The sequence below is a fragment of the Mesoplodon mirus genome (genome assembly GCF_964341445.2).
Source record: "Mesoplodon mirus genome assembly, chromosome: 18".
Lineage (NCBI taxonomy): Eukaryota > Metazoa > Chordata > Mammalia > Artiodactyla > Ziphiidae > Mesoplodon > Mesoplodon mirus.
Genome location: NC_138994.1, coordinates 3,622,496 through 3,686,643, shown reverse-complemented (window position 1 = coordinate 3,686,643; position 64,148 = coordinate 3,622,496). Strand labels below are relative to the sequence as shown.

General features: G+C 46.3%; 2 protein-coding genes across 3 annotated transcripts; both read left to right on the top strand.

Moving 5' to 3' along the window:
- Nucleotides 1-8,577: 8,577 nt before the first annotated feature.
- Nucleotides 8,578-36,132, top strand: CWC25 (CWC25 spliceosome associated protein homolog). 2 transcript variants are annotated; one of them, XM_082605207.1, is made up of 10 exons: nucleotides 8,578-8,752; nucleotides 11,006-11,178; nucleotides 18,673-18,909; nucleotides 21,907-21,976; nucleotides 22,672-22,799; nucleotides 23,467-23,530; nucleotides 24,153-24,364; nucleotides 24,961-25,059; nucleotides 34,002-34,163; nucleotides 34,647-36,132. In XM_082605207.1, exons 1-10 carry the CDS (start codon nucleotides 8,735-8,737, stop codon nucleotides 34,759-34,761), a joined length of 1,278 nt encoding a protein of 425 aa, XP_082461333.1. In that variant the 5' UTR covers nucleotides 8,578-8,734; the 3' UTR covers nucleotides 34,762-36,132. The 2 variants fall into 2 exon arrangements, with proteins under 2 accessions (XP_082461333.1, XP_082461334.1); XM_082605208.1 differs by lacking the exon at nucleotides 24,961-25,059.
- A 911-nt stretch (nucleotides 36,133-37,043) lies between these two features.
- Nucleotides 37,044-63,599, top strand: PIP4K2B (phosphatidylinositol-5-phosphate 4-kinase type 2 beta). Its single transcript, XM_082602686.1, has 10 exons — nucleotides 37,044-37,339; nucleotides 46,809-46,906; nucleotides 49,974-50,070; nucleotides 52,192-52,344; nucleotides 53,254-53,400; nucleotides 54,441-54,479; nucleotides 55,018-55,131; nucleotides 58,011-58,269; nucleotides 58,734-58,837; nucleotides 59,442-63,599. The coding sequence occupies exons 1-10, from the start codon at nucleotides 37,181-37,183 to the stop codon at nucleotides 59,520-59,522; spliced, it is 1,251 nt and encodes a 416-aa protein (XP_082458812.1). The 5' UTR covers nucleotides 37,044-37,180; the 3' UTR covers nucleotides 59,523-63,599.
- Nucleotides 63,600-64,148: the final 549 nt, after the last annotated feature.

The window sequence follows — 64,148 nt, the reverse complement described above, 5'->3', positions numbered from 1 at the left end:
AAATAAATATTAAAAAAATACTTAGGGGCCTTCCCTGGTGGCGCAGTGGTTGAGAGTCCGCCTGCCAATTCAGGGGACACGGGTTTGTGCCCCGGTCCGGGAAGATCCCACATGCCGCGGAGCGGCTGGGCCCGTGAGCCATGGCCGCTGAGCCTGCGCGTCCGGAGCCTGTGCTCCGCAACGGGAGAGGCCACAACAGTGAGAGGCCCGCGTACTGCAAAAAAACAACAACAACAAACAACTTAGGAATAAACTTAACAAAAGATGGGCAAGACCTCTATTCTGAAAATTACAAAACACTGCTGAAATGAAAGAACACTCAAATAAATAAAAGAATATACCATGTTCACATATAGAAGACTCAGCTATGATAGGGGATGTCAGTTCTCCAGACCCATAGAAACAGCACAATCCCAATCAAAGTCCAGCATTTTTAAGGTGTCAAGCTGATTCTAAAATGTATACGGAAATACAAAAGTCCTAGAACATCCAAAGTCATCTTCAAAGAAAGGAACAAAATTGAGCCTGCTCTCCATACTTTATATATAAAGCTATGGTAACCAAGACAGATGGTACTGGCATACGGATAGACAAATAGATCAGTGGCGGAGAATCGAAAGCCCAGAAATAGATCCCACTTATGTGGTCATTTGATTTTTAACAAGGCACCAAAATAATTCAATGGGGAGAAAAAATCTTTTCAAAAATCGGTGCTAGAATAACTGGATATCCATATGGAAGAAGATGAATCTCATACCATACACAAAAATAAATTCCAGACATGGCACATCGCTACCTAGGGTAGACCCAAAATGTAGTGATGTGAGCTAGTTAAGCCTAGAGTTGACTCTGATTTCAGTGACATCCAGAAGTGTGTACTCTTCAAGGCTCTCTAGAATACAGGAAGTCTCCTTCTTAATAACCACAACACCAGGCAAATGCTATGGGCTAATGACCCAGCCACAGAAAATGCAGATGGGTGAACTGGAGCCTATTATTATGCTCTGTGACTCCTGTTAAAAAGCAAAATTCAACTGAGTAGATTTGAAGATCTAGTTGGTTTTATATAACAATTCATAAGGAGCTCTGAGGAGCTGTACAAAAATGGAAAACTTTTTTTTTTTTTTTTTTTTTTTTTTTTTTTTGCGGTATGCGGGCCTCTCACTGTTGTGGCCTCTCCCGTTGCGGAGCACAGGCTCCGGACGCGCAGGCCCAGCGGCCATGGCTCACGGGCCCAGCCGCTCCGCGGCATATGGGATCCTCCCAGACCGGGGCACGAACCCGTATCCCCTGCATCGGCAGGCGGACTCTCAACCACTGCGCCACCAGGGAGGCCCTAAAACTTTTTTTTTTTTTAATTTATTTTTATTAATTTATTTTTTGCGGTACACGGGCCTCTAACTGTTGTGGCCTCTCCCATTGCGGAGCACAGGCTCCGGACGTGCAGGCTCAGTGGCCACGGCCCACGGGCCCAGCCGCTCCGCGGCATGTGGGATCCTCCCGGACCGGGGCATGAACCCGTGTCCCCTGCATCGGCAGGCGGACTCTCAACCACTGCGCCACCAGGGAAGCCCTGGAAAATTTTTATAGGCGGAAGGAGGCAGAGCCAGGAAGTTATTCCAGCAAAGAACGGATTGTGTCAGGCAAGGTCACCTTCCTTTGGGGATGGTTGGGGGGTCTGTGAAGTGGATTACCTCACTAGTGTTGACCAGATAATTCCAGATTGGTCACATTCCTGGGAGAAGCTGAAACTGCAGTTACATTAGGTATTAAGTCTTGGTTTGCTGATGTGAGACTTAGCACAAGTGACTCCATTTGGGGGCCTGTTGTTTATTCTTTTAACACTCTCTGATTGTTTCCTAGGTGTTGTGGCTTGTTTTTGAGTGGCATGTCAATACCTTCCTGGTTGTATGTGGCCTGTTTCCATTGGAGCTGTGAGCATTGATGCTTGCAACCCCAGGCTAAACACATTTTTATGATGTCCCCCTGTTTAAATGACCTTGTCCTGTGCAATAAATAAATGATTGTCTCCAAAAAAATTAATTCTGGAAGGATCATAGACCTAAAGCTGTTAAAGGAAAACATAGGAAAATATCCCTCTGACTTTAGGCTAGGCAAAGGTTTCTTAGTGCATGACTAGGAGTCTCTCCATGAGCAAACTTAGGCATGCACGCTCTTCTGAGTTCTCTTCCAACTAAGCCTTGACTTTTGGACTTCCGTGTTCCTCTCTGCATTGTCCAATTTTAGCAAGAATCTTGCGAAGTCAGTTTAGTTAGAATCAGAATCCTCCTTCCGCCATATCTGACCTGGTCCCTCATCCCCCATCATCCTGCAGGTGATGTGTGATCATTCTGGCCTGCCTTTAGTTTGGTTTAGCCAGAATTCTATCCCTGCCCCTGATATTTTTTCTTAGTAATTTTCCATCCACTAACCCCTGCGCTGCTGCTTGGCTGTAAATTCCCACTTGCCCATGTTTCATTCAGAGTCGAGTCCAATCTCTTCCCCACTACAAGACCCCATTGCAGTGGTTGGTCCCTATTGGCCCTAATCTTAAATAAAATTATTCTTTAGCAAGTGTCATGAATAATTTTTCCTTTACCAAGAGGACACAAGAAGCCTAAAAGAAAATATTGATAAATTAGACTCCATCAAAATTTAAAGTGTCTGCCTATCAAAAGACACTGTTAAGAAAATGAATGGGCAAGTCTAGACTAGGAGAAATTATTTGCAAAATATATATTTGACAAAGAACTAGCGTCCAGCATATGTAAAGAACTCTTACTACCTGAAAGTAAAAAGATTGTAAGCAATCCAATTAAGAAATGGAGAAAAGATTTGAAGAGACATTTCACAAAGGAAGAGATACAAATAAATGGCCAATAAACCCATGAAAAAATATTTAATATCATTAGTTATCAGAAAAATGCAAATTAAAATCACATTGTGACACTCCACATGTATCAAAATGTCTAAAATTAAAAAGACTGACAACACCAGATACCAACTCTCAAGCAAATCGGTGGGAATGTAAAATGGTATATACCATTTTGGGAAAAGGTCTGACAGTTTGTATAAAAATAAAATATATTGACCTACCTCTCAGCAATTCCATTCTTAGGATTTTACTCAACATAAATGAAAACATATGCTCACAAAAGACCTATATAGAACATTCATAGCAGGAATTCCGTGGTGGTCCAGTGGTTAGGACTCTGCACCCTCACTGCCAAGGACCTGGGTTTGATCCCTGGTCGGGGAACTAGATCCCTCATGCATGCCACAACTAAGGAGTCCACATGCCGCAACTAAGACCCGGCACAACCAAAATAAATAAATATTTTTTTAAAAAAGTGGTTGCCTGTTGGGGGGAGGGACAAAGATTAACTGGGAAGGGGAATGAGGGATGATGTCAATGTTCCATTTCTTGCTGGAAGTTTGGGTTACACAAAGTTAGTGAACATACACCTAAGATTTATACATTTCATTTAATGTAACTTTAACATAAACACTGTAAAAACTGAATATCTAATTATAGTTAATGATATGCATGCTGAAGTATTTAGGAGGAAGTGTACTGTTTGTCTGCAACTTACTTCAAAATGTACTAAAAGGGACTTCCCTGGTGGCGCAGTGGTTAAGAATCCGCCTGCCAATGCAGGGGACACGGGTTCGAGCCCTGGTCCGGGAAGATCCCACATGCCGCGGAGCAACTAAGCCCGTGCGCCACAACTACTAAGCCTGCGCTCTAAAGCCCACGAGCCACAACTACTGAAGCCCGCCCGCCTAGAGCCCGTGCTCCGCAATGAGAAGTCCGTGCACCGCAAAGCAGAGTAGCCCCCGCTTGCCGCAACTAGAGAGAGCCCACGCGCAGCAACGAAGACCCAACGCAGTCAAATATAAATAAATAAAATAAATAAAATTTTAAAAATGTACTAAAAATAGGAGGACTTACTGGATGGAGAGAGGGATAGATATATGTATAGAAATGTAATAAAGCAAGTAGAATAAAATGTTAACTGTAGAATCTAGTTGGTAGGTATATGGGTGTATCATGTAAAATTCTTTCACCTGTGTTGAATGAAAAATTTCGTAATAAAATGATGGGGACTTTTTTAAAAAGGTGAATCAATGTAAGTAAAAGTATTAAATATCATTGCTTTATGAATGTGACAAAAATTTTGAGAGTGGTACTTGAATGACTGAAGTGGAGAAGTAGAACATTACTTCACTGAATCTGCACAGCAACTTTATGAGGTTGGTTAGGTACTAATAAAATCATTGTTTTAGTAATGGGGGAACTAAGGCTCAGAAGGGTTAACGGACCTGCAATGTGGCATGCCAGGATCTTAATCCAGGTATGTTTTGACCCCAGCACACACTATACTTCACTGTGCAAAAAATCTGTATTTCCCTGGGTTAATATATTACTTTGTATGTTTCTCAATTATGGCCTTTGCTACACTATAGTGATGTCAGGTTTTAGGCATCTGCCTCCTCCTTTATACCATAAAGGGGTATAAAGCCCAGGGGAAAGTTTCCATCTTTGTAGCCTCCATACTTAGCATTGTTCTTAGTATAGTGCTAACTAGCACATAATAATCTTTCCCTTAGGTTGCTGAATGGATGCAGGAAGGAAGAAAGGAATGCTCCCTAACTTGGATGATGCTTTCTGGCTTAACCTATATCAACAGCTCACTCTTCCACCAATTTCTGCAGGATTCATGCCTAACCAGACCATTTGATCAGGGCCTATAGTTGTTAACCTGACTTAACAGCTGTGGGGCTATTTATGGTTACCTGACTGTAGGGCTGGCTTGTACAAGCTCCAAAGCAGCAGAATTTGGGACAACCATCTCTGGAGTAGCTGAGGAGTAGCAAAGACCTGACTCTACCTTGGGAAGAGCATTTATCAGTTTACAGACTATGGCTATACTACAATTTGTCCGGAGTCTGACATCCACTGAATGGACAAATGAATGAATAAATGATGATGAAAGGCAACACAGATCAGTCATGGCAATTAATTCCTTGATTTGCCTCTCATAACGCCCCTCTCCTCATTGGGAAAACAGCTCTGTATTACAGTGTTTGTAAATAACCTTTAGGTTTCCTGGCTTAAGACAAGACTATTTCATTTATTTATTTATCTTTGAAAACTAACTTTATTCTAAAGCAGTAGTTTTCAAACTCTAGTGTGCACATGAATCACATGAAGAACTTTCTAGAATCTGAGAATCTCACCCCTGGAAAGTCTGTTCAGTGGTTCAAGGGTAGGGTCCAGGAACATGTCATGTTTAAGAAGACCTTCAAGGTATTCTATTATAGGTAGTCCCCAGGTCACACTTTGAGAAACACTAGTGAAAATAAATTGGTTCATGTAGTTTCTGCAATTTCAGTTATCTCTGCCTCAAAAATAGCCCTGTCTTGTTTTCAAGTACTTTCCACCACAAAACCATGGCACCACCGACTTTTAGAACCATCTTCTTCCTCCCAACCTTTGGTGTCAATCAGCCCTAGAAGAGAAGTTACTATGGATATTGGTAACTTTGTGGATAGAATTGTTATCATTTATTGAGCATCTACTATCTACCAGAGACTATGTGAAATGCTTTACAAATGTAATTGCATCTAATTCTTACAACAACTTTGCAGGGTAGGTGGTATTGCTCTTATTTTATGGATGAGGAAAAACTCTCAGAGAGGTTATGTAACTTGTCCAAGGTCACGTAACATAGCTGACAGACTTGTGATTCAAATGCAAGTCAAAGCCATTGCTTTTTCAAACATATAAGCTCCATTATTATTGTATGAAATTATTAATATTAATTATTATTATTTATATGCAGTCATGCCCTAAGCAAAACACTTTGGTCAATGTTGACTTCAGAACACAGGGCCTTTAAGGCTCATCCATCCATTCATGTATTCATTTAACAATAATTAAGCAACTACTATGTGCCAGAAACTGTGCCAAGCACAAGGGACACAAAGGTGGAGGTCTCTAGTATTATGGAACTTACATGGATACAGACCAGTACATAGGCAATTATAATACAGAATAAGTGTTATAATATAATTCACCTAATTAATCTACAAATTTAATATATCTCTCAATAATAACATAAAAAACACTGTTTCTGGAACTGGACAAGCTGACCTGAAAGTTCATTTGGAAAAATAAAATTGTAAACAGAACCAGGAAACTCCAGAAAAAGAAGAGTAGTGAGGGAGAAGTAGGCCTATGGCATTAAAATAAAGCTATTAGGGCAGTTTGATAAGACCACATGAATAGATGGATTAATGGAATGGAATAGAGAATCCAGAAACAGACTCAGATACAAATGGGAATATAGTATACGTATATATGTATGTATTTCACACCAGTAGGGAAAATATAAGATTATTCTGTAGAGGTGTTGAGGTGAATGTGTATCAACTAGAAAGACCAAAAAAAAAAAAATTCCAAATGGATCAAAGACTTAAATATGTAATATAAAATTATAAAGGTACATAAAGGAAACATGGGATAAATGAACGCTGATTGAGGAGGGTATAAGGATGGTGGGAGGCTTCTACTGCATTGACTTTTTTTTGGCCTCACCACACAACAGCAGGATCTTAGTTTCCTGATTGGGTATCAAACCAAGGACCCCTGCAGTGGAAGCGTGGATTCTTAACCACTGGACCGCCAGGGAACTCCCTACTGTGTTGACTTTTGTATCTTTTAAAACATATTTACAATGTATTACCCACTAAAAAATGTTTTTGTTTTTTTGTTGTTAAGAGTGTTTGGCTAGGGAAATAAAAGTTTAGCTCTAGCACAGTGAGTGAGAGGTAGGGAGTCTTAATGAAGCTGGATAGGTAAGAAGAGTCAGATCATGAAAGAACTCGACATGGCCGCTCAGCCCAGCTTATGGGATATTAGTTCCCCAACCAGGGATTGAACCCGGGCCCTCAGCAGTGAAAGTGCAGAGTCCTAACCACTGAACCGCCAGGGAATTCCCAGGACTTCACATTTTTTAAACGCGGGCTCTATAGTATGAATAATGGGGAGCTATGAAACGTTTTAAAGCGGTGGGTTGGTACAATCATATCTGCATTTTAGAGAGATCACTCTTAGCTATAAAAAGAGTGCATAGATCTATAAGGGATAAAACTGAAAACGGGGAAGTGGACTTCTACCGGGTGAGGGATGATGACGACCTGAACCAGGCAGGTGGTGAATGTCATGGTGAGGTGGACAGACTTGAGAGATGTTGAGCAGTTAGAATCTTGTTGATTGGATGTTGGAGATGAGGGAGAGATCTAAGAATGACATCCGGATGGAGAAGTGGTGGTAGTAGGGGATTGGGGGAGTAGGAATAGGTGAGATAATGCATTTAGTTTAAGCGACTTCCAGATGTCCAATTGGAAATGACTAATAGCCAGGCTTAAAACCCTGGAGCTTGAAAGAGGGCTGTGACTGGAGATAATGAATTTGGGATTCATTAGCATATAGATGGTAACTGAAACCCTGTGAGTAGATGAGATCACCCAAGGAGAGCACCTACTGTGAAAGGACCTAAGACAGAACGGAGGAGGAAGAAAAAAAGAAAATGTTCCCTGAGAAGGATCTAGATTAGGAAAATTTGGAGAGTGATGGGAAGAAGTCAAGTGCAGAGTGTTTCGATAAGGAGAGTGGTCCTCAATACCAAAGGCTAGGGGTAGTCCAGATGAGGATGAAGTGTGTTATTTGATTTAAATACAGGGGTAATTACTGAAGATCACGGGAAGAATAGTTGAGCGGAGGGTTTACGTTAAGCAGAAGATGAAGCGGAAGCATCTTGTCTCCGAAGTGGAGACAACTTGTTTCAAGTTCGCTAAAGACGGAGAGGAGAGTGCAGCAGCTGGGGGAAAGACATGAGCTTTTTTCTTTTTTAAGGATCAACTGAGCGTATCTAAAATGATGATGACAAAGAACCAATACCTAGGGAGATAGAGGAGAGAGGGAGGAATTGAGTAATACGAGATGCGAGGGGTGGGATCCGAGCAGATGAACCGCCATGCCTTAGATTAGGAGGGATGCTTCTTCCATCGTAAACGAAGGGAAAGGAAAGGGGAAAGCTGGCAGATTCTAAAGGTTTGGTGCAGGGAAGCTGATGGAATTTCAGTTCGATGGTTTCTATTTAACTCCGTAAAATACGCCCGGAGTAAGGGGGTTGGCTGTGAGTCGAGGTTTGAGGAGACTGCAGATTTGAAAAGCCGTTTAGAGATTCCGGGCGGCCTAGGCTGGTCCACGCTGGGGCCTCGCTAGGGAGGCCCCGAGTGGAGCTCCGAGGGGGACGCCGCGGTGCGTCACCATGGCAACCGAACCGCCGGGCCAGCCCCAGGACTAGTTGTAACCCGAAACAGCAGTAGCGTTTTAACTCACCACTCCAGAAATCAGGGGGAGGAGCCAGCCCGAGGCGACCAAAGTGAAACCACGGATCCCGCGATATCATGGCCGCAACCTGCGAAACTGCATGTGACGCTACCGCCACGCAGCGCGACAGCGAGTATTAAACGTCATGGTACCGCGACGCCGTCGCTGTAATATAACGCTCTCCCGGAAGTGGTCTCTGGATCGGGCAGTGAAGATGGTAGCCAGTTGTCCCCGGGATCAGATCTCCGGAAGTCGTAGCTGAACTCTCTGCGTTTCTCCTCGATCCTTCCTGAGTCTTCCAGGTCCGCGTAGTGAGGAAACGTCTCCACCATCATGGGGGGCGGAGACCTGGTAAGTGAGGGAGCCCAGGGCTGGGGGAAGACTGAGGCCGGAGACCGACTGAGGCTGGGGACGGAAACTGGTGGGGGTGGCAGTGGGTATTCTTGGCAACGCAGCCGTTGGGGACAGGGAGCTGTAGCCCTGGACAGGGGACGGATAACTAAGGCCATGAGGGACCGGGTGGAGACTTGGGAAGGTATGTGAGGTGGGTCGCCAAGGAGGGGAGGTAGTGTTTGTTGACAGGGAGCCCTTCTGGCTGGAAATTCTGGGAAGCCTCGGGGGCGGTTGGAACCGTGGCTAGGAAAGGAGGCAGGTGTGGAGGACGTGTCACTTAGTTTTGTATATCTTGTCTTGGGATACATCTCCTTTCCTCAGCTAGGAGTTTAGTCATGTCCTGGGCTGTAGTAGGGGTTATTTGTGCCCCCGTTCTCCTCGTCCCCGAGCCATGTCCTGGGGTCACGGAAGAGCTTCCTCATGTTCACCTTTCTGACTTCCACTCCTTCTTCAGTGCTGCATTCTGATCTGTAGTGGCAGAGCTTTCTTCTGAATTAATAGCACTTAATAAGTTATGTGGCTATTTCTCTTAAACTGTATAGTTCATTTGTAGGGGGCTAAGCCTCCGAATTGGGCAAATGTACCCATAAGAGCATGGTGCAAGATCAGAAAAATGCTAATCTTCTGAAAGTGTAGCTAATTGAATCAGCAAATAGATTCGTTTAGCTACCTGTCCAGTAGCTATATTAGAGTTTGTCAGGTGTTATCAGTTAGAATGAGTTCCAAGATACCATCAAGGTTCTTCTGACTTAGTGTCTTCAAGTAGCTGCATTTAGGGACAGGAAAGCTCTAATCCAGAGTTTCTCAACCTCAGTGCTATTGACATTTTGGGCTGGATAATTCTTTGTTGTGTGTGTGATCCTGTGCATGTAGCAGCATCCCTGGCCTCTAGCCAGTAGCACCTTTCCCCTTCAGTTGTGACAGCCAAAACTGTCTACAGACATTGCCAAATGTTCCCTGGGAGGCAGAATCACCCATATGGAAGGCGAGAGGGGAGGACCGTTAGGACAAGGTGGAGGGTTGGGGAGGAAGGGAGGAAGGACTGAACAGCCTGATGAGGGGAAAGGGAGTGCAAGAAGAGAGAGAGAAAAGGAAGCCCTCATTGAAAAAATAAAATTTATTTTGGCCACACTGAGCAGCATGTAGGATCTTAGTTCCCTGACCAGGCATTGAACCCTGCCCCCTACAGTGGGAGCACGGAGTCCTAACCACTGGACCGCCAGGCAATTCCCTCATTTAGGTTTCTTAACTGGTCTCCTGGTTTTCAATCCTGATCCTCTCCAATCCATTCTTTACATGCTAGGCTGGTCATGCCTCCCACCTGCATATGAATGCTTAGTGTTTTCTGCTGTCAACAGGATAAAATCCAATCCCTTAACATGGCTTATGAGGCCCTTAATCTGTTGCTTTCTTAGTTGGCTTCATCCTGAGCCCCTTCCCATCAGTTTGCTCCCCTATCTCCAGCCATGCTGAATTGTTTGTTCTTTCTCACCACCGGGCCTGCAGTCGTGCGTGCTGTCACCTCTGTGTGGAAATCTACCCCACTGCTTCCCGCTTCCTACGTCACTGGGCTCATTTATAATTATCCTTAGATGTCACTTCCTCCAGGAAACCTTCCCTGGTTGGGAAGCTGAACCAAAGCAATGGCTCATGGGGAGGAGGGAGAGGAGAAGCATTCCTTGAGGGTGAAGAGGAAGATCAGAACCAGGGGGAGATTCTTGGGAAGGAAGGTTGAAAGAGGTACTAGGTGGGGTTGTAAACCATGCAAGTTTAAGGCACGTTAAGTGGACTCAAGGAAAAGAAGGCTGTGTTCATAAGAATGAACGTCCAGTGCCAAAGGCACTTGAATTCTTTTGCCTTTCAGAGTCTATACTTTCCTGCTTCTCTACCCCATTCCTCCTGTATTGTCATCACCAACCCTCACTTCAGGCATGGCCAGTGGAAGTCAGACTCACACATTTCAGGATAGAAGTATTTGAAGGGAATCTCGGAGGGGCCTGTTTTATCCTGAAGCTTTATGTACTTGAACAGCCTCTCTCCCGCCCGCCCCCATGTGTGAGATTTTTGGGTGCCAACCTTGCCATTGTTAAAGACGTCTTGCCCTTACGTGGCTGCCTTGGCATGAATATAGGGGTGGGAAAGGGAGGGGCAGTTATGCTCACCACCCACCCACTGCCCGCATTGTTTTCTCCCTCCTTTCATTTACCACAGAATCTGAAGAAGAGCTGGCACCCGCAGACCCTCCGCAATGTGGAGAAAGTGTGGAAAGCTGAGCAGAAGCATGAGGCTGAGCGGAAAAAGATTGAGGAGCTTCAGCGCGAGCTGCGGGAGGAGAGGGCCCGGGAGGAGATGCAGCGCTATGCGGAGGACGTTGGCGCTGTCAAGTACGTGAGGAGCTGGGGCGATTTGGCCTGGGGGTGTCCTGGTGTGTGGGGAACTGCAGAACTGCCTGCAGGTGCGTCGTCCAGTTGTTGCATAATAGCTGGTTAAGAGCGTGAGTTTGGAATCAGACTGGCCTGGGTTCTGAGGCTGGCATGGCATGGACTAGCCTAGCTGTGTAACTGGGAGCAAGTTTGGGAGCCTTGGTTACCTCCGTAGAACGGGGGGAATGGGAGTACCCAACTCCTAAGGTTTGTTGAGGATCAAATGAGATGACATACAAAGGGCTTAGTGTAGACCAAGTTCATGGTAGATGATTGCCAAACAACTGTGGCTGAGGAAGATTGCCTATACCCTGCTTCTCAGTATGTGTTGAGGCCTCAGTCCTGCTTTTGTTTATTTATGGATTGCAGGCTCATTTTAGGGAGGCAGAGAGGTCCCATGGAAGGAGGTAGATGGTGTGTCTGTCAGTAAAAGCTGTGTGAATGTGGACAGTCTCATTCGATTTTCCCTGACTTCAGTTTCCTCTTGTATAGTATAGGATAGGAGTAACAGACAATAATTACTCTGCCCATCTCATAAAATGGGATAGGAGTAAATGTGTTCTGAGAAAAATTAAAAGCATAAAATATGCAGTGCAGGTTTCCTGGGATTCTAATCTGGGGTGTGAGGATAGACAGTGGGAATGTTCTTTACCGATTTCTGTAATTTAAAAAGGCGAGATCAGCTCCAGGTCCAGCCGGGGCTCTTGGCTGGGAAGTGGCCGCGCAGTGGGGAGGGCGCTCTCAAGCGGAAGTTCCGCAGCCCAGGGAGGGCAAAAGCAAAGTCTCTAACTTGTTCTCAGAGGGAGGTTTCTAGAGCCAGGGAGGTGGTCCATGGTGGCGCTAATGGAGTTAGCACTGGATAGAAGCTAGGTGTTGTGAGAGCGCCCCAATTTTTGTTTTTTTTAAAGCCGATCCAAATTTCCATCTCTATTTTCTTTACTCTTTCTTGTTTCTAAATATTCAATGTACTTTTTCTGCAGCTAATGAAAAGTGAAGGTCTTCAAATGTCATGTTTGAGAGTACAGGTAGTATTCAGTGGAAATTGGGAGTCATCAATATGTTTTTTTTTATCCCAAGAACATAAAACAATCTGTACATACATATTTTTTGTAAATCTTAAATGTAAGAAAATATAGTTAAAAATCACCTGCTTTAAAATCAAATGTAAAATTATTCTTTGGGAATTTGTTTTTTTAAAACAGTGAAAAGCAATGAGTAGTGAATATACTAAAGATATTTATAATCTCTGACTTATTTTAATATACTTGGAATTTTGTTTCTGGTAAGAGCTATTGCTTTCTTGTTTGACTTCCTGATTAAGTTTGAGTAAAATGTGCATATAATAACAACAAACTGTATTCTGTATGAAAAAAACAAATCCGAGAAAACCCACTTCTTCACTGGAACGATCACCAATAAATCGGTATTTTTAAATTAAAAAAATATATATGCAGTGCATTCCTAAATCAGAATTGAATAAAAACTCCAGATAGACTAAAATTGACTTATCTGTACTATCCCTTGTTCATATCCTAGTGGGCAAGTCTGCAGGGTGACATGTGACATACTTCCCCTGTTGGATATACAGGGCTTTTCCTTAGTAATTTCATGACAGGAGGATTTGTGACATTCAGAGGCATGTGTCTGTGTGTGGGAGAGAGAGACTTAGTTTCAGTTCGTGGAAATGGCATTATGGAATTTAGGCAGGATAACAATTACATTCTTTCTTTTTTTTTTTTTTTTGGTTTATTTTTTATATAGCAGGTTCTTATTAGTTACCTATTTTATACATATTAGTTGTATACATGTCAATCCTGATCTCCCAGTTCACCCCCCCGCCACTTCCCCCCCTTGGTGTCCATACGTTTGTTCTCTACAATTGTGTCTCTATTTCTGCCTTGCAAACTGGTTCATCTGTACCATTTTTCTAGATTCCATATATATGTGTTAATATATGATATTTGTTTTTCTCTTTCTGACTTGCTTTTACTTCACTCTGTATGACAGTCTCTGTATCCATCCACATCTCTACAAATGACCCATTTTCGTTCCCTTTTATGGCTGAGTAATATTCCATTGTATATATGTATATGTTCTTTCAGGATTGGCAGAAGGCCATTCTGACTTAAGTATAAAATCTGAAATATTTTAAAATAAATGGAGTTTTGGAGTTTTTAAAGTATAGCACAATATATTTAGGGCATTAATATATAAAGTAAGGTAAAAGAATGAAATTTTATAAGTTTTTTTTAACCATAGATACACATTAAATTATTTTACCTTATACACTTTGTATAAATTATATTCTTTATAATTTAAACTAAATAAATTTCATACATTTGAATTAATTCCTGGGCAACTTATATGACATTTTTATATGTGAAGTTTGAGATTTTGTGAACCCTTGATTTTAAAACAAATGTCAATTTTAGACGGAATACCCATTAGTTATAAGAGTTTACTTTCCCACTAACCAAAAGTAAAAAATTATTTTGAAATTTTTATTCAGCCAAGCATTACATATTCTGTGCCTGATACGTCAGAAATTTGGGCTTTGCAGAGTCTAATTGATGAGGTCAGAGTATAGATGAGCAGCTTCAGAGCTGGGAGTCAGTGTATATGCCATTGCTGACCCTCATGCCCTCTTGTCTGTTGTGAATGGGAGGAAGGTGATTTTATATTCTTTTCATTTTTTTGCCCCCTCACCTATTCTCCATTGTTATGAAACTCAAAGGTTAGCACATAGGTCCCTTTTTTTGGTCTTTACTTGCAGATGTATTTAGACGATCTGCTTGTCCAACTGACTGGTTTGTGTAGTTCTTTGCATAGTGTCGTGCTTTTCATTTATGCAGTACAACCCTTTGCTATTTAACAATTCACTTGTATGGTTCAGATAATCTTTTCTGTGTTTTTTATACAGCTCTCTTAGAACAAAGAAAAAACCTCAATATGCACGTTATCCTTGATCTCCATCCAAATCCCTCTTTGCAATAGAATGTTGTTTAAGTATTTACTGATAATATTAGAAAATTGTGTTTTCTTTACCAGCATTTTTCAACGCTTGCACTTTAGGGTGTCCTTAGAAGATTAGATAAATGATGATGGGAGTGATTCCCACCCAAGCAGACTCTCTAAGAATAGCAGGGGGTGTCTGGGGCAAGGGCATCTGGATACTTTAAGAACTCCCCGGGTGATCCTCATGGGCGGCTTCAATTGAGAACCTGTTCTATATCCTTAGTGATAGCAACAGCAAAAATCTATACATCATTTCGTTTTTATATGACTTTTACCCCAAATCTTCTCTCATTTAAAAACTCAGAGAGAGGGTCTCACTTTAAAAATGATGAGAGATGGCAGTTACTAGCTCCATTTTAGACGTGAGGATATGGAAGTGCACAGAAGTAACTTGCACGTTTACCCAGATGGGTAGTGGCGGAACCAGGTCAAGTCCAGTGGCACTGGATCTCAGCGATACAACATGTTCTCTTACTGGACGGCCTGAGCAGGACTGATATTAGTTGAGTCCTTTTAAGACTAGCTGTAGCCCTGAAAATACTACTTTATAGAAGTATCTGTCTTCATTTTTCCTATCCTTTCTTCTGGATATGTCTTGCTCCTTTGCCTGCATATTCCTGGCCCCCCTACCTCTTCATACCATCTCTTCTCTTTTATTCACTTGCTTAGCTTCTTTTCCCCCATCCAGTAACTGTTCCTGCTTCCCAAGGCTCACTGTTCTTCTCCCTTCATTCCTGTGGTACCAGTGTCTGCTTCATGCTGACGACTCCCACGTTTATCCCACACAAACTCTTGTATCTCTGTATATTCAGGCAGTTCTTTTTTTTTTTTTTTTTTTTATTCAGGCAGTTCTGCTTCAAGTGTCCCACAGTTACCCATCACATACTTAGCTCTCAGCAGCACTGTTCAGTAATTTGTTGACCTCTGTGCCTCGTCTGGTAGCCTGTGAGCAACTCAGCTGCCTGAATCTTTGTCATCCTTCTGACCTTCTTCCTCTGCCTGGCACATAGGAAGTGTGCTGAGTCAGTGTTTACAAGTGAATAAACAAATATTTATTTCCAGTTTCCCCATCTGCGTTCGTGTCAGGCATGCATAGGCACGATCCCTTGAGTCATCTTTGACAAGTCCTTTTAGGGTCCCCCCCACCTCGATCACTGAGACCTGCTTTTCATTCAAAAAGTACTGCCAGCTCCAGACCCCTTGCCCATGAATTGTCAAACACTGAACATATTAGGCAACTGTCTGGGATTCATTCCAGCCATCTAGGAGTTTTAAAAAACCTGGTGGGAGATACAAAACACATACATAGAGAATAAAAAGACTAGCTCGTGGGAACATCAGTGATTATCCCCAGGGTAAGAAGACATGACAGAACTACAAGGTAGGTTATGGGACAGGAGGGGCAAAGAAATTATGAAGTACATATTTTATCTCTTAATACATTCTTGTTTCTTCTGCCAGTTGATGAGTTGCCCTTGAAGTAAAACAAAAACAAAACAAAACAAAACAGACTAGCTAGTGTTTACTTAGTACTTACTCTGTGCCATGCACTCTTCTGAACACCTTAAAAATTCATTGACTTGGGCTTCCCTGGTGGCGCAGTGGTTGAGAGTCCACCTGCCGGTGCAGGGAACGCTGGTTCGTGCCCCGGTCCGGGAAGATCCCACATGCTGCGGAGCGGCTGGGTCCGTGAGCCATGGCCACTGGGCCTGCGCGTCCGGAGCTTGTGCTCCACAACGGGAGAGGCCACAACAGTGAGAGGCCTGCGTACCGCAAAAAAAAAAAAAAAAAAAAAAAAAATTCATTGACTTATTTAATCCCCAACAACCCTATGAGGCAGTTACTCTTTTATCCCCATTTTACAGGTGAGGACACCAGTGCTCAGATGAGTTGCTTGGCTTTAGAGCGGGGATTCAAATCCATGTTGCCTGACTCCAGAGCTTGTGCTCTTCTTAACCATTATGTTATACTGCCTTTCAGGAAAATGAGCTTGCCAGAATATTCTAGTCACCACTGATCTTCTTGCTCAGACCTCTTTAAGCTCTTATGTAGTCTGCCTTTCACAGTCAATTCCCTCCAACCCCCAGGAGTTTTTTATTGTTTGAATAACAGAACACACAAAACCAGGCAGAGAAGTCTCCAAGGAAATGATGGTTGTGTTTCACTGTTATTTGTCCCTTGGTTCTTCATCTTCTAAGCACTTATTACAGTTTCTTTTAATGCTGTTAGACATGTATTTTGATTATAAATACAGTCCAACTGTGAATAAATAACTGTATTGTCTTTTTACGCCCATCCCCATGTTGTTTTTTTTTTTTTTTTTTGCGGTACGCGGGCCTCTCACTGTTGTGGCCTCTCCCGTTGCGGAGCACAGGCTCCGGATGCACAGGCTCAGCGGCCATGGCTCATGGGCCCAGCCGCTCCACGGCATGTGGGATCTTCCTGGACCGGGGCACGAACCCGTGTCCCCTGCATCGGCAGGCGGACCCTCAACCACTGCGCCACCAGGGAAGCCCACCCATGTTCCTTTAAATAGAAAAAAGTGCTCAATATCTCTTAATAGCCTATTTGGCCATAGTTGTCTCACCTGTGATTTAAAAATACACTGTACATCTTGATCTTCCAAAATCCTTCTTGAATTACAGCTTATTCTGTTAAAGAAATTCTGGGAAAGAAGTCATTGATACTGTTGATAGTCTCCAAAAGGTGAGGGTGGTAACTGAGTTGAAGGCACCTGGGAGGGATCTTCAGCAAACCGAGGACCATTGGGAAACTACACAGAGGCAGATCTTGTCAGTAAGATACCAGCTCCTCCAATTAACCCTAGGAAAATGCCACCAGTCACAGCTGACCCAACAACTGCGGCCACTGGTCCCTTTTGGCTGCCAGTGTGACTCCTGTGAAGGCTGCACTTGTGACGGAATTCCAGAGGTCTTTCTAACAGGCACCATCCAGCAGAGAATCATGGAAAACAGGCCTCCCCAAACTGCAAAGCCACCTCCCAACTGTGGAGGCCTGGTTTTTTTGTTTGTTTGTTTGTTTGTTTTTTGCGGTACGTGGGTCTCTCACTGTTGTGGCCTCTCCCGTTGCGGAGCACAGGCTCCGGACGCGCAGGCTCAGCGGCCATGGCTCACGGGCCCAGCCGCTCCGCGGCATGTGGGATCTTCCCGGAACGGGGCACGAACCCGTGTCCCCTGCATCGGCAGGCGGACTCTCAACCACTGCGCCACCAGGGAAGCCCTTTGTTAGCTTTTTGATTTCAGTTTTCTCATAGTTCCAACTGCTCCTTTGCTATTACATTCTGTTCTAGTTTTATGGATACAGGTTATTCTCTGGTTTCTTTAAAATTATGGTTGTTTCTGAAGTATTCTTCTCCAAGTATTGTCTATTTTTCCTCAGTGTCCTTTTTGCTGCTGTGTCCTTTGGTTTTAGATTCTTGTGTTGAGAGCATTCACCAAATAACTGGCACTCCATAGGGTAAAGGCCATTGGAAGCTCTGTATTCTTCAGTAGGGCTTGCTGACTGATGGATTTCCTTGTGGGGAGTCCAACGGTGAGCCAGCCTTTTCATCTGGCAACTTCCAAATGTCTATATCTGTGGATCACCATGCCCCTATTCCTTGAGTCATTTGATTTCTCCATAGAAAAATTCTGAGATCTCCTGCCTGGGGAGTAGAACAAGGAGAAGGAAGGGAATTAGTGACGCCATTTTTCAATAACCAGACTTTCGCTTAATCCCTACAGCCATTCTGAAAGCCCTTGGCCACCCAGTTGGAAGTGGAGGGGTCTCACAGGTTCAGTCTCCCCAACAGATCTTTCATCCTTGGGACTGGGGATAGAGATTAAGAATCTTAACTGCTCCTTATATAGACTTTCACCAGAATTCCCTATTTGCAGCCCACCTGGTGGTGCCAATTTTCCAGCTTTTCTGATGCAGAACATGCATGTTAGCTCTTTCAGATTATCCTCGAAATGAAAGCACAACATAAAACTTTGTAAAGGAGACTTGAGAAACCCTGAGCAAAAGATCCATGCCCCAGGCTGAGGAACTTTTTTTTCCTCATAAATTGCTTTAGGTGTGTGGAAATGATCTCTTAAAATGTAAACTCCATGACAGCAAGTACCGTTTCTTTCCAAGTGCCCCATGGAGTGTGGTGTTTAGCCCTTGCTAAGGAGCCTGTAGAATGAGTCCAGTTCTGACCAGCTGTGCCTTTTTTTTTTTTTTTTTAAGTTTGGCCATGCCTTGCGGCCTGCGGGATCCTTGTTCCCTGACCAGCGATGATCAAACCTGCACCCTTGGCAGTGAGAGCGTGGAGTCCTAACCACTGTGCTGCCAGGGGATTCCCCCAGCTGTGCTTATCTATCCTTCATGTTCAGGTTTTGTGTGTAGGTTTGAGAAGTCTACATTTTCTTTGACTGTATTTTTTTTTTCTTGAACTAGGAAAAAGGAAGAAAAATTGGACTGGATGTACCAGGGTCCTGGTGGGATGGTGAACCGTGATGAGTACTTGCTGGGGCGTCCCATTGACAAATACGTTTTTGAGAAGATGGAGGAGAAGGAGGCAGGCTGTTCTTCTGAGACAGGACTCCTCCCAGGCTCTATCTTTGCCCCATCAGGTGCCAATTCCCTTCTTGACATGGCCAGCAAAATCCGGGAGGATCCACTCTTCATCATCAGGTACTGATGAGCGGCTGAGAAGGGGGTTTTATTACAGAGATGCTTAGCCGAGATGTTATCTCACCTCTTGCTTTGCAGTTGGTTTCCTGTTGGCTTTTGTCTGCCATGTAAAAGGATTTGTCTCCATTTGGGCTTCTGATGTTGAGAAGGAGGCTCTATTAAGGGTGCCTGAACTAGGCTGTTTGGGAAGAGATTGGTAAATGTACCAGACCAGACCAAATTTATTCGTTTACCTTTGGCCCTTAAACAAAAATAAGAGGTAGGAGCAAGGTGAGAAAGACTGGCAGCTTCTTAGAAATTGGGGGCAATGTGTAGAGTTGGCTGCGGGGGATGAATAGGCCTTTTCCCCTCCCCTCTACCCCTCCCTGTTGTTTGTTTTTTGCAGCAGAACCCTTTGAAAAGAAACTTTAGAATTTTATTTAACCCTAATATGTAACAGATCAAAGTAGAGCTGCATTTTGGGTGTTAAATGAAATCATGTGGTGCGTTTTTTTTGTTTTTAATTTTCATTATTTTATTTCAAGTGTGTAAGGTTGAACATTAAAAAATGTTTCTTACTTACATTCCTTTTGAAAATTCTTTTAAAGTTATCTATATATTACAGATATATATTTATATGTAAATATTTTCTCCCATTTTGTTAGCATCTTAATTAATTAATTGTGGTAAAATATACATAACATAAAATTTACCATCTTAACATTATTTTTTCTTTTTTTTTTTAAAGTTCCTCAAACTCACCAGCATACAGATGTGAGCAGGCACTCTTCCCACCCTCACATTGTATCATGAGTACATGTTTGTTTGTTTTTTAATAAATTTATTTATTTTATTTATTTATTTTTGGCTGCATTGGGTCTTTGCTGCTACACACGGGCTTTCTCTAGTTGTGGCGAGCGGGGGCTACTCTTCATTGCGGTGCGCGTGCTTCTCATTGCTTCTTTTGTTTCAAAGCACAGGCCCTAGAGCACGTGGGCTTCAGTAGCTGTGCCGCGTGGGCTCAGTAGTTGTGGCTCCCGGGGTCTAGAACACAGGCTCAGTAGTTGTGGTGCATAGGCTTAGTTGCTCCGCGGCATGTGGCATCTTCCTGGACCAGGGCTCGAACCCGTGTCACCTGCATTGGCAGGCGGATTCTTAACCACTGCGCCACCACGGAAGCCCCATCTTAACTATTTTTAAGTGTACATTTCAGTGGCAGTAAGTATATTCACATCATTGTGCAACCATCACCAACCACTACCTATCCTTCTCCGGAACTTTTTCATCTTCTCAACTGAAACCTTATACCCGTTAAACAGTAAGTCCCCATTCTCTCCTCTTCCCAGCTCCTGGCAACCACTTCTACTTTCTGTCTCTATGACTGTAACTAACTGTAGTTACCCATATAAGTGGAATCATATGGTATTTGTCCTTTTGTGACTGACCTATTTCACTCAGCATAATGTCATCAAGGTTCATTTGTATTACAGCATGTGTCAGAATTTTCTTCTTTTTAAAAATGTGGTAAAATACACATGACATAAAATTTACCATTTTAACCATTTTAAGTATATATGTAGTTCAGTAGTAAGGGTATCCAAATTGTTGTGCAACCAACTTCCAGAAGTTTTTCATCTTGCATAACCGAAAATCTGTATCCATTAAGCAACAACTCTTCATTTCCTTTTCCCCCCAGCCCCTGGAACAACTATTGTACTTTTCATTTCTATGAGTTGGACTATTCTGAACCTCATAAAAGTTGAAATCATTCAATATTTGTTTTTTTGTGACTGGCTTATTTTACTTAGCATAATGTCTTCAAGGTTCATCCATGTTGTAGCATGTATCAAAATTTCCTTCCTTTTTAAGGCTGAATAATATTCCATTGCATGTGTATACCACATTTTTTAATCCATTCATCTGTCGTGCATATTTGGGTTATTTCCACCTTTTGGTTATTGTCAATAAGGCTACTATGAGCATTGGTGTACAAATATTGTGCATATTATTTTATAAACTCCTTTTTATCACCTAATCATATATATGGGACATTTTTCTATGTTGCTGACTATGCTTCTATCACATCATTTTTAATATCTATATTGTATGGATATACCATAATTTATTTTTAAACATTTTTTTGACACCTCTTTCTTCTTTTTGTTTTGTTTTTTTACATTTTTATTTATTTATTTTTGGTTGCGTCAGGTCTTAGTTGCGACACGCAGGATCTTTCATTGTGGCACGCGGGCTCTCTAGCTGTGGTGTGTGGGCTTAGTTGCCCCAGCATGTGGGATCTTAGTTCCCTGACCAGTGATTGAACCTGCATCCCTTGCATTGGAAGGCGGATTCTTAACCACTGGCCCACCGGGGAAGTCTCTACCATAATTTATTAATATTCTCCTGTTGGATCCCTAACTTGTTTCCAAGTTTTCATTGTTATAACATGAACACCTTTTTAGTGACCTTCCTTGATTATATCCTTTCAGTAACAAATTCTTGAGGAAGCATTTGTAAGATTAAAGGGTTTGTGAGTATGTACAGGCTGTGATAAATGTTGCCGAATTGTCCTCCGGGAAGGTTGACCAGTTTACCCTCCTATGAACACTATGTGAGAGTAAGACTTCTTGAAAGAGGAATCCATTCTGTTTATTTCCCAGGGGTTATCATGCTAAACAGTGGAGGTAGTATTGAAATGTTGCATATGTTTGATACACAAGATGACATACATTTACTTGACCAGTTGGGAAGCCCTGAGCATGAAGCTTAACAAGCAACAGACCAAACTCACTTTCTTGCACAACAGGGAACCAGTGTGAACTTTCCCCACAATGTTCAATCCCTTATGCAGATTTGGGAAAGATTTCTGGCTTCCACACAATCATGCAGATTGCACCATGGGGCCTGTCTGCCTGCGTTGAGAAAAAAGATTGCTGTATAGAATTATGGAGAGTAGAATGAATGGTTTAATCCCCTTTTCTGAAAGAAAGAATCATGATTTTTATAACTTCTCTTTAGGAAGAAAGAAGAAGAGAAAAAAAGAGAGGTATTGAATAATCCTGTGAAAATGAAGAAAATCAAAGAATTGGTAAGTAGTACTTCAAATAAGCATCAAGAGCTACTTAACGTGAAAACTCCTCTCCATTTACTCTTACAAGAGGGAAAGCAGCATGGCTTTAAACATTTCTGTCTTTTAGAGACCTTCTCCTGGTGATTTTGTGCAATCTTAACATATAAAGCATAATTATGCTTGATTTTCTCTTTTATGTCTTTTGGTTGGAAAAACAGCATGGTATATCATTCTTCCAGAAAAAGAGGGGTATTGGGATATGCCTGTGGAAAGCAAGATCGTGCAGTGTGTTCAGATCAGGTGGTATCAAGCCTTTAGGGCCCGTTCATCACTCATGTAACATATTATGTGATTGTTTCTTGGAATAGTTGGTAAGGAAAATTTAAAGATTGATCTTGTGGTCCCTGATTACTGTCAGCAGAGTTGCAGTCTTTTGACAAATGGGAATTCCTAGGCAGTGGTTCTGGGGACTGTTTCAAAACACAGATTCCCAGCCCCACCCACCAGAGAGTCCATTCAGTAGTCTAGGGGCATTTGTGCGCAACCAGGGTCCAGACCCTCCACTCTTGTCGACAGGGGACGTCTGATCATGTCCTGGACCCCTGTAGACCCTGAGGCCTGGAGGCAGGTAGTTTACACATGACCCCGTCCCCTCAGAGGGACTGACAGGGGTCCCAGTAATCTTGCGCGGTTATGTTTTGGGCATTTTCTAGTTGCAAATGAGTCTGGAAAAAAAGGAGAAGAAGAAAAAGAAGGAGAAGAAAAAGAAGCACAAGAAACATAAGCACAGAAGCTCAGGCAGCGATCGTTGCAGCAGCGAGGATGAGCACGGCCGGGAGAGGTGAGCGTGTGGAACGGTGTCCTGCCCCGTTGATTCACTCACTCATTCGTTCCACAGATACGAACTGAATACCTGCTCCGGGCCAGGAGCCACCAGGTTCTGGGGGTTCAGTGGAGAACACTTGCACACCGGCCCTCTGCCCCCAGAGCTGGCCGGCTAGCACTTGAGTTCCCGGAGGAGTTGGCGAAACCCCCAGGGGAGCTGGCTGTAGCTGTGTCAGTCTTAGGTCAGACGTCCTGGATATGACTTTCATCTCAGCTCTTGATTCCTGCAAGGCTTAAGTGGGTTTTATGGAGGCTTTTTTTTTTTTTTTTTTTCCTCCAAATGCATTAATGGGCCCATCTGGACCTGTTCTGTGTGTCTTCTTTGCGGGAGCCGCCAGCGCCGTCTCTGCTGACTCACTCGTAGTCCCTAGAATAGCAGCACGAGGTGAGAGGAGAATGTGCTTGGGCGCTCGGGCTGAAAAGCAAGGCCCACGGTTCTTCTCAGGAGAAACATGACTGTGCCTGATGCGTCTTCCAGCAAAGATAGAGAAACGCACTCCCATGTGAGAGCCGGGAGGTGGGAAAGGCCACGTTTGAAAGAGGAAGCACGTCTCAGCACAAGAGCTGTAAACTGGACCTTTAGGCATTTTCTTTTGCAGTGAGTATGTGTTTTCATCTCTTAGAGCTCAAAAGAAGATGGCAAATTCTTCCCCTGTTTGGTCCAAAGTCCCTGGATATGGCTTACAGGTAAGGATATGGGCTTCTCAAAGGGAGTGACTGTGGGACTGGAACGTGCCAACCTGGCTGCCTCTTTGAACACAGAGCATATTTAGCAGCCAATCAGACATGCGGAAAGAAGGGAGTTCGGGCAGCGCAGACTGGAGAACAGGCCCATTCCTTATCCCTGAGCCTCTGACTATGGCTGAGGGCCCTCTGAGCAGAGAGACTAAACTACCAGCGGGCATTTAGGCATTCCGTCCATCCCTCTGCATATAACTTACATGAAACGCGTACATTTTAAGGGTTGATGACTTTTTGATAAATGTGCATCCCTCTGGATTCCTTTTTTCCCCTGAGTATGTTTAACCTGAGGTCCTGTCCTCCATATGCTGCCTCCTGCTCCTCCTTAGGCTGTAGCAAAGAGCCAAGCCAATTTAGGTGGTTGGGTGACACATCCTTTTAGGGCATTCTGAGGATGACTTTCCTAAGTTTATACAGCTCTCAGTGATAACTGTGTGATGGGATTGGTATACCCAGTTGGCTCCTTACAGAACCTCAGTGCTTATTCATTTTCTTGTTTCACTGCATCTTCTCCTGAGCTGCTAGATTTTCCTATGAATAGCTTTTCTTCCTTTCCTTGATGATATAGGTCAGGAACTCTGACCATAGCCAGGGACTGCAGGGTCCTCTGACAGCTGAGCAAAAGCGAGTGCGTGGGTTGAAGAAATACTCCAGGTCCAGAAGCTCCTCTCCCTCACCTCCCAGACATGCCAGCAAGAAGAGCACCAGAGAAGCAGGGTCTCGGGACAGGAGGTCTCGATCCCCGGGCAGAAGGTCACGGTCCCCAAGGCCAAGCAAACCGTGAGTATGGGAATTCAGCGGGAAATAACCTGTGAATGTGGAGGCCTGGTTACAGCTGGTATTTGCTTTTAGCGATGTCTGTTCATCAACTCTTCCAAATGTCTTTGCTTTGTTATTATCTTTACTTTTTTTTTTTTTTTTTTTTTGGCGGTATGTGGGCCTCTCACTGTTGTGGTCTCTCCCGTTGCGGAGCACAGGCTCCGGAGGCGCAGGCTCAGTGGCCATGGCTCACGGGCCCAGCCGCTCCGCGGCATGTGGGATCTTCCCAGACCGGGGCATGAACCTGTGTCCCCTGCATCGGCAGGCGGACTCTCAACCACTGCGCCACCAGGGAAGCCCCACTTTTTTTTTTTTTTAATGTAAAGCTCAGACCCCTAGAACTACATATTTATATGTGTGGAATCTCTAGATTGAGATTAATATCAAATCTTATGTATCCTTATGCCTTTGTTTTTCTTCCACTTCTTCCCTCTGTTCTCTTCAATTTGGATTATAGTTCTAAATTTGTTAGCTTTTCTTCTGTCATTTGAGGGACATGATAAAAGCCACTGTATTGAAAAAGCTCTTCTCCCCTCTGTCCTCTGTGTCTGTTACAGGCACAACTCTAAGGTAAATAGGAGAGACAGAGGCCGAAGTAAGAGCCTATCCCCTAAAAAAGACATCTACCAAAGGCGGCCTGCTTATGGGTACACCAGGTGAGTCAAGAGCCCAGTAGGTTAACTTCAGACTTTCAGGCCTGAGTCTTGGAATGGCTCAGACCAGGGCAAGTGCATAATCTATATCACCTTTTTTGCCCACCCCTCTTTTGTTCATCTTGGTCAACTTTTAACCATCTGCCCTGCCCCCCACCCCATGCGAGTCACATTGAAAGGACAAAGTAAATAATTTTGAACTATTGAACTAATGACCAGTTCACTAAGTGATTGTCTCTCAACACCTGTAAACATGTTATTCCCACAGAGATTTCTACAGGAAGCTTTTCTTAAGACTGTGCTCCTTTCTTGAGGCATCAGCTGAAAGGGAAGCAGGAAGGTGGTCTCCTTGAGGGCAGACACCCTAAGATACTCTGTGTTTGAGTTGGGTGTGGTGTGGGTCAGACAGAACATGGGTGTGCAGTCATGGGACCTGAGGGGAGTTGGCTGTGCCCATGAAAGGCTGTCCCTAGGGGTCTCGATCGCTCTTAGAAGTTTGGATGAGGGAATTCCCTCGCAGTCCAGTGGTTAGGACTCGGCGCTCTCACTGCCGTGGGCTCCAGTTCAATCCCTGGTCAAGGAACGAAGATCCCACACAAAAAAAAAAAGTTTAGTTGACTTGGGCAACTTTTGTGTACTTCCTTTAACTGCCTCCCCCAGTTGGCTGCACATTAGAATCACCTGGAAAGCTTAAAGAAAAACCACAATCCCACTCAATCCCTGCTGCACCCCCAGCCCTATTACATCGTCACCTCTGGGGATGGGCCCAGACATCAGTATGTTTAAAGCATCCCAGCAGTTCCAGTGCACGGCCAGCACTGAGAACCACTGAGAGTTCACGACAACCTCTTTTACTCACCGTGCTGTTAGAAGAGCGGCAAACCCTGAGGCCCCGTTTACCTTTTAATTGCCTGATGCCCTAAGTTTAAGGTTTCACTGTCACGGGCAACGTTCCAAAATACCCAGGTACATACTTCCCTGCCTTCCCAGAGAGGGAGGGCATATTATGCATAATTTAATCTTTTATTGGTGACACTGGGTCAGTTCTTCAGCTGTGCTGTAATTCATGCTGTTCTTAGGGATGGATGCTCATGAGTGTATTTTTTTTTTTTTTTTTTTTTTTTTGTGGTACGCGGGCCTCTCACTGTTGTGGCCTCTCCCGTTGCGGAGCACAGGCTCCGGATGCGCAGGCTCAGAGGCCACGGCCCATGGGCCCAGCCGCTCCGCGGCACGTGGGATCCTCCCTGACCGGGGCACGAACCCGTGTCCCCTGCATCGGCAGGCGGACTCTCAACCACTGCGCCACCAGGGAAGCCCTATATTTTTTTTAATGTATTTTAAGGCTCTTGGTCAGCACAAGGTCTGCTTTTTCAGATCCCGCTTTGTTTTTCTGTCTCTTTTGCCATCTGCCACCACTTAAATTTGTCTCACTTTGTCAGCCTTTCTTATCGCCCTCAGAATCTTTGTTGAATTTTGTGATTTAAAATGAGTTAGAGGGACTTCCCTGGTGGCGTGGTGGTTAAGAATCCGCCTGCCAATGCAGGGGACACGGGTTCGTGCCCTGGTCCAGGAGGATCCCACATGCCGCAGAGCAACTAAGCCCGTGCGTCACAACTACTGAGCCTGCGCTCTAGAGCCTGCGAGCCACAACTACTGAGGCTGTGTGCCACAAGTACTGAAGCCCGCGCGCCTAGAGCCTGTGCTCCGCAACAAGAGAAGCCACCGCAATGAGAAGCCCGTGCACCGCAACGAAGAGTAGCCCCCGCTCGCCACAACCAGAGAAAGCCCGCGTGCAGCAACTAAGACCCAACGCAGCCAAAAATGAACAAATAAATAAATTAATTTTAAAAAATAAATAAATAAAATAAAATAAAATGAGTTAGAATAAACAACAAGGTCCTACTGTATAGGACCAATAGACCAATACTTCAATAAAGTTTTTTTAAAAATAAATTTATTTATTATTTTTGGCTGCATTGGGTCTTCAATGCTGCGTGCGGGCTTTCTCTAGTTGCAGCTAGCAGGGGCTACTCTTTGTTGCGGTGTACAGACTTCTCATTGTGGTGGCTTCTCTTGTGGAGCACGGGCTTTAGGAATGTGGGCTTCGGTAGTTGTGGCTCACGGGCTCCAGAGCTCAGGCTCAGTAGTTGTGGTGCATGGGGTTAGTTGCTCCGCAGCATGTGAGATCTTCCCAGACCAGGGATCGAACCCGTGTCCCCTGCATTGGCAGGCAGATTCTTATCCACTGCACCACCAGGGAAGCCCCTGTTGGAAGGTTTTTAATCACAGTCTTAATTTCAGTGCTTGTGATTGGTCTGTTCATGTTTTCTGTTTCTTCCTGGTTCAGTCTTGGAAGGTTGTACTTTTCTAAGAATTTGTCCATTTCTTCCAGGTTGTCCATTTTATTGGCATATAATTGATTGTAGTAGTCTCTCATGATCCTTTGTATTTCTGCGGTGTCAGTTGTTACTTCTCCTTTTTCATTTCTAATTCTGTTGATTTGAGTCTTCTCCCTTTTTTTCCTGATGAGTTTGGCTAATGGTTTATCAATTTTGTTTATCTTCTCAAAGAACCAGCTTTTAGTCTTATTGATCTTTGCTATTGTTTCCCTTATTTCGTTTTCATTTATTTCTTATCTTTATGATTTTTTTCCTTCTGCTAACTTTGGAGGTTTTTTGCTCTTTCTCTAATTGCTTTAGGTGTAAGGTTAGGTTGTTTATTTGAGATGTTTCTTGTTTTTTGCAGTAGGATTGTATTGCTATAAACTTCCCTCTTAGAACCGCTTTTGCTGCAGCCCATAGGTTTTGGGTTGTTTTGTTTTCATTGTCATTTGTTTGTAGGTATTTTTTGATTTCCTCTTTGATTTCTTCAGTGATCTGTTGGTTGCTTAGTAGCATATTGTTTAACCTCCATGTGTTTGTATTTTTTACAGTTTTTTATCCTGTAATTGATATCTAGTCTCATAGCATTGTGGTTGGAAAAAATGCTTGATATGATTTCAGTTTTCTTAAATTTACCGAGGCTTGATTTGTGACCCAAGATGTGATCTGTCCTGGAGAATATTATGTGTGCCCTTGAGAAGAAAGTGTATTCTGTTGTTTTTGGATGGAATGTCCTATAAATATCAATTAAGTCCATCTGGTCTAATGTGTCATTTAAAGCTTGTGTTTCCTTATTTATTTTCTGTTTGGAATATCTGTCCTTTGGTGTAAGTGGGGTGTTAAAGTCACCTACTATTATTGTGTTGCTCTTGAGTTCCCCTTTTATGGCTGTTAGCATTTGCCTTATTTATTGACGTGCTCCTATGTTGGGTCCATAGATATTTGCAATTGTTATATCTTCTTTTTAGAGTGATCCCTTGATGATTATATAGTGTCCTTCCTTGTCTCTTGTAATAGTCTTTATTTTAAAGTCTATTTTGTCTTATATGAGTATTGCTACTCCAGCTTTCTTTTGATTTCCATTTGCATGCACTATGTTTCTCCATCCCCTCACTTTCGGTCTGTATGTGTCCCTAGGTCTGAAGTGGGTCTCTTGTAGACAGCATATATATGGGTCTTGTTTTTGTATCCATTCAGCCAGTCTATGTCTTTTGGTTGGAGCATTTAATCCATTTACATTTAAGCTAGTTATTGATATGTATGTTCCTATTACCATTTTCTTAATTGTTTGGGTTTGTTATTGTAGGTCTTTTCCTTCTCTTGTGTTTCCTGCCTAGAGAAGTTCCTTTAGCATTTGTTGTAGAGCTGGTTTGGTGGTGCTGAATTCTCTCAACTTTTGCTTCTCTGTAAAGCTTTTGATTTCTCCATCAAGTCTGAGTGAGATCCTTGCCTGGGTGGAGTAATCTTGGTTGTGGGTTTTTCCCTTTCATCACTTTAAATATATCTTGCCACTCCCTTCTGGCCTGTAGAGTTTCTGCTGAAAGATGAGCTGTTAACCTTATGGGGATTCCCTTGTATGTTATTTGTTGCTTTTCCCTTGCTGCTTTTAATATTTTTTCTTTGTGTTTTTAGTTTTTGTTAGTTTGATTAATATGTGTCTTGGCATGTTTCTCCTTGGCTTTATCCTGTGTGGGACTCTGTGCTTCCTGGACTTGACTGACTATTTCCTTTCCCATGTTGGGGAAGTTTTAATCAGACCCTTTCTTTTTTTCTCTTTTTTCTGGGATGCCTATAATTCGAATGTTGGTGCACTTAATGTTGTCCCAGAGATCTCTGAGACTGGCCTCCATTATTTTCATTCTTTTTTCTTTATTCTGCTGTGTGGCAGTTATTTCCACCATTCTATCTTCCAGCTCACGTATCCGTTCTTCTGCCTCAGTTATTTTGCTATTGATTCCTTCTAGAGTATTTTTTTTTTTTTAGAGTATTTTTAATTTCAGTTAATGTGTTGTTCATGACTGTTTGTTTGCTCTTTAGTTCTTCTAGGTCCTTGTTAAAGGTTTCTTATATTTCCTCTATTCTATTTCCAAGATTTTGGATCATCTTTACTATCATTACTCTGAATTCTTTTTCAGGTAGTTTGCCTATTTCCTCTTCATTTATTTGGTCTTGTGGGTTTTTATCTTGCTCCTTTGTCTGTAAGATATTTCTCTGTCTTCTCATTTTGTCCAATTTACAGTATTTGAGGTCTACTTTCTCTAGGCTGCAGGGTCGTAGTTCCTCTTGCTTCTGTTCTCTGCCCCCAGTGGTGGGGTTGGTCCAGTGTCTTGTGTAGGCCTCCTGATGGGAGGGTCTGGTGCCTGCGTTCTGGTGGGTGGAGCTGAGTCTTTTCCCTCTGCTGAGCAGGGCCGTGTCAGGTGGTGTGTTTTGGGGTGTCTGTGAGCTTAGTATGACTTTAGGTAGTCTCTGTGCTAATGGGTGGGTTTTTGTTCCTGTCTTGTTTGTTGTTTGGTGTGATGCATCCAGCACTGGGAGCAGCTGGCAGTTGGGTGGAGCCAGGTCTTGGATTCATATAGAGGCCTGAGAGCTTTCGGTGATTAATCGTCCCTGGGGCCAGGAATTCTCTATTGGTCCAGCATCCTGGACTTGGTGCTCCCACTCCAGAATCCCAGGCCCAACTTGTGGTTGAGGGACCAAGACCCCGCAAGTCGCTCATCCCAGCAATAAAGGGGATTAAAAATAAAAAGACTAACAAAACCCCAGACGAATGGTAAACAGTCAAATCAAACAAACAGAGGGCCTCCCTGGTGGCGCGGTGGTTGGGAGTCCGCCTGCCGATGCGGGGGATGCGGGTTCGTGCCCCGGTCTGGGGGGATCCCATGTGCCGCGGAGCGGCTGGGCCCGTGAGCCATGGCCGCTGGGCCTGCGCGTCCGGAGCCTGTGCTCCGCAACGGGAGGGGCCACAACAGTGAGAGGCCCGCGTACGGAAAAAAAAAAAAAAAAAAAACAAACAGAAACAAGGAAACACGAACACACACAAAAGAAACAAGAACAGAACCAAATAAATCAAATAGCAAGGGAACAACCAAACAAAAGAACCCAAGAACGAAATCAAACAATTAAGAAGAAAGCTGACAAAAACCCCAAACCAAAAAACAAAACCAAAGCAGAGTACCAACTGAAGAATGAAGCAAAGAAACAAAACACCGACAAAAAATGATATTAAAAAAAGGAAAGGGGAAAGACGACAGAACAACAGAAAAGCAACGTAAAAACAGAAATATAAAAAACTAAAATAGAAAATATATTAAAGAAAAAGAAAAAGACAAAACCCTGGAGAAATGGTAAAAACAAAATCAAACAAACAAAAGCAGAAACAAGGAAACACACACTCATGTAAAAGAAACAAAAACAGAGCCAAATAAAACAAAAAGCAAGAGAACCAAACAAATAGAAGAACTCAAAAAGGAAATCAAACAATTAGGATTAAAAGTAACAAAAACACATAATCTAAAAACAAAACCAAAGCAGTGTGCCAACTGAAGAGTAAACCAAGGAAACAGAACAAACCGATAAAAATTATTAAAAAAATAATAACAATGAAAGAAAATAAAAAGGGAAAAATCACAGGATGACAGAAAAACAAAGTAGAAATGAAAAGATTCAAAAAAGAAAAAGAAAATGAGGAAGAAAAAAATAAGGGAAAAGAACACAGAACAACAGAAGAGCAAAGTAAAAATAGAATTGTTTAAAAAATAAAAATAAACATAAAAATATGTAATAAAACATGGAGATCCCAAAAGACTGAAAAAAAAAACACTAAAGCAACAACAAACAAAAAAGAAAAACCAAAAAAAAGCTAGAACCAACAACAGAATGAATCAAAACAATAAAATTAATAGTAATAATTATGTTTCCCTGGGGTCTCTGCTGTAAGTGTCCTTGCACACGCCATGAGCCACAGCCCACCTCCGCCTCCCCAAGAGGCTCCTCTGCCTCTGGGCTGGTCTCTGGACCTGCTGTGGGCCCTGTGAGCACCACTCAGACTGTGATCTGGCCCAGTTCCTGTGTGTGCTTGCCCCCAATGTCCACAGCTGCCAGAGCTAGACCGTTTTCATTTGTGGGAAACACTCATTGTCTACTCAGATATTCCATAGACGCAGGGTCTACCTAGCTGATCCTGGGGATTTAATCTGCAGCTTGGATAGCTGATGGAAAGATTTTCAATCTTCTTCCTTAGTTACCCTGTCCCTGGGCTTCAGCTTTGGTTTTATCCCCACCTCTGTGTGTGGTCTACCCACAGGAGTCTGGTCCCGAGGCTGCCTTGGAGCTCTTGGGTCTGCCCCTGTGAGGATGGGGTGCAGAGGTCATCTGACTGCTTGGATCGTGGGAGCCCGTGCCGTGCCAAATGCGCAGGGAAGCCGGCAGCCACGAGTGCAAGAGATATGGCCCTAGTGAGGGCCTTTTCTGGCGCCCGGCATAAGGCACGTGAGGGCCAGCCCTGGCCGGGGTTTTTCTGGCATCCGGCAGCAGGCGTGTGAGGGCCAGCCCTTAGCGGGCTTCTTTTATTGTCGTTGGCAGGCACCGGCGTGTGGGGAGAGAGTGGTTACAGTAGTGGCTCCTCCCCGTGCATGTGACTCAGCAGTAGCGCCTGCTTCCATGGCAGTCCGGTCTTCCTGCATAGGCATTTCCTGCTGCAGATTTCCTCCCTCTCGTCCCTTCAGTTCATCTTCCCACATCCAACAGCGGTTCTCACTCTGGGCCCGTTGTCCAATCCCCATGCACCAGCTCCCAGCCCCCTTGCACACCTGTGAACACACGTCCCAGTCCGGGGCCCGCGGGCCCGCGGTATGGACCATCTGTGTATTTCTCTCTCTGTCCCGTCTGCCACAGATCGGCCACTTCACCCTCTTCCAACAGCCTCAGATGCTTCCCTTCTGTCCCAATCGATTTTCCCGTCGGAGAGGGGGTTTCCCCGAATTCAGGACTCTCTCCTCTGCGTCAGCTCCCCCACCCCAGGGTGCAGGTCCCATCCGCTTCCTTTCCTCCTCCTTCTCCCTTCTTTTTTTTCCGTCCTACCCAGTTGCAGGGATCTTTATAGTCCTTTCCAGTGTCCAAGGTCTTCTGCTAGTTTTCAGCCAGTGTTCTGTGAGAATTGTTGTATCTATAGATGTATTCCTCATGCATCCGTGGGGAGAGATGAACTCCACGTCCACTTACTCCTCTGCCATCTTGAATCTCTCTGCCATATTTCTTCTAGGAGTTTTATGGTTTCCAGTCTTACATTTAGGTCTTTAATCCATTTTGAGTTGATTTTTGTATGTGATGTGAGAAAATGTTCTAATTTCATTCTTTTACATGTAGCTGTCTGGTGTCATTCTCCTGTGTGCTTCAATTTCTCAGAAACTACTGGAGGGTCTACCCTCTGGAGGGTCTCCTGTAGATGTTTGGGAGAGTAGCCACTGGCTTCCCTGAGTCAGGCATGAGGATCCCAGAAGGTCTTAATTGCTCCTTATACAGACTTTAAATTAGTCCCTTTGTTTTCAACCCTGTGCACCACCCTCCAAAGTGCTTGGTTTCTGCAGTCCCTGAACCTTTCCTGGGTTTTGCAGTGTGAATATCTTGCTTCTGATCAGTATCAGGCACTTAGGATTCAGTTTCCTCTAATCTGTTAAAGTGGTTGCTACTCCTTCATCCACTTCCATCTTCTTGACAATTTGTGCACATCTCTTATCTAGTGTTATTTCCTCTTCCATCTTCTTGTGCTTTTATGTATTTTAGTTAGTGGGGTTTTTGAAGGGGAGGCTTTTCATTTCGCTATAGATAACTAAATGTCAGATTTTAGTATCTTAATTTTCTCAAAATTGGGCTCCCACTCCCTTATGGGACTCCGATAATTATTTTTCCTTTTAAAGGGGGATCAGTACATCACACCAATTTGAGAAGCAATGGACTTGGATGTCTGACATTGGTAAATAGTGATCGAGCTGGTTCATCACCTCCTCTTCTTGCTCTTCATTTGCAGTGAGTGCCAGGAAAGACCTACCTATTAGTGTCTGAGGCTAAGTTGAATTCTTCAGGCATCTTGCTTCTAGCTTAGTCCTAAAGTGGTATACTCGTGCACTACGTCCATGAGTTTCTAAGCACCTCTAGTGGGTAGGTGGTAGATGTTAACCCTTACATGGATGAACTTAGTCCCCTGTTTTATAAGTTGTTGAGCAAACAACTGGAATATAATTGCCATAGCCTGAGGCTCCTGATTAGTTCTCAATTTATTTTTTGTATTTATTGTTTCAGAGTAATTACTCCAGAGATTATTGAGTGAGAGTATGGAATCCTTCACTAAAAGTCTTTGAAATTTGAGTGCAACCACCTGAATAAGATATTTGGAAGGAAGGAAACTCATGCTGAGTGTGGCACTGGGCTGGGCATTTCCGAGGGAAGAGAGCCATGGGCTGGAGAACCTGGGGTCCTACCTGGGTTCTCTTCTCCCTGTGGTGTTTCTCTTTTTTTTGTTGTTGCTGGGAGAGAAGTAGACCTTAGGGTGATTTTTGTGTTCAACAGAAAGCTCTCATCAGAGGAGCTAGAGCGAAAACGGCAAGAGATGATGGAAAACGCCAAGTGGCGGGAGGAAGAGAGGCTGAACATCCTCAAGAGGCACGCTAAGGACGACGAACGGGAGCAGAGGCTGGAGAAGCTAGACTCCCGGGATGGGAAGTTTATCCAGTGAGTGCAGCATTTTCCTGCCTGTCAGCTCTCACGGCGACGGTCCCAAGGGGGCAGTTGGGCAACTGGTTCGTTCACTGTGTTCCCGGTGTTTCTGTGTCTGTGCGGAGCTCAGCCCCCAGACACCATTGTTACGACTCCCAGCTTCTGGCCAGACAGTGGGACGTTTTTCATCTGAGGGGAGGAGAAGTGAATTGGTATTTTCACTGAATCTCCTTGGCCTTCTCCTAAGAATTCATGGCTCAGGAGGCCTTTTTCAAATGAAGCTTGGACTTGTTTTCCAAAACAGATACATTTCCCTTATACATTTATAAAAAACTGAGTTCCAGATGGAGTCACTCGAAAGTTATCTACATGGGCTTAAGAGAGCTTGTGCCTCTACAGCTGCTTTATGGCTAGCAACCTCTTCCTCCTTATTCTGCCAGACAGTTGACCAGCGGACAAATGCCCGTTACTTACCTTTCACCTGTCTTCTCTTTCCAGCCGCATGAAGCTAGAGAGTGCATCTACCTCGTCTCTGGAAGATCGGGTGAAGCGGAATATTTACTCTCTACAGAGAACCTCAGTAGCTCTGGAGAAGAACTTTATGAAAAGATGAAAGCCATCCCCCCTCTTGCTGGTGTTCCTGAAATTCCCAGGGAGGCTGCTGATCCTTTAAAACTTCTCTTTATAAGAGTTCAAATGGCTTCTTCCACAGATGTCAAGCCACCACTGTTCAAAGTGACTCTCCTCCATGGATTCCAAAAACAGCCCACTTCTTTTGAGAACCAGCGTGACTTGCTCTGTGGGACCCTCAGTAACTTGCTGGGTGCGGAGCAGGTCTTAACTGTTTTTAAATGGGTGGGCCCTGGAACATCAAGGTGTGAGCATTCATCTTGCTCTGGAAGGAGGCTCCCTTATGCCTCTTCCCTCCACCTGTGTGAACAAACCTATTCTACCACCTCAGAATAGACTGGACCTTTCAGAAACCTCTCTCCCCAGAGTCACCCAGATAGTTTGTGCTTACCGGGGTAAACGAACATTTACTTGATTTAGTAGATAATGTGACAGATGATGTCAGATTAGGGCAGAGCCAAGGGAGTGACAAAGAATCTGGAAGGGAAAACGATGCAAAAAAAATCCCTAAATGAACTGTTGAACTATTTGGACTATCTTTCAAACTGTAAAGTATATTGTGTATATGTACAAATGTATAATTTTTACATGCTTTTTAAAAAAGTAGTTAGCTTTGTTAGAATATCTTGTTTGGTAAGTGACTTTACTATGTAATAGAACCACATTGTATCTTGTTATCCAGTAACACAGTAAGGCAGGTCAGCTTTTCTTTCCTCTTGGAATCTGACTAGTTGTGGAGGGGCCTGGGTTTATTGATAGGATCTAGGGCATCTGTCCATTTACACTGCTTACAGTCTCTGATGTGGGCAGTGCAGTGTTGAAGTCAAATTATTTTAGTAGTCAGGCCCAAACTACCAGTATGCTCCCTGGCTCTTAAAAGAAAATAAAATGGAAGCTGTTTATTTCATGGCTTCCCTTTTATCATGTAGTAATCTTATTACAAAACTAGATTTTCAGGAGTTGTTTGCTATTATTTTTTAGTCAGGTATTAAAACAAAACAAAACAAAAAACCCAGACTCCTGGGATCCATCTCCTTGTCTTTACCCCTTTCCCTTCTCTTTTATCAGAAGCCCTCATTTGACCCAGGAAGTCCTAGGCACTCTTGACCCACACATTAGCTGGGCCAGTTCCTTGTTCTGCTAATTCCTAACTCTGCTTAAAATGAATTTGGATTTATATTTTTGAGCACTTACGATGCCAGACACTGTTATGCTTAAAACCCAGTCTTTCCCCAGAGAGAAAGTAACATACACTTGTTATGCATTTAATCACCTTATCCTGCTTCCCTATACTAGGGTTAATTATGTCTTTTATCTTATTAATTGGTAATAAAGGCTACATTTATTTTTGTAACTGTGCAAAAAGCCACCTGTGCTGAGTAACGAATTCCCATACAGAACAATATTGATCCGCAATTTGTGTCCAGTATAAAATGGAGAGCCTTAGTCTGAGAGGAATTATGTAACAAACCGTGGACAGTTTACTCAAAGATTTCATCGAGTGAGCCAGAGAGTAAGACGATTATAATTCTCTACCGAAGGATAGGTGTCTTAACGGTGCCGGCCTGTCCCTTAACTGGACCCTTTGGCGGGAGGAGGTCGGCAGCCAGTGGGTGGGAGCGGGACCCATTCATAAAACCCAGGGCTCCTGGCTGGCTCCTCTCATTGGCCCTGGGGGGAGGAGGCGTGTCCTGCGGGTGGAGCGAGCCCCGGGGCCCAGGGGAGTGGGAAGATCCACGCCTGGGTGCACCGAGGGGGCGTTTCTTTCCTTTCCCGGCAGGACTTTACCCCTCGCTGTGGTCCTCCTCTCTCCCCCGGGGTGGGGATGGTACGTCCCACCCTCCTCGCATTCCCGCCCCTCCGCCCCTCCGCCCCTCCTCCCCTCCGGAGCAGTGGCGCCGCCGCCATCTTGGCACGTCAGGTTGAGGAAAGGGCCAAACGCTAAATTTGGGGGCCCCGAACAGGGAGACACTCCGCGGTAGACAGCGAGACCTACCCAGCCCTCCTCCCCTCCCCGCTCGGCCGCGGGGCTCTGAGGCGCGCGGAGGCCGGCTCGGTTCCTGTCAGGCCCGGGGAGGAGGAGCGGGCCTAGCGGCCGCTGCCTCCCCAAAACGGGCGATACCACCCAGGCGGGGAGGAAAGGGCCTGGTGACAGCGGGCCTGCTGCACCGCCCGGGGGCGGGGTGCAGAGCGGGCCGGTCGGCTCCCTGGGGCGGGGCGGGAAGGGCGGAGCGTGGGGCGGACGGAACCACCGGGGCGGGGTGGGGAGGTAACGGGACGGGCGCGACCATGGCGCGGTGAGGGAGCGGGGGTGGGGATCGGTCCGGGGGAGGCCTGGGACCGCTGGCTTGTGCGCCGTCTCGGACGCCCCCCCTTTCGCTGCCGCCGCCGCCGCCCCGGGCATGTCGTCCAACTGCACCAGCACCACGGCGGTGGCGGTGGCGCCGCTCAGCGCCAGCAAGACCAAGACCAAGAAGAAGCATTTCGTGTGCCAGAAAGTGAAGCTATTTCGGGCCAGCGAGCCGATCCTCAGCGTCCTGATGTGGGGGGTGAACCACACGGTAACCAGCTCCCCGGCGCGCGCCCCTCCGAGCGCGGCCCCGCGCGTGCTCACGCCCCCCGCAGTCCCGGGCCTTTGCCCGGCGGGCCCCGCCAGTGACGCCTGCAACCCCTTGCCAAGCCAGTTGCACGCCCACCCCACCCTTGCACGCCGTCCCGGCCGGGTGTGCCTCCCCGCGCGCCACGCGAGGCCTGGTGTCACCGTCGGTGGTATGCCGTCGCGTCCTTCCCTTCTCTCCAGTCCCTCAAGCTTCCTGCGTCTGGCTTCGAGCAGCTCCTGGAGCGCAGAGGGAAGGCCTGGGTGGGGTGGAATGGCTTTCATCCCTTCTTTCTCTCTTCTCGCCTCACCCCGTTTGTTGCATTTGTTTTCCCCCATGTTCCTTATAATTGGCTGCCTAGCTCACTGTCCAGTTGACAGGGCAAGTGGCATTGGCCTGCCTGAGTATTCCTCTATTTCTGGTCGTTTGGTTGGTGTGGCTGCTCAGAGTTTCCCCATCCTCCAGACCTCCTGGCCACTGACTGGAAATCCTCCTTGAGCTTCCTTTTTTTCTTCTTGAACGAGAGGTATCAACTGGAGAAGCACAGGCTTCCTTGGACCACAGACACTTTAGCAGAGTCTTCCTGGGTTAGGGAGAAGGGAGAATGTAACCATTTGAGAGAAGGTGAGGCCTGCTTATGAGGACCACTCATAGTAGAGATGATGTGTCTTCCTGAATCCTGTGGTGTTCATGTCAAAGATGTTGACTTCTCAGTTATTGAGCTTTCTATTGTATGGTCATGAGGATGTGATAATGGACAGTGATTAAGATGAGAGAGAGGTTCCCTGGATCCTTGGGGTGTTTTGAGATTGGCCAACAGCTCCTGTTAGGAAGTTGGAGCCCCGCACAGTATTTGATCTGGAGGACTTCGTTTGTGTCCTATTTGTTTGGGGTCTTCTTTCTCTTCCAGCCACTTGCTCTTTGCATTCTGACCATTTCATTGAGTCCCTACACCGGAAATGAGAAGAGGAAGTAAAAGGACCTGAAATGCCAGCTTCACCAACTAAAAGTTTGGAATGAGAAAAATGAAGCTAATGGCTTGAGTTTCCCGTGAATATCAGTTCTTTAGGCTCCCTGACTTTTCTGAGCACTTGAAATTGCCCACAAGACCAAATGATGACAGAGGGGCGCAGGGCCAGCGGGACCTTTTGCTTTGCTTTTCTAGAAGAGCCTCTGGCTGGAGACTGACGAACCGTAGTCTGAGCCGGGGTTTTAGATCCTTACCGCTAATACAGAAGTGCACATGGGGGTCCTGGGCAGGTTCGTGTTTTCAGTAACCTCACGGAGGTGGACGTCCTGGCCAGGGTAGGGAGAGCCGCTGGTGTAATGCCTAGACCTCTGGGAGCTGCTTGCTTCAGTTGTCCAGCAACATTTGTTGCCACTGCTTCCTGCTGCTTCAGGGGTCATCTGACAACATTGCAAGGGAAACTGGGTCATCACAATGTGAACCCTGTGTCCCTGCCTTGAAATCAATCCTTGATTTTGTGGTGCCGCTTGTTTCTCACTAGAAAGCATCCTGTCTGTGTGGAGAATTGGTAGAGGTCTGAGAGTCAGGAATGTTACAGCTAGGCGTAAGGGACTTTGGGTCCCTTATTTTATACATGAAGAAATGGAGGCCCTGGACGGAGGATTAGGTCGCCTGTGGTCACAACAAAAGACGCAGCTCGTTGTCCAGTACTGTGGGCTGTGTTGGCCGATGGTGGTGCTGGAATAGGGGGTCTCGTTTTCTTTGCCTCCTTTTCCTTGTCCTGCCTCTCATCCAAGTGCCAGGACAGATAGGAATCACGGTCTTGTTAGAGAACCTGAATGTTACGGTCAGGTGTGTGTGCCTGTGCCTGCCAGTTCCCAGGAGTGTATGTGGTGCTTGGTTTTCTGATAGGCAGGCAATGAGTCTCTGGCAGATAAAGAGGCATCTGTGATTCCTAGTCACCCTCTATTTTTGCTAACTTTAAGAAAGTTTGTTTGAGAGCTAGCTGGGAAGGCATTGACTTTAAGCAAGACCCAAGCCTCTGGACGTAATGAGCGAACACCTCAGGGGAAATGCACTGTGCACCACTGCCCTGGACAGGCCGAGCTTTGGAGCTCAGTTAGTCAAAAGTTTTCTTGCTTTTGCTTAGCCTGCAGTAAGGTCTAGGACTTCGTGGGTCCCCATGGGAAATGGAGCATCTCCCAAGAAGACTGTAAAATCTTGCAGTTCTCAAGGGGGTCAGGACCACATTGTTTTGGTGGATTGATAGCCTTTCTTGGAGGTCACCTTCCTTCAGAAGCCCACCGTTGCAACTTTTTGCAGTCTAAGTTTTCAGATATCACCTTTTCTTTGATTCTTTAGTTTCTCACCCATTTAAGCGTTTAGGCTGTGATGGTCTATGGTTGATGGTGTATGAGACATGAAGGATGGATATGTCTTTATCTGTAGTACAAGTCAGTTACATACTCTCTCATGAGGTGGTTAGTTTACTTCTGGGTGGAAAAAGAGGCCCTTGAACTCAGTGATGTAATAGGAGCTCCTCCTGTGGACAAGAGATGCAGCCCCTGGACTTTGCAGAGGAAGACTGTGTAGGAAACAGGGAGAAAAAAATCAGAAGACTTTGGATCTGTCAGGGGAGAACTAATAAAGAGAGAAAACCAGAGTTTTAGTGAATGAAATACAGCCCAGAGGGTCTGGAGTTAGGGAAGAGGTGGCCTGGGATAGGGGTGTGGAGACCAGAGGAGGCAGACCTGGCTTGATAACCTGTTGGCCATTTTAGGAACCACGTATGTATGAAGCCTCACCCCAGTGATCAGAAGGAATAGGGGAGGTTGATGGTAACTATGTTTAACTATTTGGGAAGCTGCCTGACTGGTTCTTCAAAGTGACTGCACCATTTTACATTTCCACTGGCAGTGTGTGTGGCTTCTAATTTCTCCACATCCTGTCAACACTTGTTATTGTCTGTCTTTTTCATTATAGCCACCCTAGTGGATTTGAAATGGTATCTCATTGTGATTTTGATTTGCATTTCCTAGATAACTAACAACGTTGAACATCTTTTCATGTGCTTATTGGCCAGTTGTATATTTTCACTGGAGACATATCTATTAAGATCCTTTGCCAATTACTTTTTGCCCATTTTTAAATTGGGCTATTTGTCTTTTTATTATTAATTTGTAAGAGTTCTTTATATATTGTAGATACAAGTCCCTTATCAGATACATGAGTTGCAAATATTTTATCCCATTCTTTGGGTTATCTTTTTTACTTTCTTTTTAAATTAATTAATTAATTAATTAATTTTTGGCTGCGTTGGGTCTTTGTTGCTGTGCGCGGGCTTTCTCTAGTTGCAGCGAGTGGGGGCTACTCTTCGTTGCAGTGCGTGGGCTTCTCATCGCGGTGGCTTCTCTTGCTGTGGAGCACGGGCTCTAGGCACGTGGGCTTCAGTAGTTGCAGTGTGCGGGCTCAGTAGTTGTGGCTCGCGGGCTCCAGAGCACAGGTTCGGTAGTTGTGGCGCACGGGCTTAGTTGCTCCGCGGCATGTGGGATCTTCCCGGACCAGGGCTTGAACCTGTGTTGCCGGCATTGGCAGGCGGATTCTTAACCACTGTGCCACCAGGGAAGCCCTGTCTTACTTTCTTGATGGTATGTTTTGAAGCTCAAGTTTTTAATTCTGATGAAGTCCAATTTATCTATTTTCTTCTGGTTGTTTGTCCTTTTGGTGTCATATCTAAGAAGGGTTTGCTTAACCCAAGATCGTGAAGATTTACTCCTATATTTCCTTCTAAGAAAAACTCAGCGTTTTCTAAGAAAAACTCTTTTCGTTTTAGCTCCTACATTTAGATCTGTAATCCATTTGGAGTTAATTTTTGTGAATGGTGTGAGGAACAGATTTATCCCTAAGTCTGCTCCGCTCTCTCCCACATTCTACCCCCATTCTGTCCACACATTTTCTTTGCCTGATGCAGACCCAGAACCTCCTTTCCCTGCCTTTTTCTCTTTTCCTGCTACTTTAAAAATCTTTAGTAAATAGGGACTTCCCTGGCAGTCCAGTGGTTAAGACTCCGTGCTTCCAATGCAGGGGGCATGGGTTTGATCTCTGGGAACTAAGATCCCATGTGCCGTGCAGCGTGGCCCCCAAAAAAATCTTTAGTAAACATTCCTGCTCTAGTGAAGCCTTTGGATGAATTTGTCCTTCAGCACACCTTCCCACCTCACAGAGAATACTGGGACTCAAACAGGAAAAGAAAAACCAAGGTGTAAAAAGGAGGAATAAACCCAGGGGTGGATTTGTTGGCACCTGTGGCTCTCTGTTCTTGCCCCTTTCCTTTCTGGAGTTTCACATCTCGCTTGGACCTCCTTGGTCTCGGGAATGTGTTGCCCGCACGTCACGTTTTCTGATGGTGGCAGGTAACAAATGATTGTCGGTGGCCAGCCCATTGAGGAGCCACCCACGGAACCCTGGGACATGTCAGGAAGCCTGCATGCCCAACGCACGCCTCCTGGGTAGCAATTCCCATGAAGGTCACAGAGGGAGGTGGAGGCTTCTGGAATCAGAAGTTCACCAGACTAGAACTAGTGACTGAATTCTCATGTCCAGTAGGATCAGCACAGAGTAAACTCTCTGCTTCTAAGTTGTTTCTCACGCAGCTTGTTTAGCCTCCTCATTATTTATGCTGATGGCTCATAGAGTCAATATTGTGGATAATCCAAAAACCACTTACATGATGTGAGATACAACAGACTCACCATCCTAATATGTTCTGTTTATCGTGCTACTCAAATGAGTTTGCATTCCGCAAGCGCACTTCTGCTGAAGGTTGAAAGAGGTTGGCCGAGAAATGTGCTAGATAGTAAAGGAAAGGCACGTCTTCCTGAAACATTGCTTTAGTCACAACCTTTCGTGCTTCAAAGCTTTTGGTCACTCTCCTTTGTTCTCCTCTCCCTGGCATTTAAGACTCTTTACATTCTGGTCATAGCGTCAGTAGCTAACCTTAATCATCTTACCCATCCTCCAAGCCATGAACCTTCAGCATGGTCACACCAGCTTTGCTGTCTCTTTTTCTTTTTATCCTAGTGTTAGCCATCTTTCAGTCCCCCTTTCGAGCCATCCATCCCTCCAACCAACATTTATTGTGTAACTAATGTGTGCCAGCCATTCTGCTAAAGACATAAAAATGGGTAAGGTAGTCTCTTCTTTCAGGGGCTCACAGTCTAGTGGAGAAATGAAACATGTCAGCAAACAATTACCCAAGCGGATGGGATATTTACGATATAAAGATGCACAGGGGAATGAGTAACTAGTTCAACCTGGGGAGACAGGGAAGCTTTCACAGAAGTGTTATTTAGTCAGATCTTGGATGATTCTCTTAGCTTTATTCCTTCTTCTGTTCTTGCTGCCATAGTCTATTACCTGAACTATTGTAATAGCCCCATAAATGGTCTTGCTGCTTCTTATCTTTGCCCTGTCCAATCCTTACTTGATTTTGATTCCCGAATTACCTTTCTATATCACCCATCTGATCATGTGAATTCCCAGACTTAAACCTGATCAGACTTAAACCTGAGAGGACTTCCCATTGCCTGCATAGTTAAGTCCAAATTTATCATATAGTGGACAAACTAAGTTCAGATTCAGGCTATGTCCCTTAGTATAGCTTTGGAGTAGTAATTTTTCTCTCTGAGCTTCATTTTCCTTTTCTATAAAATTCACATAACAGATTCCTTGCAGATTATTAGGACAGAGGAAAGGAATGGAAAACACTACCTTACCCAAGGTAGTCTTAGCCCATAAGAAGGATTGCACAGCACAGCGTAAAGAGCTCAGGTTTTGGCACCAGCAGACCTGGGAGCAAATCCTGACTACACATAATGTCTGTGTAGACCTTGAGCGAGGTGCCTTGAACCTTTTGCAAAAGGCAAAATCAGATTAATAATAATTCATGTGACTATTAAGTATTAGAAATATAGAATGGGATATATATGTGAGATATATGATATATAATATATAATAATATAAAGCACTGGCCACTTACAGACATTCCATAAATAGAAGCAGCTGTTATTTACTAATATTGATAATATGTGAGGCTGCTCACCTGTCTTTCCTGTACTGTCCCCCTCCACTACTTACGACCTCCCTCCTACCCTGCCACTCTCCCCCCGCCCCCCTACCTAAAATGGGCAGTGTACTTTTACAGCTCTGAGGCTTGTTTCTGACTGTTCCCACAGCTGGGATTCCCTTCCTCGGGTTTTGTGTTTTGTTCCTTTTTTTTTTTGGAGAACTACCCTCCTAGGCCTTTCTCACAGGTATTTCTCTATAGCTTCCTCTAGCCACCAGCTCTCCCATGCCCAGGCAGCATCAATCATTTCTTAAGCTACTCTTCCGTCTACCTTTATTCATAACTCTATAGCACTCATCACGTTGTATTTGTTATTTGTTATCTGTCTTCCCAGGTAAACAGAGACCATATCTTTTCATTTTTGTATCCCCAGCTTCTGGCACAGTACTGGCGCATAGTAAGGCTACGCTGAGTAGAAGCTAACTGAATAGAAGTTTGGCAGAGTCTGAGCCAGATCAGGAAAGACCTTAATTGCGAGGCTGAAGGAGTTAAAACTTTACCCCGAGGTTGGTGAGGAGCCATGGAAGATTTTTAAGCAGGGTGTAACGTGATCTTGTTGTGGTTCTTCCAGTGTCAAGTGCTCTTGGCAATACCAGGAGGGGCATTAGGTTCCGTTTCTAGCCTGATGTGTAAGGGCTGGGAGTCTGACTGACCATATTAACCTCACCCTCCTCTGACCTGGCTGTTCTGTTCACCGTCCCTGGGTTCTCACTTACTTAAATGCTCCTTGACTTCAAGCTTGACCGTACCATGGGTTTGTGTCATCTCCTGGATGAAAGGATAAGCCTCCCACTTTTGTGTGCACGGTGCACACAACGCTTCCCTTGCCGCACACCCCCTTCTCCCTAACATAAAATGAAGCATGTAGTAGGTATTTCAGTAAGTGCTTGTTCATCTGAAATTGAATAGAATTCTCTGGGGATGTAAAATTTAGCACAACGAAAAAAAAAAAATAGTACAGCTAATCCCTAGAGTGAATCATCTACATGTGGCCCAGTGGAAATGAGGGTGAGTTTACGTAGTTCAGCTATATGGATTGTTCAGCAATATATTATCTGTTAGAAATGTCCTGCTGTTGGATTGTATACTTGAGAATAGAGATGAATTGAGAACTAAAAACTGACCAACTTAACAACTCTTCAAACTATGCTGCACTTAGAGTTACACAGAAAATTAACGAATGGAACATCCCTGAATATCTCTTATTAGAATAATTCATCCTGGCTAAGGGGCAATTGACCCCTCGCAAGCAAGTGTTTTAGTCTTTCCTAGTTCTCCGAGTAACAAGCCCTGGCCATGGCACAGAGTCTGGATTTTAGACTAACCCAAATCAATCAGTAGCAGATACTAGAACCTTTTGGTATAAAACCATATTCTTTGAGCCAGTAATATGTTCTTTCTAGCATGGCGGAATAAGCTAGAAAAGGCAGAACTTAACTTTTTTTAAATCTCAGAGCCAGGCTTAATATGCCAGGAAAAAGGAAGTGGGACAGCTACAATGAATTGTTTCTGTTGGCAGAAAAATGATGCGAAATGGTTTCCTCTCTAGGCACTCACTAAACAACGAGCTTGCCTTGTGAGCATCCCCTGGAATGGTAACTGGCCGAACTTTTTTCTGTGGCTGTTGAGCCAGTGGTGGGCATCTCAGACCTGGATGCTGGGAATTTTAAGTGTACGATTTGAGGACTTTCGACAAATGATGTACTCATGTAGTCATCATCCTAAACAACATATAGAACGTTTCTAATAGCCTAGAATTGCGCCTCTTACACCCCTTTATAATCATCCACACCCCCCACAACGCAGGCAGCCTCTTACTGGATATCTGTCACTATAGATTATAGAATTTCGTATAAATGGAATCGTACAGGCTGTACTTTTACATTTATGCCAGTCAGTTATGCCAGCAGTTTATTGTCTCTGCCCCACTGCCAACTTACACTGCTACCCTACGGCCCCTCCCCATACACATACACTCATATGCCTTCCTTCATTTCCCCATGAGTAACTTGGGTTTTTCACCAATTCTAGGAAGGTATGTTTTTCCCAGCCCAGTTACTACATTAACTTGAACTTCCTCCATCCTCTGACATTTCTAAATAAAAAAGGTTTGGAACATGAAAGGAACAGCAAATTACATGGTATTTCCCCCCATTTATGCTCCTGGAGGAGTCCTAATGACTAGGTTATTCCCTCACTGCCACATGGGGCCTCATTGAGATAATAGGATTTGCAAGGAAAGTATCCAGGAGACACAAGACTGTGCTCCCCCTGCCCCCTATCCATTAAGTCGGGACTAAGGTTTCCTCTCTAAATCCTGAATGCATTAGTAGCAACCGGGTTGAGGGTCAAATGTCAAATACTCTGCTGTGATGGGAGAGGACATCTGCGGCTAATTAGACCACTAATTGGCTAAACTGGGGATGGGGAAGGGCAGGAGCTGCCCTCTCAGCTCTGCACCAATGGGAAGCCAGTTCCCTGTGCAGCCTCCAGCGCCCTGAAGGGGGGATGAAGGACAATGAGAAGGTGTGTTTGCAGTGGGGGCAAGGCACCCTCCCGCATCTCCCCCAGTTCAGCACAAGAGAGGACATGGCTTTAGGGACTGGCCCTGCTTTAATTAGGAGAGTAAGAACGAGCCAGTGGCCAGATGTCTACCTCTTCTGCTCACTTTAAATTTAAGCCTTTACTTTGGAGATAAGAGTTACATACCCACATAAACCCATCCAGCTTTTTTCTTGCCCCAGACTGATTTCTTGAGTGGCCCCCAATTGTAATGAAGATGTTCAAAGCCCTCAATCAACACTCACATAGGTTGGGTGATATTTATTCATAGATCCATTTATTATTGCATTTGATAAATACATATATAGTACCTGCCATATGCAAATCGTGGTGCCAAGTACCATGTGTGGAGCCTCCAAGGTCAGTTAGATGATCTTTGCTTACAAAGATCAGTGATAGGATCTTGCCTAGCTTATAGTCAAGCAGGCTTGTGAGGTTTGTAAGCATTAACTGCGATGGGAGGGAGGCTGTGAGATGGCCAAAAGATGGACACAAACACTGCTTCAGGAATTCCGAGACAGGAAAGAACATTTATGGTCTAGAGAATCATGGAAGGCTTCGTAGGGGAGGTGCCTTTTGAGCTGGACCTTATCAGGTGGGGAGAATTTCAGTAGGTAGAGATGAAGTTGGGAACTTATTTGAAGAAAAGGACAGAAATAAAGACAAGGAGGGAATCCACGGACGTGTGTTTGGTGAGATGGTGGCATCCACGGTGTAGCACATTGTCTCTCTGAGGCAGGTGGCTTGGCTGAGAACCTCACTTTCCCCTTGCTTTGCAGATCAATGAGCTGAGCAATGTCCCTGTCCCTGTTATGCTGATGCCAGATGACTTCAAAGCATACAGCAAGATCAAGGTGGACAATCATCTCTTCAATAAGTAAGTTGCCTGCGGAGTGGGCTCAGGGTTTGTGGGCAGTTCTTCCCCTCAAGGCAGAGAGCCTCCCACACCTCACGTGGTGAGGACAGGACAGCAGCTAGCAGGGTGTGTCAGCAGCGCCTGGCTCACAGAGCTGAACAGCCGGCTGGGAAAATGCATTCATTACGTGCGTCTGCCCCGTGGGCAGTCCTGTCGTCGCAGTCCTTTATCAGCCTACCTCCAGTGTCCCTCAGGGCTTGTGGCTCGGCCCAGGGTGATTCATCTAGGGCCAGTTCACTTAACAGTGAGCTGCTCGGGAGCTGAGGTGTCTAGTACGAGGCTGACAGCAGTGGGCCTATCTTGATCTTAGTCTGAGGCAAGGAGCTGCCAGGCATGTTCCTGGCCTGGGATGCAGCCAAGCTTCTTTCTTTCCAACTAGTGTGTGAACAACAGGCTGAGCATGGTGCCCAGGGCCGCTATCTAAAATCATTCTTCCCATTTTTGCTCATTGTGGCTCCTTGGATTAACACTGGTGTCTTTGTCTCAGACTTTGATGGAGCAGCCGCCTCACCTGGCACAGCTTGGGGCCTGCTGTAAGCCCTTTAGAGGCCTTGCTTTTTCATCCTCCTGTGGGTCACCCAAGGAAATACTTGCAGCTCACACTCTCTTCCTTTCTGCCTTTGAATCCTGGTTCCCCTCTCCATTGTCTCACCGTCTCCACCACCTCACCAGCTGGGCTCTGTCACCCCACCACTCCCAGACTGTTAGCCCAGAGGAGAAGCTTGATTTGAAAACATCCATTAGTGGCCTCTCTCTGCCATAGTCAGTAATGACATCATATTCTAGAAGCTGTCTGTCTTCCTAGCTGCTACTTGCTAAGTGGCCACCTGTATAGAAGAAAAACTGTGTTTCTCCTCTACCCTCACATCACTACTCACTTCTGATACCAAATGTGTGTGTTTCCCACACATCAAGCAATTCTATAGGACACTAACTAGGTGTCCTACAATTCAGTTCAGTTCTGACACTCTCGACCTGGAGTTAGCATCAGGTCTCACAGGTTAAGGGCTGAGTCCCACAGGACTGCCCCTCCACCCCGCTTCGGACGCCAGTCTCAAGTCCAGGTTGTCACCTGTGCTTCTGACCAATTTGCTGTAGATCAGAGGTTCCCATGACCCTCCCCCTTGGGTTGGATTAATTTGCTTGAGCAGCTCACAGAACTCAGGAAAACAGTTTACGTACTAGATTACTGGTTTATTATAAAAGGATACAACTCAGGAACAGCCAGATGGAAGAGAGGCATAAGGCAAGGTATGTGGGAATGGGCAGGGAGCTTCCATGCCCTCTCCAGGCACACGACCTGCCCCAAACCTCCACGTGTTCACCAACCTGGAAGCTCTCGAACCCAGTCCTTTTGGATTTTTATGGGGACTTTTTTATGACAGCATGATTGATTACGTCACTGGCCACTGGTGATTGATACAGCCTCTAGCCCCCCTCCTCTCCCTGGAGGTCAGGGGTGTGGGACTGAAAGTTCCAACCCTCTAGTCCTGGTTGGTTCCCCTGGCAAAGAGCACCCATCCTTAGAGGCTTAACAAACGTCACCTCGTTAACATAAATTCAGGTGTGATTGAAGGGGGTTTGTTACAAATAACCAAAGACGCCTTGATGACTCTTACCACTTAGGAAATTCCAAAGATTTTAGGAGCTCCGTGCCAGAAACAAGGACAAAGACTAAATATATATGTGTTATTATATCCAATGTCACACCACCTAAGGAAGGAGAGGCAGCGCTACCCTGTGAGGCAGGAAAGGGGATTGTTCTGTGCCAGAGGTCAGGGCTCAGGTGTGGCCATTGTACCAGGGTCAATGGTGTCCACCACACTGACATCGTGGCCTAAAGTGGACATCCAGTCTCTTTATTTGTTTTTTCATCCTTCTTGATTCATTTTGTCTTTTCAACAACTGTTTACGTGCTAGTTATTAGACTGCAGTGCTATTTACTAGAAGATCAGGCCCCTGCCTTCATGAGAGGCCACTGGTTTTTATTTCCTTGAAGTCTACCATCCTGGAGTAGTCAGAGGGACATATTTCTTTTTTTTTCCCCCTCAGTTTTATTGAGATATAATTGACATACAGCACTGTGTAAGTTTAAGGTGTCCAGCATAATGATTTGACTTACATACATCATGAAACGATTGTCACAATAAGTTTAGTGAATAGCCATCCTCTCTTATAGATACAGAATTAAAGAAATAGAAAAAAAAATTGTTTTCCTTGTGATGAGAACAGAGGGCCATATTTCTGAAAGGGAGTTCCCGAGCAGGTTGACTATTGTCAAGATGGAGGATTTGGAGGAGGCATCCCTTCAAGGTGATTCTCCTTCCTCCTGGGAGTCTGTGGATTGACTAAGGAGTGGGGAGGGCATAGACTGGTGCCAGGAGCCAGCAAACGAGGCTTCATGAAAAGATGGGATCCCAGTCAGTTGACTGAGGACCTCTTCAATCTAAAGCACCCTCTCCTTCCATCCCGATGGAAGCCAAGGGCAAGACTCCCTGGGTGTAACCATCTTCAGGATGTATTGATAGGAGCACCCGCAGAGGAGGGGGGTCCTTTGATGAGAAAAGCCTCTCCCTTTAGCAGTCAGGCTGACATTTACCTCACAGCAGCTCTTCACATGTGGCCACCTACCTGCAGCAGACACAGCGCTTGTGAAGTAGGGCCAACACGCACTCTCACTTCTCTGCAGGTAAAGGGTTTTTTCCCTTTAATGTAAGTTTTATTGAAAGATAGCATGTACTCAGAAAAAGTACACAAATCATAAGAATACAGCTAGATTAGTTTTTACAGAGTATATACAAGGAATGTGAAGTTTTTAAACTTTTACATGCTCAGAATCACCTGGAGTGTGTGTTAAAAATGCAGATTTCTAGACTGACCTCCAGAATGCTGAGGGCTTAGCAGCCTACATTTTAAGTGCTGCAGATTGTTCCGATCCAGGTGACCTGTGGACCACACTTTGAGAAGTCCTGGTGTATGAGTTAGAGGAATAAGAAGTTCACAAAAACATGTCTCTGCTTTTCCCCAGAGAGAACCTCCCCAGCCGCTTTAAGTTTAAGGAGTACTGCCCCATGGTGTTCCGAAATCTCCGGGAGAGGTTTGGGATTGATGATCAGGATTACCAGGTATGGGGTGTCTTTGCAAAATCAGAGGGGTTAGGGAGTGGAGGGGGGTCAGAAAGCCACAGGACAAGTAGGGAACCAAACGTGTCTACTGTTCTTGTGCTGCGTCGTCCTGTCATGTCTCACTCCAGCCCAGGCAGTCTTTCTCCAGTGTTGGTGGGCTCTTGGAGGGGTGAGGGCCTTAGAAGTGCTTCTCATGATGCCTCGCAGGCTCAGGCTCCTCTCCCTGGGAGGGAGCACAGTGGGAGGGAGAGGGGTCTACGGAAGCTGCTTCATTTGAGTGTGACATTCCCAGTCTAGGCTGAAGAACCCTTCTCCTTTGTAGTTTGACTTAAAAGAGAGAATTATTGCCAGCGGGAGATGAGGCCTCTTAAAGCTGATAAGACAGATTATAAAAGGAAGACTTCAAGGGTAGTGTAACTTCTTGCCAGGTATGAGTGCCACCTCCTAAGCTCCCCTGTCCTAACGTTGGGAGGGGGGCTAGGCATGGCAGGGCAGCTGCCCCCTTCAGGGGGTGATCATGTCACAGAGGCCTTTGGCCTATTGGGAGGAATCAATCCCAATATCAGGGACACTCTAGCCTGACTCATTGTCTGGAGCTTCTATTACTTCTCCACCTAGCACCTTCCTTGGACTTCTTCCCCTGGCAGACAGCCTGGTGGTGAAGGTGGGAGAATTTTCCACTTCACTTGTGCAGCGGTAAGAAATACAGCTGATTTTCAGTTGTCTGTTGGGGGAAAAAAGGAGTGTACAGCCTAGTGAAATCTAAAATGGATGCTCACATCTTGTAAGATAGTGTCATTCCTCCCATCCCACTCCCAGGAAGTCTTTCACAGAGTAGATCCTGAGAAGCAGGGTCTCCTTCCCCCTGTCCTCCACTCCATGGGGCCTCCTGAAGAGGAGGGTGAGGGAACGTGAGAGGAGGAAGAGATGCCAGGGACTTGAACAGTCAGGACCAGCCATGTCCAAGAGGTGCTGCGAGGTCCTCCAGCCCCTCCTGTTGGGACCAAGCCCTGAACTAGGTCAGGCCCTGATTGGAGCTTGAGGCTTTTGGAGACCTTCTTGCCGTTCTTGGCAAGGTTGTCGGGCATCTTCCTTCCACGGTAGCTCTTTCCCTTCCCCTTGGCCATCTAGCCACATCCTGTATTTTTTCTCTAATAGACTTTTGGGCAAATAATTGTGCTCAAGACTGAAATAGGGGCAGGGAAGATGGTGTTCAGGGAGGGGACTCTCTGCTCTTAGACTGCCAGTGACTTAGAGAGACAGGAAATGCTGCCTGGAAATGAGGCAGGGGTCGAGTTACGCTTGTCAACCCCCTGTCTTGTGACCTCCCGAAGGCCTTTTCCCAGCATCTGCTTGGTGAACACATCTCTTTGGTTGACTCACACCTTCCCCTACTCCCTCCCCGCTTGAGGCTTCTCCCGCCTTCTGATCCTAATGGGAACGGGGCTCCGAGAAGGAGCAGGGACAGGTAGAAATCTGTCGGATTTGCCTCCCGGATCTGCCTCGTAGCTCTGCAAAGACAAACAGGAGTTTGAGGTCAGGGGAGAGGTGTTGGGCACAGTGGCGAGGACCAGCTTCCTGCTTTGGGAAGGGTTTTCCGGCCTGAGGGTACATACAGGAAATAAAGATGACTGCGTCCACTCCTTCTTTATGCTTGACTTCTTGAATATTTCCTAAGCTTTGTCTCCGTCACCCCCAAGAGACTGGGAAAATCATCTCATGCTCCAGGTGAGGAAACTCAAGAGTAGAGAAGTTCCGTGGCTCACCCAAGGTCATATTACACGTGAGCATCAGGATTAGAACCCAGGCCCCTAACATCTGAGGCCGAGTTTTAGTTTCTAGAACAGGCTCTCTAGGATCAGAATGAAAAGAAATATTTCAGTCAGTCCTCTTCCCATCCCAGTCAAGGATTAGGAGCAGGTGGTAAGGAACAGCTCTTGTCTCTCTTGTGGAAGACTTTTTGGGAAAGATGTGAATTTCCCATGAGAAAGGGGGTGGATAAGGTCCCATCTGTCTCAGTGTTGTTGGCCGTAGAGCAATCTGACCCATAAGAAAAGACTCAGAATACAAGTCAGAGTCTTCCTTCCCCTCCCAAGACCAGCTTTTGTCTCGGTCCATCAGAATTCAGTGACGCGCAGTGCCCCCATCAACAGTGACAGCCAGGGCCGATGTGGCACCCGTTTTCTCACTACCTATGACCGGCGCTTTGTGATCAAGACTGTGTCAAGTGAGGATGTGGCAGAGATGCACAACATCTTAAAGAAATACCACCAGGTATGGTGAGTCAAGAGCCTCAACAGCAGAGGATGGGTTGGTGGAAGAGGGAGAGGAGCCCCCGGTAGAGCTTCCTGGGGGGGGGGGGGCTTGGTCCTCTTTGGTAACGGCAGGTACCTCCTGATAACCAAACACTTGCCCTCCCCCAGGGCCGTGTTTCTGTGGGGTGAAATGCCTACTTGAGAAAAAGAGAAAAGAAATGAAGGCATGTTATGGATGCAGTCCCAGTCCCAGTCGAACAGCTGTTTCTCGTCAGAGTTGGAAAGTTTTCACACTCTGGCACCTGCCTCACTTCTTCTAAAAGAGGTCCTGTCGGCTCAGCAGGGCTGCTGCTTTCCCCGCTCCCATTCTCCTCTCATCTGGAACTTGCCCATGAGAAAAGCAGGAAGTGCCTGTCCGAAGCCTGCCTGGGTCTTCAGGGAAAGCTGGCTTCTCTCTGGCCACCTGAGAGGTGGTGAAAGGGACTTCTGGTGTTTCGGGAGTTACAGCAGAAAACCCTGGGGCCTGGCGTGGGCGAGAGCTTTGGGTACGAAGCCGTTCAGCTTTCCCAGGCGGCCGCCTCACCGCCCTGCCTCGGCGTCCTCTCTCTGCGCTTCGGCTTTCCCATGTCAGGCTGGCAGAGAAGACGCAAGTCCTAGATCAGTGGTTTTCCTGCAGAATCCCAATCGGATGAAACCAAGGGGGCTCTGCATTGCCTGCTCAGCCTCTCACTCTGCCTTGCCAGTTAGGGGTGGTGGCGGCTTATACCTGTTGTAAAGTCACGGGGGTCTGAGAAACCCCCGTGACTTCCTAGAATCCAGTTTGGAAACCACTGGTCTAGAGGCTAGAATCCCAGGGAGCGTGTTAGCCCAGGAAGAGCCCCATCCATCCTGGCACCTTCACCTGTTCCTTCCCTGCCTTCCTTTCTAGTTCATAGTGGAGTGTCACGGCAATACCCTTCTGCCACAGTTCCTGGGCATGTACCGCCTGACTGTGGACGGCGTGGAAACCTACATGGTGGTCACCAGGAATGTGTTCAGCCATCGGCTCACTGTACACCGCAAGTATGACCTCAAGGTAAGGGGCCCTGTGTTTCCCAGCTCTGTGGCCTCCCTCTCCCTGAGGCTTGGAGGGGCCACGACTCCAACTTCCACATAATGGGAACGCCGGAGTGTATGCTTTCGCATGGGCAAGTGGCTCTGGAGTGGATGTGCCTAATTCTTATGAGCCAAAGGCTGTCTCAAGTCCAGGTGACAGTGACCAGAGGTTATTGAAGCCCCCAGTGTTCCATATTTATGTAACAATTGATGTTTTTCAACTCCTGTCAGGAGGATGTGCACACAGAGGGCAGCAGTGCTGACACAGGCGCCCCGGCCGCCGTCCAGGCCCCGTGGACCGACAGCACAAGCACATTTCTAGACACGGACAGAAACACACGTGTGCCTGTGAAGCACAGCGCTCCGTTGTTCTTGAACCTGGCCTCCTGGCGCCTGTCTCCTCACACCACTCTCCCTCTCTCTGCTGCAGCTGCACTGGTTTCCTTTCCGTTCCTGCAGTGCCCGTGCTCTCCGCCTCCCCAGATCTCACACAGGCTGCCTGCGGTCTTTTCTCTCCCTGCCCTTTTCTCCACCTCCACCTTCCCCCACCTCATTACTTCCTACTTAACCTTCCGAGTTCGGCTCAAATATCAGTTCTTCTAGGAAGCAGGCTTTGGCCACCGCCTCTCCCCGCTCTGGACCCTGCCCCTGTACTACGTGCTCTCGGAGCGTCCTGCCTTCTCCCCTGTACCACTGAGCACCATTGTAATTAATGGGTTAATTAGTCGTGTACCTCCTGCTTACTGCCTGTCTCCCCTGTTAGAAGGAGAGTTCCTTAAGGGCAGGGACTGAGTCTCTCCGTTCGGCCCGATACCCTGAGCACGTGTCTGGTGTGTGGTCAGAGCTCTGTCAGCGGTCTGTGACGAGGAAGTGGACGAGTTGCTGCCTCCTGGCCCCTCTAGGGGTCTAACCCGCCTCCTTGAGTTCTCCCGCCGCCTCTCCCTAAAGACCGGTGCATGCTTTTTCCATCAACGGAATTTGCCTCAGCTGGACTTCTCCTGACGGCTCTTATCCTTTCAGGGTTCTACTGTTGCCAGAGAAGCTAGTGACAAGGAGAAGGTATGCTGGGGCCTGTGCTGATCACTTGTGGAACGGGTCGCTGGGAATCAAAAACACCTTCTGTTGGCCATCCTGTCCCTTCCTCTGTTGCCGCCCCAGCCTAGTTCCCAGACATGCGGTCTGTTGATGTGAAACGCTGTGTCACTAAGCTTGTGTCTGTCCTCATCCTTGGCCTAGGCCTTGGTCCCCGGCCTTTTCCTTTGCCCTTGCTGGGTTCTTCATAGTCCTGGAGGGCTGGCAGTTTCCATCTCAGTCCAGCCTGAATCCGTGGGGGGCTGGCTGCTTGAGCCCTGAGGTAGTCTCAGGGCTCAGCAGGAAGTCCTTTGGTCAGTCCTCATTGTCTGACTCGTGCTACATATTTGCCATCCCTGCCTGCCCGAAGCTGGGACTGTAGGCTCCTGGACTGAGCTATTGATTTGGCAGCTTGGCCACCTTTGTGCTGAGGACCTTTTCCTTTCCTGTACCATTGCCCCCAGCAGAGGACTCCTTGGGGTGAGCAAATCAGGCCACCAGCCTAACACTGCTCTTGCTCTCTCAGGCCAAGGACTTGCCAACCTTCAAAGACAACGACTTCCTCAATGAAGGGCAGAAGTTGCACGTGGGAGAAGAGAGTAAAAAGAACTTCCTGGAAAAACTGAAACGGGATGTAGAGGTATGCATTTACCCTCGTTTTCACTTCGGTTGAGCAGGACCTCCTCTTGTCCCCAGAGCAGGAACCTCTTTCATCTTAAGAAAAATTGAATTCACCACTTCCCAGGAGTGTGGACAAGAGGACGGGTGGTGATTTGAGCCATGTAGGTAGTTATTTGCATCTAAAGCTAGTGCAAATGTACGTTCCATTTGGGGGCACACAGTTTGTGCCAGCAGAACCTGTGTAACTCAGTTCGGAGTGCTTTCCCTCATCTCTTCTCTAGTCTGTTCCAACCACTTTTTCAGACTCCTCTTCAAGCTTCCTTTCTGGTGGTGTCCCCATAGTGGAGGGGGGCGGGCATCCAGCTGTCAGAGTGACAGGAAACCAGCTATTAAGATCCACCAACCGTGCCTTTCTCTGGCTCTGATTCTTCACTTACCTAGCAGCATTCTGGTCGGAATGGGACTTCCTGTGGAGAAGTTCCTTTGGGGAGGACAGGTGGTAAATAATGAATGTGATATCTGATAACTCAATGTCTCCTATTTTTTTTTTTTTTAATATTTATTTGGCTGTGCCAGGTCTTAGTTGTGGCACGCGGAGCTTCATTGCTGCGTACGGGATCTTTAGTTGCGGCATGTGGGATCTAGTTCCCTGACCAGGGAGAGAAACCGGGCCCCCTGCATTGGGAGCACAGAGTCTTAGCCACTGGACTGCCAGGGAAGTCCCAGTGTCTCCTATTTTAATAAATTGGAAGCCTGTTCATTAAAACCAAATTCTATAAACTTTAGAAAATTTTTATTTTTTTTATTGTGGTAAAATATGCATAACATAAAATTTACTATCTTAACCATTTTGAAGTTGAGTGGCATTAAGTGCACTCACATGGTTGTGCAACCATCCCCACCATCCATCTCCAGAACTTTTTCATCTTTTCAAATGAAAACTCTGTACCCAAGAAACGCTAATTCCCCATTCCCCCTTCTCCTTTGCCCCTGGCAACCACCATTCTACTTTGTGTCTCTGTGAAACTGACTGCTCTAGGAATCTCATATAAGTAGATCATACAGTGTTTGTCCTTTGTGTCTGGCTTATTTTCACTTACCGTAATGTCTTCAAGGATCATCCATGTTGTGCTATGTGTCAGAATGTCCTTCCTTTTTGAGGCTGAGTAATATTCCATTGTATGTATATACTACATTTTGTTTACCTGTTCATCCATTGATGGACACTTGGTCACTAGTTAAGGTTAACTAATTAATCTAGTTTCTAGTCTCCAGAGAAACAGAATAGGGTTTAGATAGATAGATAGATGTTTATTATAAGGAATTGGCTCACATGATTATGGAGGTTGACACATCCCAAGGTCTGCAGTTGACCAGCTAGAGACCCAGGAGACCTGATGGTGTAGTTTTAGTCCAGAGGCCAGCAGGCTTGAGACCCAGGAAGAACTGATGTTTGTCTGCATCTGAAGGCAGGAAAGAACTGATGTCCCAGCTCAGAGGCAGTTGGGCAGGAGGAGTTTCCCTTTTACTCACAGGAGAGTCAGCCTCTTCGTGCTTCTCAGCCCTTCGACTGATTGGACGAGGCCCACCTACTTTAGGGAGAGCAATCTGCTTTACTCAGTTTACCAATTCAAATGGTAAGCTCATCCATAAACACCCTCACAGACATATCCAGAATAATATTTGACCCAATTTCTGGGCACCCAGTAGCCCAGTCAAGTTGACACATAAAATCAACGCTCACACTTGGATTGCTTCGTTGTGAATAATGCTCCTGGGAACATGGGTTTAACAGACTTCTGTTTGTTAGTAAGCTTTACCTTAACCACCCCCTTCTATGTTTGTGCTTTTATTCTGACATTCGGTTTGTCCAGAGTCTTTCTCCTCCTTTTCCTCCTTTTCTCCCTACTCTGCCTTCAAGAAGAATTTAAGGCAGTTAACACAATTCATTTATTGTCACTTGCATGTTACTTTATAAATGTTTGCAGATGGACGGGACGGGGTGCGGCTCACAGAGTCTCTCTTTTCTGGGACCGTGGTCCCTTCTCCTTCGGCCTTCAGAGGGCATTGTCCAGAGGTGCTTGCAATGGTGCCCCTCGCCTTTCTTTCCTGAGGAGATTCTGCTGATCTCCTACCACTGGGGCTTCTTATGCTTTTAGTTGTCTTCTGGGCCTGTGCATAGAGCCCCTCTGGTCCTGTTACGATTCTCCGTCTAGTCAGTCAGACAGTTTCCTGCAGTGCTTCAGGTTCATTTGTGACCACGGCAGGATGCCTGGCACATGGCTGATGGTGGCTGCTGGCTAGTTCACAGAGGACTTGGACCAGTGATTGTGGGGTCACATTAGTTAAACTGGAATGCCAGTTGGCCATTTCCGTCCTGTATCGTTCCCACGCTCTTTGTTCTTCTCCAAGTCATTGAGTCCTAGCTCAGGAGACTCAGATACCATCCTGCTCCCAGCACTCGTCATATGGATGAGAAATGCGCAGTGCAGCGTTCCATTATTTCTTTCCTCCACCTCACCGTGGCCTCTCTTGATCCCAGACAGAATTGGCTCTTCCTTCTTCCTGCAGTGCTCCTTCTGCTTGTACTCCCGCAGCCTCTGCCTGCCTGACTTCTCTTCATTCATTGGGCCAGGCTCAATTCCTTTCCTCAGGGAGGCCCTCCCCCTGCTGCTGTCGACTCCTGCAGCTCCTCGCCCTTGGGGAGTGACTGTCTTCTCCATTAGACAGTGAGCTCGTTGAGGGCAGAGGCTCTGATGTCTTACTCTCTGCTGTATTTCAGAATGGGAGAATTAAGTTGAAAGGAATGCCTTTTCTCCCCTCTCCAGATGCCACTTTGCCTCTCCAGATGTCCCTTGTAACCCCTTCCTTCCATCTCTCCTCCCGCCACCTCCCTAGTTCCTGGCCCAGCTGAAGATCATGGACTACAGCCTGCTGGTGGGCATCCACGACGTGGACCGGGCAGAGCAGGAGGAGGTGGAGGTGGAGGAGCGGGCGGAGGATGAGGAGTGTGAGAACGGCGGGGCGGGGGGCAGCCTGCCCTGCTCCTACGGCACCCCTCCGGACAGCCCCGGCAACCTCCTCAGCCTTCCCCGGTTCTTCGGTCCTGGGGAATTTGATCCCTCTGTTGATGTCTATGCCATGAAAAGCCATGAAAGTAAGTAGGAGCCTCTGCCTGCCTGCCCCGTCCCCAGCCCTCATCCTACCCGCCCTCCCCCACTTCAGTGGGCCTCCATCTTAGTAACTGCTGGCGTTGGCCCCTTTCTGCCTCCATCCTGGGTCACCAGCAGTAACTCTGTCTTCTGGGGCGCTGGGGTCCTTCTCTGTCAGGGCTTCCTTCACCTCTTTGCTTGTCCTGGATAGCTGAGGCCTGGTTTGGCTCTGGTTCATGGGACGGACAAAGCCTCCTAAACAGTGTCACGTCAACCCCACAGGGTGGCTGTGAAGATCAAATAAGATAAGAGCTATGAAAGCTTCTAAGAACTCCATGGGTCATTCCTTTCCTCACATTCAAAATGACAGGGATGGATCTGGACGTCGTATCTGAAGGGTTATGGACCCAGCTGCTTTCTGCTCTCCTCCCCGCCTCTTCCTCCTTTCCTGCTTTCTCTCCCCCTTCAGGTGCCCCCAAGAAGGAGGTTTATTTCATGGCCATCATCGATATCCTCACGCCATATGATGCTAAGAAGAAAGCTGCACATGCTGCCAAAACAGTGAAACATGGGGTGAGTTCTTCGTGTCTCCATCCAGGCCGGGGCGGGTGGGGCCTCAGACCCCCAGGGAGGCCTCCTGCTCGAAGGAGATGCCCTCGTGGCCCCTTCTCCCAGGACGGGGACCAGGAAGAGCAGCCTGCCTGGTTGCCTCGTGTTCTTTCTCCGCCATCTACGTCCCACCCCCTCCCTGCAGGTGGCTGATAGGCCCAACTTGCTTTTCCCCTAGTTCCCTGGCTCCTTCCCCAAGGGCTGCTGGGCACGTCATGCGTCTTGTTGACCGCCAGGAATGGCTTTGTTTACATGCCCACACTGCTCGCCAGAGGCCTGTTTCCCCATGGGCTTCAAGCTACTGTTCCCTAAACGGGCCCCCCAGAGCTCTGGGGCCCCTCTGCCGCCTCCCCATTGCCTTGTTCCTGCTTCAGTGGGAGCAGCCCTGGGATTGTGAATCAGAGGAGTGGGGCCAGGGCACTTCGGAGACATGGGAACCATTTCTCAAGGTGGCCTGCCCAGTTGGGGGCGGGGGGTAGTATTCAACTCTAATGTGGAGCCAGGGGCTCCTGAATACCCAGGCCCCTCCTAGGTACAGCCTCCTGATTAGGACCTCTGTGTATTACAGGCGGGAGCGGAGATCTCAACTGTGAACCCTGAGCAGTACTCCAAACGCTTCAACGAGTTCATGTCCAACATCCTGACGTAGTTACCCTCTACCTTCAGCCAGAGCCAGAGTGCTGGATGTGGGGTCAGGGATTGGAAGAGGGAGAGGGCGTTCTTTGGGCTGGATGGGAGGGTGGGGAACAGAGTGGCGGGTCGGGGAGGGCTTTAGCAATGCGACTGCAGCCTGTGACACTGGAAGAGACTAGCTGGAGAGGAGGGGATGTGCTGTGTGTGTGCGTGCTCACAGGAGGTAACCTCACCTGCTTGCCCTTGATTTCCCCCCCATTTGACCCAGGTTAAAAAGGGGTTTCCCTTTTGTTACCCTGTAACTTTTTAAGATACCCTGGGGCTAGAGATGACTTGGTGGGTTTACTTGGGTTTTGTTTCTGAAATTTCGTTGCTCCAGATTTGCTATTTATAACGATGTATGTCGACACCCTGTCCACCCCCCCCCCCACCCTGACCTGCTCTCACTTCCCTTCGATTAGAGAAGCACCCATAGACCCAGCGAAGGGTCCTCTCAGAGCAAAGCGCTCTGGTGCCACAGGAGAGGAGGTTAGACACCTCTGCCCTCCCTGCTGCATTTGATCTTGTCTAGATTAACCTTCAATTTCATGGAGTATTGTGCACAGCTTCCTCCACTTTTTCAGCCTCAGCTCCAAGTGAAATGTTACATGATTCCTCCATCTAAATGCTGTTCTTCCCGAAGGAACACTCCAGATCAACATCAGGCATCTTGGATCAGAATCAAAGATCTCAGAGGGGAGTGAGTTCATCCTCATGGGATGGTAAGGGGTCGGGGGCTGCTGGGCTCTCGGACAGCTGGTTCTCAGAGAACCCCATGATCACCACCCAAGCTCCTGGGCTCTCTCGGCCCCTGGAGTTCAGATGTCTTCTCTATAAAGCCTCCCACTGAGTCAAGAGGAACTAGAAACACCTTTGGATATAACAGGACCCTCGTGCTTAAATGGTTATTTCCCCTTGGGAAAGCCCAGAAAAGCTGATGAGTATCGAATGAGATCTTGTGCCCTCCATCCATTTACTTCCTTCTGACCTTCTCCCAGGCACTCTCATTTGTAGGTGAGCTTTTAGCTGGGGGCAGATCTCCATGTGCCTGGGGTGCTCCTTGCAGAGATACCTCTTCAACCCCCAGGGCTACCATGTAGGTAATCTGACTCCCTGTGGTTTGTCACCTGGATGGTTGTGGCCAGCAGGGAGTGGTGCCCCCCACCTTGGAGCGTGGCACCCAAGCCTGAGGTTGCTTCTGAGCCACTTGAGGATCTGACCTGGGAATCCAATTTGGAGGCTTGATGTGCGATTCAACCTGGCCCCAACCTTGGATCTCTTTTTCCTCGATGGCCCCTCTAGACTTTTTGCAGATCTGCCACCCACAAGCCTCCTAAGGAGTGGCATCCTGCAGCTTCCTTCAGGATCTCTACCCACCTTCTGAGCCGGCTACCTAAGCCTCAGAATTGTGTCCTTCTGCAATGCCATCAGAGCAGTCTGGTCTGGCTAGGAGAGAAAAGAGCCCTGTGTTGGGGGAGGTACATTCCTGCATCTTCTCACCATCTCACCAGGAACTGGGGTCTTGGGATGAGACACGGTAAAACTTGTAGATAACTCCGCAAATGGAAAGAAAGTGTGTGGAACCATTTTGAATGAATGGATTGGTTTCCTTGGCTCCCTGCAAACCTGGCCAAGCTCAGCTTCTGGAGCAGGAACAAGCACCATCTCTGTGCCCAACCCACGGTATTTAGGTCAGGGAGGAATGGAGACCGCATTCTTGGACTCTACTGGGGCTGTCGGAACCCTTCTGGAAGAGGCAGACAGGGGCCAAACAACTGCCCTGGCCCCAGGAGGGGGCTGTAGGTAGCTCTGAACGTCAGCAGCAAGACCGCGACGTGACCTGGAGAAGAACTTGGAACCAAGTGGCTCGTGGAGAAAACAAATTCGACTTAGGAAGGGATTAGTAGGAAGAATGTTTGGACTCGATTTCCCCACCTCCTAATCAAGAGTGAAAACTTGGATCTGCTCCTAGTCGAGCCCAGCATCTCCCAAAAGCTTTTCAGGCTGTCCTCTCGCAGCCTCCGCAACCTTGGGCTCCCTCGGCTTCCTGCATTTGGTCTGCTGATCGTGTCGCCATCATGTGTACGAAAAAGTGTAACCAGTTTTTATCAGTTGAAGGTGAGCTACCAGGTATCTAACTTCTTTAACATCGAGTTTTTGTGGGCTTTTGTTTTTGTTTTGTATATTGTTTACATTTTGAGAGGTAGCATTCTGTTTTAAATGCTCTTTTTGTTTTTCTGACAGTATTGTTGACTGGGTCAAAACATTTAAGCTGTGGTTTGGTGGATTTTAAATTTTGTTTAAAGCTCATTCTCTGTGCTATCTTCAAAACCTTGGGTTTGGTCCTTTAACTCCTTTGGCATTCAAATGTTTAAAAGCTATTTAGCTTGTTTTATACAAGTTTTTTCTCTTCTTTTTGTAACGATGAAGATGTTAAATTTGGTTTGCAGTCTGAATGTAGAGAAAGTGAAGTGATCCCCAAACCTTTGTGTTTTTTCTCCAAGTCCCACCATGTCCCTCTCTGGGCAGGTGTCTGAGGGGCAGTGATTACCCTCACCGTCACTCTTTAGAGCCGTGAAGAAAAGCTGAGTGGTCTCATGGCATCCCAGAATAATTCGGGGTCTCCCAATAACAAAGGCATAAGAATAGAACATGGCTGACTGGGTGAGGCCTGGATGGGGATAGGACAGGATTCTTCTCCATTCTCTCCCTCTGCCATTTAACTAGTCACAGCTTCTCCCGTCCTGCCCCTCTTCTGAAAGTCTATGGCTGAGAAAACTCTAGTATCCCAAGTCTCCCCACCAAAGTAAGGGGTTCTCCGAAAACTCCACCTAGACCACTAGAAGGCGGCCTCTGGCCCTTGTTCCTATTAATGAACCACTGAGTCTTTGTCCCCTAGTGCAAGCTCATTCCCTGTGCCCTGCAGTTTGGGGGTTATGGGGCAGGCTAGGAAGCCAGCAGTTCCAGAAGCACAGCCTGAGGCGATGCTCGATGTCTCCTTACCTAGCTCAGGGGTTACTGGTCTGCGGGACGTGCTGTGAGTCGCCCCTGTGGCTGCTCTCAGTGGCACTCCCTAGGTTCCCTCCACAGGCAGCTCGTCATCCCTTCTCCCTCTTCCTACTTCTGTTTCTCTCGCCTGTGCTTTAGGCCTCAAACAGGTACCCTGGTAGCGCTCAGGGCTTGGGACTACATACTCCTGCCCTACTAACTTTCCCCTCTTCACAGTCTGCCAGGGCCTGCCCCAGGGAGGTGGATCAAAGACCCAGGACTTTTCTCAGTAGCCAGTCCCACCCTCCTAATTGCCTGTTTACCAATTCAGGTTGGGAGAGAGAAGAAATTTCAGCAATCCCCAGCATTTGAGCTACTCAAGTGTTAGGGGCCAGAAGGGACAGTGTGTTTAACACAACCCTTAGAAAGCTCTGGCCTTAGACCTGTGGCTCCCCCAGTTCCAGAGACCTCACTTTTTTCTGGCAGAAATGTGGGGAGGAGGCTCCAGCCTGAGCACAGGAATCAAAGGGAAAACATTCAAACTGCCCCCAAATCTACCAGCCATCTGCAGGCGGCTTTGTGACACAGCCCTAGCCTTCTTCTGAAATGTGCCACTTATGAAGAATGTCTCCAGAGGGACGAGGAGAATCGGCTGTCCCCGGCGGGCAATCCTTTGGAGGCTGGGGAGGAAACTTCCAGAGGAGCTCCTTCCCCTTACTCAGAGCCATTCTGGGAGGAAGTGGGAACCAACAACCTTTGGGGGAAGGCCTGGTGCGGCTCAGCACACCCAAGCATCAGGTCAGGCCATTGTAATTAAAAAATGTGAATGAAGTTTAGATTCAGCTTTTGGGGGAGCAGGATAAACTACCACCCCACCATATGTGTGTGACTTCTCAATTTCCCACTGCAATTTCCATTTTTTTTAAATAGGAATTTTCAACCCCCTGTGCTTGTCTAATGTCTGCTCGGAACAATTCGAGACCCTGTTAACTGTTTTAAGATGCATGCATGTTAAGATGAATCTCCAACCCGAGGAAAAAAATAAAATTCAAAAAAGGTTTGTGTACACACCTGTTATGTATGAGTCCTTTGGAAATGAGCCTTTTATCTATCTTTTTCATAATTAAAAGGTTTTAGTCCCAGTTTTAGGGGCTGCTTGGGCTACATCAGGGTATGGCTTGAGTTTGGGGAAAGAACAGTCAATGACTTTGGTCACCCACTCTCAGATGCAGTTAATAAGCAGCGGTTAAGAGCACAGGCACCGGAGCATCTGCCTGTCAGCTGCCATTACCACACTCGCTGAGGAATGGACCAACAGCCCCTCACTTCTCCAGCCGCGGAGAACCAACACTTGCTGGGAGCCACACACGCGACACACCTGTCCTAGCTCTCCCTTGACTAGCTATGTTGCTGACTTAACAAGTCACCTCTGTGTGCCTCCGGTTCTCCATCTAAACTTTTAGCTTAAAATCTAGTGGTTCTCGGGCTTCCCTGGTGGCGCAGTGGTTGAGAATCTGCCTGCCAATGCAGGGGACACGGGTTCGAGCCCTGGTCTGGGAAGATCCCACATGCCGCGGAGCAGCTGAGCCCGTGCACCACAACTACTGAGCCTGTG

Bases quoted from the DNA above. Each gene is read 5' to 3' on its own strand.
- PIP4K2B (XM_082602686.1), top strand. From the start codon at position 37,181: ATGTCGTCCAACTGCACCAGCACCACGGCGGTGGCGGTGGCGCCGCTC. The intron at 54,480-55,017 runs GTATGCTGGGGC...TTGCTCTCTCAG, and splicing joins AAGCTAGTGACAAGGAGAAG to GCCAAGGACTTGCCAACCTT. The intron at 58,270-58,733 runs GTAAGTAGGAGC...CTCCCCCTTCAG, and splicing joins TGCCATGAAAAGCCATGAAA to GTGCCCCCAAGAAGGAGGTT.
- CWC25 (XM_082605207.1), top strand. The intron at 18,910-21,906 runs GTACTGATGAGC...ACTTCTCTTTAG, and splicing joins GATCCACTCTTCATCATCAG to GAAGAAAGAAGAAGAGAAAA. The intron at 21,977-22,671 runs GTAAGTAGTACT...GGCATTTTCTAG, and splicing joins TGAAGAAAATCAAAGAATTG to TTGCAAATGAGTCTGGAAAA.